The following is a 71289-nucleotide window of genomic DNA, read 5'->3' on the forward strand; positions in this document are numbered from 1 at the left end:
CACGAAGAGAGCTGATTAGTTCGCAAAAAAGAAAAATAACAAGAAAAAATAGTGATTTAAAAAGGTGAACACATTGAGGACACATTCCATTGAAGTTTTCAAAAAGAAAAGAGGTGAAAAAGAAAGCGGTGAAAACGACATGTAGTTCAGTGTATATGAGCCAGTGATGTGGAGGACACTCAGGTCTCAACCAATTATCTTACAAAATCTTATTTTTTCTTTTCTTCTCGAATTCCTGAAGACTCTGTCTGTCTCTTCAGATAACATCAGTTTAACATTTAAACAGCCCATAAATTCAGCCTCCACGAACTCCAAGTAATGGTTTATAAAAAAGTGAGTTAATAATCCCTGAATGTGACAAATTGTCAGGGTGAATTTCCTAAAAATCCACATTTAGAGTGTGCAAGATACAAGACAAACAACATCAAAGTCATCCTCCTTACAGATCTATAACACATTTATCAGTCCCGTATTAATAACAAAATCGAAAAAGTGCAACAATGAAGAGTGCGAGACACGAAATGGGGATGAAGTAAAAGTCTTTCTGGGAACAATCCAAAATGAGACACGTTGCAAAATCCCTGTTAGTTAGGTTACTTAGGCTATTATTAATCACTCGATCAAAAATGTAGTAGGCTATTTTATTCATGATCTGTGTAACTCAGTGCACCGCAGAGTATTTCATTCGTTTCTGTTTTTGCCGCTGGTTGCAAAACCACACTCGAACCACGTTCTTTTTCAGGTCCAGTTTTTCGGCGATCGCCGCAATTTTTTCCGAGGAGGGTCGGGGCTGAATGGCAAAGTACGCTTCCAAAGAGCGCTTCTCCGGCGCGGCGATGGACGTGCGCTTTCTTTTCCTCTCGTTCCCGTTGAAAAGGTCCGGCTTGCTGCTTTTCTCCCGGTAGGCAGCCTCGGCTTCCTCCAGCCAGGCCTGGAGAACCGGCTTGAGCGCGATCATGTTGTTGTGGGACAAGGTGAGGGACTCGAACCTGCAGATGGTGCTCTGGCTCAAAGACCCCACTCCTGGGATCTTGAGGTTGGCCAGAGCTGAGCCGACGTCCGCCTGGGTCACCCCGAGTTTGATCCTCCTCTGTTTGAACCGCTCGGCGAAGGCTTCCAGCTCCCTGGGATCCGACTCTACGTCGTTGACGCAAGCCATACCGCCGTGAACGGACAGGGAGTGAGGGTGGGCCATAGTGGCCATCGCCTGGTGCAGCTGCCCCATAGTCTGCAGGTGGTGATGAGGGTGCTGGTGGTGGTGCGCCGGCGTGGTCATCCCTGGAGGCTCTGGGGCACCCATCCCGGTCACAGCCAGGCTGGTGGAGAGGTGGTCCAGGAGGTCTCCGGCCTCCAGGGTCTGTCCGAGGTGGTGGTGATGATGAGAGGCGATGGTGGAAGGAACGTGGGAGATGGGCACGGTAGTAGAGGAAGAAGATGAAGCTGAGGTGCAGGGGACACTGCTCATGGTATGGTAAGTCACGTCTGGTTTGAACGGGTGACTTTTGCCGTGAGAGACAATGCTGTCAGCAGCCGCCAGAGCCTCTGCCCGTGCCAGCAGGCTCTCATCAAAGCCTCCGAATATATTGCCCTGCAGCTGCAAGCAAGAGTGCGCATACTGGAGTCAGTGGGGAATTCTGTCAGGCAGCTCTCAGGATCTAAAAAACATTTTCCAAAGGCAAGCAGCGCCGAGGAGAGAAGAGAACCCTCCTCAAAGCGCAGGTCATAAAAATTAATATGAAAGCAAGAGCATTGCTTGAATAGACATGTGGATGAGATGGGGAGGATGGGGTTGGGAGGGGGAGGGGGGTACAGACAGAAGAGAGAGGGAGAGATAGCGGATAGAACAAAGTCCTGTCAAATCAACTTTACAGACATTTCCAGTGTGATATTTTCCCCTTTCTCTCACCCAGTATACTCCAGTCATTCTCCCCTGACCTGAACGTACCTGTGGGGCGGGCAGACAGACTCTGCGCATGCCCTCCGAGCCTGAGTGCAGGCCGGGATACTTGGGCTCGTGCAGAGCCGGGTGCATGGAGAAGTGCTGCTTGCCGTTCATGGTCATCATCATCCTCCCTGCAAGCACCTCGCTAGCAGTGTGGCCCCTGACATGAAAGTCGGGGCACGGACAGCTACACGGCTCCTTTGCTCTCCTTCACCAGACTGAACAGTTAACACCAGCAGCGCCTCCCGGCATTCCCCTCTCCCACTTCCTCCCCCTCCCCTCCTCCTCTTTCAGTCTCCCTCCTCCCACCCACCCTCTCTTCTGCTCAACTTACAGGTTGCAGAATCGTGGACTCTTTGCGCAAGAGTCTAAGAATAAGCAAAACCAAAAAGCCCCACAATTCTTTAATTAAAAGGCTGTTTATCGACGGCATCCTTGATATTTGGACTCGTGTAATTTCCTTTCCCCTGAGATATAGATGTGTATTATCACACCGACATTTACAGCCTATGTTATTTCTATAAATCCAGTGTTAAGTTCATGCAGGATACCCCCGAGCCCCCCACCATTGCCAACGATGAGGTCATAGGTGACAAGCAGAGTGAAAGGCTTACAGCAGGCTGCAATATAGCAATTATTATGCAGCACAAAGACCGTTTCAATCATTTCAGCACCGAGGACAGCGCAGCATTTTGAGTAGTAGTACTGAGTGTGTATTAAACCGTGGATGGATATGTTTGGATGACTTTATGGATGGATTTGGTCCTGCGTGCTCCAAACTGTATCTAAGGCCTGCTGGTTGACCGGTCGACCCAACGGCCTTGGCTTTGTCCCATCCACTGTGAACGCCAGTCCTCGGGCTGTTTTACGGTCTTCTCATGTGGCTGCCTGGATAAAACTCACGAAGCCGGCCTGGACGGTCCGAAAGAGGAGCCAGGTTGGCAGAGGCTCCCGATGACACAGCCTAGTCTATCCGATCCTGCTGCCTCTCTGGTTCCCCAGACTGTGAATAATTTAGCACCACCGTGGCAGGCATCCATTACCACACTGGCAGGTTCTTATACATTACACAGATTAAAACAGCCAAGGACTTCTCGATCCGGGCAAACTTGCAGACTTGGTTGCAAAAAGCATGTGGCCTTAACTCATATTTGCGAGTGTTGCGTTCAAATAACTCAACACAGACTCATAGAGATACATTTAATGATCTTCTTCTGGCGTAATTCAAACGCAGATAAACGTTCTTTGAACGATAATTTGTTGTATATTCTGGTATTACATTGCATGTATGCCTCTAAAATATTAAACTAAATCTTTTTTAGTTTCGAAAATGTAACTATAATCTTCTGCATCATTGACAGACTATCCACCCTGTATGTGAATACAGGCTTCAAGTTTCCACATAGCTCTGCAAGTCGCCTTTTCAACCTGGATTGGCCTCTGGCTGAAGCGTGATGTCACAAAGCACGCCTCTCAGACTTTGAGAAACTTTTCACTTTCAGCAGAAGAAAACACCCTCCAAGTTTCTTCCTTTTAAATGCATTAAAGAGATTGACCCCTGATTGGCTTTTTTGAGTCTGATCGCTCGTGGGATACATTTTGTTACCCGACATGTTATTTAAACTGAGTTGTGAACACGTGCGATCTCACCAGAAGATATCATTTTGCATCAGCGTGAGAATAAAAATCAGATACAAGAACCTGAATCTCCGCATTAGTCTGTAGAAAGCATGAAACCCCTGCTTGCTGTTACACTGCTGGGGTTATTCATAATTTAGTGGTCATTGTACTATGTCATCTTTGCACTCTTCATATTTTGAAGATCAGCACCGCCCATCCACCTGGCCAGCCTACATCTGGAGCTCAGTTCCACCAGACGATCTAAATACTGTCACAGCCTTCATTACACACCGCGATGAATCATTTCAGGAAAGAAACAATAAATAAATTTGCCGCTACCAATCAGCAGCTTACTTTTGATGATATAATTAAATACACAGGCACAGTCAATTCTCCCAGTGCGTGTTCCTTCACCTCCCAGTAACCAGGTCAGAATGAAATCTGGTAGGAATGTTGAACTGTCAAGCCCTTCAAGTCCTTTCCCCTGGGACGAGCTGGAAGTTCTTGCATTAAGCTAAACAGATTCTGAGTGTTTTCACTTGACTTCCTAAAGTAAGAAATGGCCATGCATTATTCAGTGATATTTTAATATGTCGCAGCTGCTCTGGGGTGTCTTCACTCAGATGCGTTGGGATTTGCTTGGGACGTATCAAAGTGGACGCCCATGACCATAACGGCTTGTCTTATTGGCTAATTATTAAGCCATAAATCAGCTTTGACCCCACTTTTATGTAACTCGATCTCCTTTACAAATTTTCTTTTTAATATTACCCTTCATTATGTAATATTACAAAAATAAAAATGCAAAAGTTGTTTTCATGTGTTCTGGAAATTCATGAAAAAAAAATCCCATCTACTTATTCGCATTATCATTATCACATAGTGACGCTGGGGCGCTGACCCATCTTACTTTAATTAATGGTCTTTAGGATGCTTCTCAAACTTGACTGTTCTTTAAATGAATTACTTTACTCTGAGGTCGCACAGTTAATGATCTGTTAGAATCAAACTACTTTTGCAATTAATAACTTGAAGTAATCGTTTTCCGTATGATTTCAGTTTCTCATTTCATTTTTGGAGGAATTTTTGGCCCGCTCGACTTTACAGTGTTTGTTTATGCATGACTGTACAGTTGAGCTGACATCTGGACTTTGACTGGGCCGTTGCAGAATCTCACGTCTTTTTTTTCCTCAGCTTTATCTGTTGGGCAGATGGCTTCACATTGGGATACAGAGAAGTGACTGCAAAGTGCACAGACAGTTGGTATGCTGTTAATATGTCGTGCTTAATTATGGGCACACACTCCACTTTTGTTTCCCCTGGTCAGAGGACTTTTTTTTCCCAGAAATCTTGTGGTTTGTTCAGATCCAATTTCTTGCAAACCTAAGCCATGCTGCCATCTTCTTTTCAGAGAGAAGAGGCTTTCCCCTGGCAACCCTTCCAAACAAGCCACACTTGTTCAGTCTTATTCTTAATTGTACTGTCATGAACTTTATTATTTAACATGCTGACTGAGGCCTGTAGAGTCTGAGATGTAGCTCGTGTTTTTTGCAGCTTCTCTACGTATTTCAGTCTGACCTTGGGATAAACTTGCTGGGACCTCCACTCCTGAGATTAGCAGCTATCTTGAATATTTTCCACTTGTGAATAATCATGTTGATGGCATGATGGACTTCAAAATGCTTGGAATTGACCTTATAACACTTCCCAGACTGGTGGCACGCACTGTTGCCTTACAGGAAGAAGGTCGGGAGTTCGACCCCACAATCTGCCTGGGGTCTCCCTGTGTTTGTATGGGTTCTCTTCTGGCTTCCTCCCAAAGACATGCAGTGGAGATAGGTTAACTGATGATTCTAAATAGCCCATCGGTGTGAATTATTGTCCATGTTTCTGTGTTAGCCCTGTGTCAGGCTGATGACCTGTCCAGGTTGCAGCCTGCCTCTCACCCTATGATAGCCGGGATAGGCTCGAGCTCCCGCACCCCCAATAAAAAGAGCTAAAATTTTGACCTAATAACACTTGGATAAATGTGAATACACACGTAGAGTAGAATTTCAAAGTAGGTTCTACCATAAGGAAATTCAGTGTTATAAGGGGTTTAAGTGTCATTTGTGATATGCTTTCCTGACACTTGTACGTCATCAGTGCCTTCACCCCGAACTTTAAGTATAAATTGCAAAAAATGCCAGATGTAGCAAATATGATGTAAATTAAAACTCATACATGCAAAACAAAATTGTCAGAAGGTTTGATAAATACACCATTTAAAAAAAGGTTAATGCACTCATGCATCAAAGTACTTAAAGTATAAGGAAAAAAATCTAGTGGCTTTCAGTAATTCCACTGTTTAGTCATAACATTTGATGTGTTTTAAGCACAGGTATAATCTTTAATGCTATGCTTAATTGTAAGTACTAATACTGCAGTGTGAATTATTTAATTACTGAGCATGTGCAAGAAGAATGAGACCACACAAGAGAATAGGTTCATATTTTCTGGAATGCTTTTGCCTGGAAATTTCCCCCCCTTGCCAATGCCGACATGTTTTCATTTTCTTTGACTTTTCTTTTCCCTCCCAGATCCAATTTATATTTATGTATGTTTTCTATTTTTTTCCCCTCTTCTTTTTTTTTATGGCCTTATAAGCACCCAATTCCTCCATCTTTATTGGCAAAAGCAAACATGCTAGTAAATTAGAAATCCATTTTTACAAACAAAATACATGAAGAAAATACATCCACATCCTGCAAATATAAACAGTAACAAATCCAAAACTATTATCCAATAAACACTTTACATTTTTTACACCATTGTGTGATAGTACAAAAAGTGGGAGACCTTCTCTGAATCCTCACTCACACAAAGCAAGAACCTCGCCAGTATAGGTTTATCCCTTCAACCTGCCAGTGACCTCATTAAATTAAAAATAATAATAAAAAAAAAAAAAAAAACATCACATGAGAAAATCATAATGAAGTACAAAGGGAAAAGCAACAGCCTCTCCTCTCTCACACACACATCATTCTGACGCTAATGCTGGAGGTAAAAACATCAGCTTTGGGACAATGAGGTCGCTGGCAGGAGGCGTCTGAGTATCAGTCAACAGTCAGATATGCAATCCACACAAGAGCACTACCAACATTGTAGGTGGGAGGAAGACCTGCACCCTTTTAGATGTGGTGCCAGCGTGCATTAGGGAGCAAAGAAAACCAATTGTAATCACTGACTGAATATATGACCATGCCGGCCAAAATGTGCATATTATTATATATATATATATGTGCACATTTCTACACGCATGTCTTGTGTAAAGTCTGCACAGTAATAAGTTAAAGTCTTTCTTCTCCTATGGTGCTTCATTCAAACTGGATATGATCAGTTTAGCTGAGTTACGAAAAGCATAAATCAAACAAAACATCATTAAGCTGCATGTAAATGTATCTGGTGGAAGGGAAGCAACAGGACTAATTCTTTAACCAAATACATTTGTGAGTTTTAATGGTTTTAGATTCCTCCCACCTTGAGGATTCTAAAATACAGTATATGGGCAAAAAAAAAGGCAAAACAGAAAATAAAAATATTTATCATGAACTCACACACTGCGGTTTTACTCACAGAGTGGCTTCGGAGCACAGTTTGACAATATTCAGATAGAGGCAAAGCTGCACTTAAGCTAAATCATGTTGTTATGGGCATGACTCAGTGTCTTTCAGAGTGTTTTCCACAGCTCGGAGCAGCTCTTATATTTCGTAAACAAACAAACAAACAAAAACCTACTTAAATGACAAGTTTAGTCAAATAACAATATGAACTGGTTGAACTGAAAATACAAAATTCTTGCGACTAAAGCAGAGATGCTAAGCTCTCCTGCTCAACATTTTCTACCTGATACAACCTCATCAGTCGTTAAAACCAAAAAAAAAGGGAAAAAAACAAAACAAAAAAATATTAAACTTAGAAAGAAAAAAAAAAAAAAAGGAACAGTAATTTCTCTTTCAAGCATTTACAAAATTTACAAAAGTAAATCACGTCCTGTAAAAACTCAGCAATCCGCTGACTGTGTAAGGCAAAGAAATTATTTATATATTCTTTTTTTTTCTTTTTAAGCATTACATTCAAACACCTGTCTATGGATCTCACATTTTTGAAATGGGTGATCTGATCTTTGTCCCGTCAGGGCCTCTGAATGACCAAGTGACAGAAGAAAACAAGTGAAAATGTTACGCACTCTTAGCAGATGAACATTACAACATGTGTTTGGGTGTGTATTTACACAGAGTGGCACTGGACAACTGAGTGAGCAACAAAATACAAGTGTGTGGGGGCGATTTTTTCCCGAACATGACTACATGTGAAGTGCATGGAAGTTTGTAAACATTGATTGTGTTTTTTTTTTTTATTGCACTGGTATCCTACTGTACCTGCACTGGCTGTATGGCCACGGTACAGGATCTCTATGGGTCTGTCTGTTTATTAGGAACACCAACATGCATGTGCACTGGCAAATATTCATACCAGCACACATTTAGGGAAAAAGAAAGACACAATCCTGTAACACGTTGGGCTTTACCACATCAAAACTATGAGCAAAGTGAAAACTGTACCATACTTTGCCAATATCGGTACGGCACAGTGCATTTATGCAGTGTGGAAAAAGAATAAATAAATTTCTCTGTGGTAGCGGCAGAGAACGTTCTGTTGGTGATGGAATGGCTGTCCCTGAACGGAGGACAAGATTCTACAAAAACTGGTGAGAAAAAGAGCTTAAATACAGTATGTATAAAAATACCTATTCACAGTCGACACAAATGTTGTGCATTACTGATATTGTCCATCTGGTAAGCACACAGAAACTTACATAAGTTTTTCTAGCTATAAGAACAACTAAACATGTATCTTTCTCAGCAAAAGTGAGATGTTTTAAACAACTGTTTAGTTGAGGGATACAAAAAACTGTTGACCATCTACACTTCTTTTCATGTACAATAAAGTAAAGACGTTTTTTCTATTACTTTGATTAGAGTCTAAAATTACTTTGAAAATACTGGAAAGGGAAAAAAAAAGTGAGTTCCTTTACATCAATTTTAATCTGCGTGGGAGTGGGGGACCACCGATTCTGCCGGAGAGCAGTTAATGATAATGACGAATGTCATTATCGCCTCCAAGATCGACTCTCGTACTCATCGTCTTCATCGTCATCCTCTTCCTCCTCCTCTTCTTCCTCTTCCTCCCCAGGTAAATAAGAGCTAGCTTCCTTCTGTAGAAATAAATACCATGTTAGCATTTATATTTATGCTTTTCCTGGAAACTTTAAGTCAGCTTTCCTCCTGGTAACATGCATGTTTAGAACACAGCAAACAGAAAGTGATTCAAAGTGTAGCAGAGGGAAATTATTTAGTCTGATATTAGCAATTTTTTAATAATATTGTAACAAATAAAAAATGTTAGGTAACAGTTTAAAGAAAAAAAAAACAATCCAAAAATATACTGGAATATCAGATTTTAAAATCACCAAATATTGGTACTGGTCTTAAAAATCCTATAGCGGTCAGACTGCCTGCTTCTGATATTTCTTATGCTTTAGATTTAGACATCCTCCATTCTATTGGTTAGCCATCGGTGAATCCACCATGACGGGTGACCTGCTGATCAGTCTCAGGAAATTAATTCTAATCTCTGCCAGTCAAACTAGTCTGTAGACCTGTCCAGAAATCTGTCTGTTTCAGCTCCTGTGATAAAACGTGATGAGCATGAAGTGGCTATAAGTAGATCTGCAGTCAGATTTGTGGTCAGATTTTCTCTAAGCACCACAAATTTCTACCTGTGCACAGACACATTTTCAGAATGGCAACCGTACCTTCAAAAACAAAAGTTACATATAAGAAATGGCACAACCTCAAAGGGGGAAACAAACCCCTTAAATAAATACAGCATAAGGATTTCACCTGACAGTAATGCAGTTTTACTCATGGGGCCAAGATGCTCTTAGTACTGAGAGGCTAGCACTCCTTTTCCTTTGGGAGCTGCTGTTAAAAATTAACAAGCAGCAGAAAGAAATAACCAAGTAAAATTTTGTGAATGTAACTAAAACTTCAAAAGTTTCCCCAACTCAGATTTTCAAGTTGTGTTGTACACAACGCCCTTTCCTTAATTTGTTTTAGTTACTGGGAAAACATGAAGCTGTGTGTGTATTTGTCATACCGCACTGTCATCATCTTTAGCCTCCTCTTCCTCTGGCTCCGTTGTAACAGAGGGCGTCTTGGGCTTGTACCAGGAAATCTGCAGAACACGACCTTTGAACTTAGCTCCCTGGTTTGCTGCCTAGAACACCAAAGAGAGGTACAGCGCTTTTAGATGCTATACTGGAGTATTTTAATTATTTTAATTTATTAATTTATTCTATTATTATTAGAAGAGGATTAGAGGAAAAGCAGCAAGATTAAGAGAACATGTAGCCCATACACATTTGGAGCCATGTGACTTACATTCTCTGCTTCACTCCGTGTCTTAAAGGTCATGACGACACTGTTGGCGTCTTGGTCACGGAGATCCTCGATTTCACCAAATTTCTAGGTTTAAAAATATCAGTTGGCCAATCAGGATATAGTTATACACATCAAAACATTTATGACTTATCACAGGGAAAATTATTCACTTAACATATCTAAAAGATATAAGAGGGAATAAAGTGGTATTTATTACTACAGTTTTTATTACTTAGCAATAACATCGTGCTGTATTACTGGAGGGAGAGATCCTGCCATATTCTTACCACAAAGTGCGGCATTAGCTCTTCTTTTTCCTCCTGAGTGACCCCTAAAATAGCCAGGGCTCTGGGTCTGTGATCAACCACCATACGGTTCACAGCCCCGCCGCGCGCCATCATTTCCCGGTTTCGACTCCGGCCACGGCCCACGTGCATCGCACCAGGATCTGGGCCCAGCTTTCCTCGGCCGCGACCTCGTCCTGCTGGAGGCCGGATCAAACCCAAACGTGTTGCCTAAAGGAGGACAGAAAGGGCGGCTGACTGGATGCTGTTTGATTTCAGTATACAATTACACACCACTGTGTGTCTAATTTATATATTGAATAACTTAAAAAAAAAAAAAGGTTTATGGAAAAGTACAAAAACAACAACAAAAAGGAGAAGGCCATCACAACCCTTCAGAGCTGAAACATTTCCTACACACCCTTACTCTCTCACTTTCTGCCCTTTACCACTAGTTGTCACTCCTCCATTTTTAAAAACATCTCCTTCCTTCTCAGACACTCCACAAGCTCACAACCACTCTCCCTTTAATTGTCATCCTGCGATTTTCTTACAAGGACCAGTGTCTCAAACTTTAATGAGGCGCAGCTCCATCAGTGTAGGACGTGTGTCTTATTTGGCTTCGTTAGCAGATGTTCCTCTGGGCTTGCTTAAGTGGCTCCAGTTTAATGAGCAGAAGGCGGGCTGAGTTTAGATGGATGGCGGATGCATATCCATTTTTAAACAACTAGCCAATTTAAGACCCTGGGGTTAAAGGAAAAAAATGCAAAGCAGGTTGTTGCTAACAAAAGCTATGTTGTTGTTAGCCTGATCTTAAGCCACAGCCGTCTGCGTGCACAGCAAATTTAGAGGATAAAGAAGAAGAAAACACTTTGTGTGTAACACCAAAAAATACAAATAAATAAATGTATGGGCTGCATGACCTAACCTGAAACCTAATTAATGACTTTTGGCAGAATCACTGGGAAGATGTGTTATTTATGTGTCATTGCTCCTTTAACCAGGAAACCACGCTAACTTACAAGAGACCTGATCCAGAATGAATGCAACAAAGATGAGGTTAAATGCAAGTTATAGAACATGAAATATAATGTACAAATACTCCAAACAAAACTGCAATACTAGTTACCTCAAGAAAAGCCACCAATTCAGTAGATAAGTGTGTGTAAGTCTACCTCCTTACAAGTTGATGGAGTGTAGTAATAAAATGCTGTTTAATCTGATGTGTCAAAGCCCCGAGGGGACTACAAAGCAAGCATCTGGAGGATGGCAACTACTGGAGCCGACTAAGATAACAGTACAGAGGTAAACTGAAAATTTACCATAAACCTCTTTTTTTTAAATTGGGGTAAGCGGGAAAGAGAAACTCCCTTTTAACAGGAAGGAAGCACAGGTCATTTACATCTTGTGTAGGTGTCTTGTGGTATCACCAAGACGTTAGCATCAGATTCATTAGGACTCTTACAAAGCTTCGAGCTGAACGAATAACACTAAACACAGCGGATCTGGAGCTTGTGCAGAAACTGCAGGATCAGGTTCCAGTTATCACAGAGTCAAATAAAACAAACAGAACATAGATGGTTTAAAAAACCCTTTCTGCCTGACACATCTGACAGAACACAAATAAACTAATGAATTCAATATATTGTTTGATTTATTTTATTGGTGGACAGATACCATCTCTTTCCACCCCTTGCAGAACAGGCTGCGACTATAATCTCATCTGCACACTTCCTCTAAGGCATTTCTTGGTATCACATCCTCTAATTCAGTTCTCAACGAAAGTGTTGATGATGCAAGATGCTGTCAATGATTAACTTTGTGTCTGTTTCTATCCATGTGTATTTTCTGTGCGTGTGTGTGAGTGTGTGAGAGAGAGTGTGTATTACCTCCACCTGTAGCTGCCCCAGTTTTCTTTTGAGGTCTGTTGTATCCTCTCCAGAGCTCATCTTCTTGTGAAAGTCCAGCTCAGCATCTAGCAGCTCCTTCTGGGCCTGATCGCATGTCATAGAAAAGAAATTTGTTTACTTAATCCAGAGAAGCAATTAAATACACAAATATCAACTTGTGTTTACAAATAAAGGAGGGGGGGTGGAGTGTGCTGTTGGTCTAACAAGGTCAATCAAGACAAAACTGTGTGAATCGAAATTGTGATAAAAAAACAAAACAAAAAAACTTTATTCCTATGCACCCAATATTCAAACAGATCCTCTACTTCTGTCCTGTTCAGAACCAACATTTACTTTTTGATCTTTTTTCAGTTTTTGCAAACCTAAGATTAGTGTAAGAACCGTTTCTTTCAATATGGATTAAAAAATTTGTATAAGCATTCCTTGGAATTTCCAGGAAAAATAACAAACCCCCCCAAAAAGAACCAATTTTTTCATTGCATTCAGACTAAAAAGGACCCAATCCCAGGTATAGGAACTCAACATCACACAGCTGAAATTTGAAAAGGGCCTAGGACTAGGACACAACTAAATGCAAAGAGGAGAAAACAAATGTGAAAACAGCAAAGATTCGTTGAGGCTGAGCAGTTGGTATATAGGACAGCCTGTGTGCACATATCCTGTATATACGTAAATGTCTATACATTGTGGTCAAGTAGTTTTAGAGCCTTTAGAGAATGTTTTTTGACACGTTTTGGTTTAACATCAGTGGAATCCTATGCACTCTCACCAACCCTTGATGCGGTTAGCACACTCGAGGCAAGCTGTCTAACCCTAAAAAGAAGAAAGGAATGTACTCCCCCTTCCCTTTACCAGTGGCTCAGAGATATTATATAGTTCTTAAACTTAGAAAACACAGAGAAAATATTTTTAAGATATTATAAATTGAGATCTGGAGGTTCTTTCTTTCTACTGCTTAATAAAGACCCCATAAATACCTTAATACACCAGCATCTAAGGTTTAGAGTACACAAAATGTATATTAAAAAATTAAAACTCATAAACATCTACCTACTCAATGTATGCAGTTTTATTCTTCATATAAAAATGTTTTTTATGTGAATAAACGCCTTTTTAAAAAGGACCTGTGAAGTGTGAAAAAAGGCAAATAAACAACTCTACCAATGTGTGATATAATTTTCGGCCTAAATTTCCCACCCCTACTCTCAGTTACGTACAAAGACAAAAAGGAAGCCAAACTTACATCAGTCTTGGTTTTGGGCTGGCTGTGGTTAGTTTTGGCGCTTGAGACCTGGGAGGCAGGGTTCATTTCATTCTGGAGCTGGGTGATCTTTTCCGTTAGTTCTTTCAGCGTTTTCATGATGTTGGCCCTCTCTTCAGGTTTCATGCCTCGGTTTTTCTCCAGCCGACTTATCAGCGCCTGGAAGGGCACGAAAAATGGTATCAGAAAGAACGTTGACAGTACACTGGAGAAAAAGAGGAAGGATTACAGATAAGAATAGTTTCAATGTTAAATGTCTTACTTTCTGACACTCAATCTGTTTCTCTAACATCTCCTGTTTCTTCTTTCTCATGTCTTGCTGGAGTTTTAGTGCCTCCTAAAGGAGGGGAAAAGAAAAAGGAAATCAGAAACATTCACTGAGATGAACCTCAGTGAACAGCCTTCTTAGCTGTGGCTCCTGAGAGAAGGAAATGGCTTAGCTCTGCTATTCTTTTAATGGTCAAAATACGTAACCAAGTTAAGCAACATGCCTGCTTTTTCTTGAGAGCTTCATGTGCTTCCAGTGCTTTTCCCGTTTTCCCAAGGCTCTTTGAGGAAGACTTGGCGGCTGTGGAAGTGTAGTGGCCCTTCAGGGTGTTTGTAGGAGCAGGCACCACCTAAGGAGAAAGGTGGAGGGGCAAAAAAAGGAAATTAATATAGAATTAATTTCTTTACAAATACAATTTTAGCTAACAAACACACATAAATCACTGTGAAAATGTTTTAACACACATGCTATCATAATATTATACTTTTGTATATTATATAATATCCACTTTGCCTAATATTGTCTGCAAGATAAACTTAAAACATACAGCAGCCGTGTCCGTGTTTGGATTCAGGTTGTCCGACTTGGCATTTGTCGTGGCCCCAGCTGTTGCAGACAGATGATGCTTGGGTACAGTCTTGTTCAACACATAAGCAGCTGGATTGTGCTGCTTGATCCCCTGCAGATAAAACGAGTGAGGGTAAATCAATGGATATTTTAAAAAAAACATAAAATTGTCATCAGAGGATTCTCAATGTCTCCGCTGTTAATACCAACTTTATGCATGTTGCTGTGCTGCAGCCCCTGGTTGGGCACTGACCCGGCCACCTGGCTCCCTGAGCTCTGCTCCTGCTGCTGAAGGCCTGTGGCATTAGCACCAAGCTCGCGGTGCCAGTACACGCGGATAAAGCGGTTGTTAAGGACCGCTTCTGTGCTGGATATGGCTCGTCTGGCTTCTTCATTCTTTGTGTACTGGATCAATGCTGCCTCTGGGTCTCCGCCAAACACAACCTGGATTGAGAGTGCACGTGCAAGTCCGTAAATGTTTTGAATTCATTCTCCTGCAGGCCTAATCTCTATGAACTTTGTGGGGAGCACTCATTAAAAAAAAACAAACAACAATAACAAACAAAAATGGATGCATTTTACCTGTATATTGACGATGGTTCCAAACTTGCTGAAGTGCTCGTTGAGTTTGGTGATGTTGTTGAGCTCGCGCGGGATCCTGCGCACCTCCAACTTTGTGTTCACGTAAAAAGTCCTCTTGGGAAAAGCACCCTTATGCTGGTTGTTGAAGCTTGGCCTAAAAAGAACATTTCAGTGCTAACATCACTAGTTTGGTAGTTTTGTTTTCATAAAAAAATAAATAAATAAATGAAGGAAAAAAGCAGATGAGTTAATCAAAATTTAGCGATGATTGATGATCTGGGATTCAAGTTTCGGACATATTATGGTTTTATTTACAGAAGACTACTACCAACCTACAACCTATAGGACAGTTTAAATGTACTCCAAGTAGAGGTGGTGCAAAGAAATCCTCATGACTGGGATGCTTGTATCTACCTGCTTACAACTTGAGACAACACTTGCTGCTGACCTGACTCACCTCACCTTAAAACAAAGCTCCTTAGCAGTAATAAGTAATGGGGTGAGGCACCAACTTGATTACATTTCAGCTGGCTACCGTACTCCAATTTCTTCACAGAAAACAAAACACTGTGCAGAATAAATGACACCCTAAATCCAATATGTACATTTTTTTCTTTAATCTCTTACTTTTCCATCCAGGGTTTTTTAGGTGTTGGCCCTTCAGCTGTACTGGGTCCCATGGTCCTCTTCCTGCTGTCCTGCTCTGTGTTGAAACGGGACACGTTACTTCCAGGAGTGCTGGGTGCAGTAGCTGGCTCTGTCTGGATCACTATGTTGGCAGCTAGAAGATACGCAAGAAGTCAAATCAGTCTGAGAAGGTCAATTTCCCAGGATCAGGTTGAATTAAAACACTGTAAAAGAGTTCGTTACCTCTGGAGCCTTGACCTTCACTGGAGGTGAGGCCAATGAGGTTGGAGCGTTGAGTCTGCACCCGGGGAATAAACTGACGATATGGGTTACGTCCTGCTACAGTCAGGCCTGGAGATTCTGGGTTGTAGCCTTCTGCATCGTAGTTGTCTAATGTGTAAAAGTGAGCAAAAAATGTAAAAATATGAAATAAAAATATGAAAAAGTGAATACAAGCAAACATATTAATAAAAAGAATCTTTGACTTTAAATGTAACCACTGAATATATAGCAATCTGTGACATGAGTTTAACATGTAGTCCAGGATAAAGACACATTTTAAAATTGAAAATGTATGAACAAAACCTACAAAATGTGAAAAATAAAAATTACAGTTATTGTAAGTGTGCAAAACAACCCAGCAAGAAACAAACAAAGATAAAAATTAACAACCAAGATGATGCTTTTCATTCTTATCTACATTTGTGACACACAAGTGCAAAATTATCAGAAAGAGGCCCTTCGCGGCAGTTGTGGTAACAGATCACAAACCCAAAGTTTGCAAATACCAAATAGACCAATTTCTTTTTAGTTCTTTAAAGTCTTTTAAAGAGTCTGTAACTGAAACCCTCATGTGCATAATCATAGCAGGAAGCACTCAACTAAATGGGTCACGACAAAATTTCCCAGAGATGCTTGGTTTTTTTTTGTTTTTAGGTTAATACACAGCGCTACCTTCTGGTCCACAACTGTTACTGCAGGCTCAAGAAACACATGCCAATTGTGCACAAACAGCACGCACGCACGGCATACAACAACTACTTTACAGTGACAGGAAACAGAAACAGAACCAGAACCAAAAAGTGTTTTTGTTTTAAATAACCCTGACCATCTTAGTTATTTTAGATATTTAGTAAACTAACCTTTATTATACTGTAACTATTAAAGCACACAGAAATGAGAAGTAAAAAATAACAACTCAACAACATAAACACACTAAAAGGAACACCCAAATAAAAAGCAACACAGCAAAATCTCTTCCAAATACACAGTCCCAATCTGAAAAGCAAAAGCAGCCCTGCTTACATTCAGACTGGACATATTGGGGACGCAGAGACACAGATGAGGTCGAGGAAGGAGGTGGAGGAGGAGGAGGAAGTGTAGGAGGTAGGCCCACACCAGGCGGTCCGACGGGAGGAGAAGAAGTGATTGCAGATTGGTGGTTGGGGGTATCAATCCCACTGGTTGCTATCAGTGGGGGTCCTGAGGGAGACACAAGCCCAAGCTGATGTCTCAGGTACAAAAGGTCATTATAGTTAACTACAACTAAAAGCTAAAACGAGATGTGAAAGAAAATAAATTTGTCAATTAAATGAAAACTAAAAACTAGATTAAACAAAAAAGAAAGTTAAAACCAACTAAAATTATTTTGTGAACTGGGAAAATTAAAATGAAATAAAATGGAGTCCATATAACAACAAAAACTAAATGTAGCGATAAAATAATAAATGAGAAAAATCAACTCTGGAAACTAAACGAAACTCAACTGAAATCAAAACCAAAAAATCAAAATGAAATAAAAATTACCAAAAAAAAAGTAAGAAAATGACAAAATGCAAAATTGCAATGACTCTATAGTACAGGGGTGGCCAACCCGCGGCTCTCGAGCCGCATGCGGCTCTTTGCCTGGTTTCATGCGGCTCTTACGTTCATATCAAAGTTTGTGTTTGTGTTTTGGGTTTTTTTTTATGTTGTTGTTTTAAAATGTGCGCGTTCGCTTCGCTTGAGTTCAATACGGTATTTTCATCAAATGCGCATGTGTGTGAGATGAAAATACCGCAAAGTTTCACAGTAGGAGCAAGTTCGCCCTTAAAATGGCAGGAAAAAAATGCACAGCAAAAAGAAAATATGAAGATGAACACAGGACGTTTTTAACAGAGTGGGAGAGTTTATATTTTTTTGTTGAACGCAATGGCAAGCCATTCTGCCTTATATGTCAGACGTCATTAGCGCATTTCAAAGCTTCAAATCTTCAGCGCCACTTCAGCTCACTCCATGCTAACATCGACCAGGAATTTCCAAAAGGGACTGAACTTCGCAAGCACGAGTTGGCCACTTTGAAAAGTCAGGCAGAAAAGGAGATACAGTTTTTCCAAAAATTTACGAAGCGGTCAGAGACCATAACGCTCGCATCCTATCAGCTGGCTTGGAACATTGCACGGGCTAAAAGGCCATACAATGAAGGGGAGTTTGTTAAAAAATGCCTCAGTGACGTTGTTGAAATCTTGTCTCCTGAAAACGACAAATTAAAACGCATGGTATCAGACGTCCAACTGTCCCGCCACACTGTTGAACACAGAATATCGGACATTAACACGGCTATTGAATCACAGTTGCACTCTGACCTTCAAGCATGTGAGTATTTTAGTGTCGCATTGGATGAGAGTTGTGATATACAAGACAAGCCTCAGTTGGCAATATTTGCACGGTCTGTGTCAAACGATTGTGTGATCTGTTCTGACTGACACTTATGTGAAAGAATTGCTCCGAGTAGCAACAACGGAATACAAGCCGGATTTGAAGAGGATTGTTCAAGGCAAGGAATGCCAGAAGTCCCACTAAACAACATGCATTGTAAAAGTAAATGCTATTGTAGATTATTATATTTTTGTTTGTGGACTTGGTTGAACTGAGAGTTTGTGTGTGTGAGACAGTGCACACAATGTTCATTGTTGAAAATGACTGGCCTGTGGTTTTAGTACTGTAGGAGTCCATTTCTGTCATTATCGTGTTGGTGTGTGACATTTACAATAAATCTGGCTGAGCAGAGATGTGTGTGTGTGTGTGTGTGTGTGTGAGAGAAAGGATGGGTGATGTCCATGTGTACCTATGCGTATGATGTGGCTCTTTACGGTAACACAGTAAAAAAAAGTGGCTCTTGGTCTCTGACTGGTTGGCCACCCCTGCTATAGTATATTACATGTATAGTATTAAAGAAGTATTTCAGTGAAAATCTGACTGCTTTAATATAAAAGCAGATGCACCAGGAAACTGCGGCGTCTTCTCGATAGATTTGCTTAAACTTTATGACACACTATCCATTTATCAAGTGGAAGATAGAAATCTCAGAACTTTAACAGCCTTAAAAGGTAGCTGAAACAATAAAAGCCTATCAGGTCAAATGTTTCAGTCATCACCCCCCATGTTTGAAATATATTTTAAAAAAAAAAGGCAAAATATATTTTTTTAATGTACTGTTCATGATCAATGGGCAGCTATCTACTGTGTAGCACGTCTGCTCTAAACGCATGTAGATACATAAGATTTTTGAGCTTTGGATTTAAATACAGCTTTTTAAATCATTATGATGATTTGCAAAAACAAAACACAGCCAGTGTGAAACTGATCGGCAATAGTGCAACTCAAAGGCAGGAAGATTGCATAGGTTGATTTCTTCCCTTGAGAAATTCAACAAAAACTTTTTACAACTGAGCACGTTGTCAAGTCGGGCAAGTGTTTTCACACACTCACACACACACACACACACACATATATATAATATTGAAGACAACTGCTTTTCTACACGTGGTGACATCTCATTTCAATATACCATTCATTTGAATCTTTACATATTTAAAACCTCTGGTGTCTTCAAATCAGCCATCAGAGTAAGGAGTACAGTGTCACAATACTGAGGCCACGATGTCTTACATGTGACCTGCTACACTTTCAACAAACATTGCCATATTAGTTAGCTGGATTTTGTTGCGAGTGGGGACAAAATAGTTTCTAAATGAAAACAATTTATGATTTAATCCTACTTCTATTATATTAAAGAGATGTTTGTTAGCTCTCAAAAATTGGGGAAACTCATGCAAAATTATCTTCATAAATCAATGATACTACAGGCCAAAGGAAAGGTATGTATATTGTGACCAGACTGAAAAAGGGAAGTGGAAGAACAATGCCTCTCACACAAAACCAAATGTTTGAGAGAGGAACACTGTTCTTCTCGCTTTACTATTTTGTAGATGCAAATTGTAAAACTTCGTATATGATGAAGCTCAAACTGATGGATTAGAGGAGCATTAATACTCACCTGTCATAGGGAAAACACCTGGTGGTGGTGGCTGGCCATAGGGTGGCATAGAAGGCATCCTGAGGGAGGGAGGTGGTTCAGTGATGGGGGGCATGGGCAGCCCGGCAGGTGGCAGAATAGGTGGGGGTGGGAACGGAATAATATTTGGTAGATTGACATCGTCGACTATGAGGGGATCACTGCCGTGATCATAGAGACAATGGTCACCACGGACACAAAATCCTTTTTCTGTGCAAGGGAGAGAAGCGATTATTCATAAATATTGTACACAACATGGAGTTTATATAAACTGCTGCTTTACAGTCACAAAACACACATGCACACACACACATTAATAAAGCCAAACAAACAAAAAGACCCCACAAACAATAACATAACAAATTCATGGGAATTAAACAAAATGAACAAGCATCTGAGTTTAAAGCAGCTAAGTCACACAGTTCATGTATTTACACCAAAGCCTCATTAAGGAACTGGGTCCCAAGTGGCTGTGTTTGATCACTGTGACAGAAAGCAGTGTACTTCAGGGACAGTGGGTAAGTTTAAACTCTCCTGAGCCTCAGTGTAGAGGGGAGTGAGAGGGAACCAGCTTGCTTTTCTACCTTTCACTGGGGACAAGAGGATGAGTGCTAAGCAGTGGTCATTAGTGAAGAGACCAAACAAGGCACAGAAGCCTCAGGGGAAGAAAGAAGGTAGTGTTTAAACTAGAGACTTGAGCAAACTGTACAACAACCATCATAAACTTAACATTTCCTTTAAATCTCATCAAAAAGCTCCAGTGTTACTCTGATCCCCTTTGAAATGCACAGAAAACATCTCCCTAATGCTACTGGGCTGTAGCAGATAAAAGGCTCTCAGATGGAAAAATAAAAAATTAAATAAAAGACACACAGACACACGAAATGACAGAAAGAAGGAATCAAAGGAATTAATATCAGGATGATTAACTCTGCTCCTACCATCGTAATCCCTGCAGCGCTGTTTGAGTGAAGCAGCCTTGCTGAAAGGTTTGCAAACACCATCTTGCCTCGTTCCATAGTAGCTAGACCAGCTGTCTGTAGTGCTGTCGGGCAAGTGAGCCGGTGTTGCTACCGGTACACCCCCAGCTCCTGAAGACGAGGAAGAAGAGGAAAAGGGATGCAGAGGTGTGTGTAAGGGCAGGAGAGGTGGCGGGTGCTGCTGCTGCTGCTGAGAGCCAGATGTGGTGGAAGAGTTGTATCCGTCAGTGTCCTTCCTTTCTGCCTCAAACTTTGACTTGAAGTCTGTTGAAAACAAGTTAATCACATAAATCATTGTGTACTGTATCATAGCTGACTTGTAAAAGCACTACATTAAATAATAGATTACAAAAAAGAGAGAGACTTGTAATGACAAAGATGAGCAGATTAACCTTGGTGGTAAGAAGACCAATCCCAACCCATGTTGTTGAACCCCCAGTGATAGGACTGCAAAGCTGTCCACATTCTCCCTTCCTTTCTACCAACTCCCAGCAACGCTGTCCAACAATCCGACAGGAATAAAAACGAGAGTCGGCTACATCCGTAATTTCTACAAGTCTTCTCATCTAAAGCGCCTCACACCAGCATGTCTCCAACAGCACGTCACCGTCACTAATGCACCGTTTAGCAGTGCTGACGAGAGATTCGGGAGCTTCTTCGCGCCTCAATCTTTGTTCCCCTGTGCTGTTGTTGTTATTGGTTGTGGGAGGAGGGACTTTCTCACCTCTGCCTCCTCTGTGCTCCCTATCCCTGCTCTTTCCACGACTGCCGCTCCTGCTCCGGCTGCGGCTCCTGCTGTAGCTTCTCCCGCGGGGGCTGCCCCTGCGCCGCTCATGGCGCTCCCGCTCCCGGTGGGAGTCGCTGACGCTTTTCCCGTGCCGATCAAAGTCACGGCGCTTGCGCTCGTCTCGCCTCCTCTCATCGCGGTTCCTGTGTGGATGATGAGAAGTTAGCGGCGTTGCTGATTTTAAATGTATAAATCACACAGGAATACTTCACAGGTTTTCAGACACGAATGTGGGTCTTCTTACAACAAATGAAGACACAAGGATCATTTCTTTCTGTATGTCTTTAACATAACATGAACCCTGAAATAATGATCTTTGTTTGGGAGAAGTACGCTTTTATCTGAAACAAGTTATTAGGGAAAGGCTTAATTACCTTTGTTTTATGTGTGCACAATCCCATTAAGTCCCCAAATGGGCTGTTTGTGTTAAAACTATTGGGAAGTGCTTAGTTTCATTAACAGAAGCTTTTCACAGCAGAAGCTCAAGAAAGTAACCTAACCCTAACCCTAAAAAAATTAATTAATTAATGACAACTTAATTTCTAAAAATATGCAGAAAATGCAAAAATATAACCTGCATATTAAAGACGTAACTCTTTTCAAATTACGTTAATCATCATATATCAGTGAATGAACTCTCCCATCTGCACCCAACACTAGATATGCCACAGCCGTGGGACACATTAGTGGACACGAGGGCCTAATCAAGCCAAAAGCAGGACTCGGAGGGTTGGAAATATAGCTGCTTGGTAAGATCGCTATACAACTACACAACATCAATATGTACTAAACAGTTCAACAAGAGCATCCTACCTGCAAATGTTTTAGCTGCTTATAAAGACAAAGTTAAATGCAAGCCATATACCTGGACTCATTGAAGTCAGAGCGATTTCTCAGAGGACTTCTCCTTCGCCTGTTCTCTTCCTCGGGTGTTTCAGCCTTGAGGGGAAAAAACAAAATAAACAAAACAAAAAACATCAGCTATAATATAACTTTAAAACTTAGGCTACGTCCACAAATACATGGGTTTTTTTGAAAACGCGGCTTTTTCTATGCATTTGGGCCTTTCTTTAAAAACGTGTTTCTTCCAGAAGAATGGCGAGATAATTTTCACAGGTCGAGGACTTCACTTTGGCTCTTTGTGAGCTACTTCTGCGTTTACATGTGGACGGAGATAATTTTTCAAAACTGCACGTGTGGACGAGATATTTTTTAGTTTTTTAAATGAAAATGAGAAATCTCAGTTTACAAAACTACCCATGTACGTGTGGACGTAGCCTTAATAAACAAAAAGGCATTCAAAATAAGTGATTTTATCAAAAGCTTTGATTTCAAATTGAAATGCCCATTCCAACAAAACCACTCAACCAGCTTAAAAAAAATAGTGTGTGTGTGTGTGTGTGTGTGTGTGTGTGTGTGTGTGTGTGTGTGTGTGTGTGTGTGTGTGTACACTCATTTTCAAAAGGCGAGCTATTCAGGGTGTACCTCAACAACTTCAGCCTTGATTGCAGGCAGTTTAATCTCCTCTTTGGGAGTTTCCTTGGCAGCAGGATTTCCCAGGTAGTTCTTGGTCGTCAAACATTCAAAAAGCTTATCAACAAATCCCACCGTCTCTGCACGGACAAAATTAATCACGAGAACACATTAAAAACTGCATGCAGTTTTCAATCTTGTGAAAAAGGGCCAAAAGTCTAAAAGCATAACACACACAGAAAAAAATAACGCATATGAACACTGCATCCATGAAATGTGGGAAAGCTACCTGATTAAAAAAAAATGTAACATTAAAAAATTCTAAAGTGATCCAGGAGACATATGTAATAACCATCAACATGTTTTCCAACTAAATTAAACCCCTAAACTAATTTTAATAGTGTAGAGCTAAAAATAAAGAGAGTCACTATCAAACGATGCAACACTCCCTCTGGTGGCCACATGTGGGGTCCACAAATGGCATCCTCGAGGAAGATAGCATTGCTAATGTTCCAATTCAAATTTAAGACGCTATACATTTCATTGTATTCTGCCTGCCTCACTATATTTATACAGGTGATATTTCATTAACATGGCCTGTTACAGAATGCAGGCTACATAAGTGTGACTGTTAATGGGTAATACATATGAGTTCTGGGGACTGAAAAGCAGTTTGTGTTGCAGAAATGTTGAGCCTGTTTATCTGACATTCTTCCAAAGCAAATCTTTCAAAAATCCCAGGTAATGGCTAACATTATCAGTTTAATTGGAAGCCAAGACAACACATCAATTGGATCAAATGCTTCTGATCAGCTTATTTCCATATAGGTCATTTTCTAGCCTCAATCAAGTTTTTTAACATTGTTAAGACAAAGAGTTACTATATGAAACAAGTTGCATAATTTCAATATTATTTATGATAACCACATGTATTCCATGTTTGAGCTACTTAAACTATATAGTACAGTCTTGGTGGCATATGAGGGGAAAAAAAAAAACTAAATCCCCTCTGCGGGGGTACTGCATTTTTTAAATGCAGGAAAAAAAGCTTCTGATCTTTCTAAACTTAGCAACTAATTTTTAATAATCAGTTTAGTCACTGACCTCGACAATGCCACCAGGTCTGATTCCCAAAGGATTTGTGACCTAACTGCAAAGCCTCTATTGTCTGACATGTGCAAGGGGAGTACGAATAAATCCCTTGTTAGCTTAATGATGGAGCAAAAGTTTTTCCTCCACCTTAACCAGGAAGAGCTACAAAATGTCAAAATTGCCTGCTGACACATTAGCAGAAAAGCTTTATATAAATAAAATGTATACCTTTTTGTAGGAAGACATCAAGCTGATCAGCACAAAGTGCTTTCAGTTCCTTCTCTGGTTTGTCCTTCTTCACAAGAGCAACTACATAGTTGGCTAATGCAGAGGGGTCAGCATCACATCTGCAGATTAAAATGTATATATTAAAACATATCTATCTATCTATCTATACACACACTCATTCATATATCTAATAAGAAAAATCTGTTAAAACTGAGAGAAATGTTTTAGTTGAACCAACTGAAATATAATGCATATCAAATTCATTTACATATCTATGTATGCAAAGCACAAAATTCAAAGGGGGACAGATCATTGCCACAAAACTTAAACAATCCACCAAATGCATAAAGTAAAAGAAAGGTTATTATTCTCATAGGAAAGAAAGGAGTACAGGTTTCCATGGTAGCATTTCTTAACATTGGTAATATAGCTTAAAATTTAATTGTGATTACAACTAAGTTTGATGACCATTCTTTGAAAACTCTGCAAATTATGTGCTACAATGCATGCAATGTAGGGGTTTTTGAGCATGTGAAAGAAATGACACAGGGCAGTGACTATGTCTGAAGTGTCGTTGTGGTTTGGCTTTTTACACAAGCGTTGCAATTCACTGTGTTACAGCTGGTCACCCTGGTCACCCTTTCTGTGGGCATAAAGAAAATGCTCAGATGTTCCTGCAAAGTAAGCTAAATGTCAAGACAAAATGAGGGACATGTCAAGGTGTGTCTGTCTAACTTACTGCTAGCTTTTCAAATTTTAAAAAAAGTGTTATCTACACTGTTTTTAACCTTTGCTTACCCAGGAAAATGTGACTCTTGAGATTAAAACTAGCTTTTACAAGAGTGTCCTGGCCAAGACAGATAGCTGTAAAATCACAATAGTTAGAGTTTAGCCATCAAACCTATTTTATTCTTTCAAACTGAGCCAATGGTTGAGTTTGTTTGACATGTTTGAAACACTACAGTCTCCTAGGGAAAAGATGTATTCATCTTAACTAGTTGGCGTCTTCTGCAGTTACCACCGCTGTAACTGCTGTTCTTAAGAGTAATTTGTATTTATGCAAACTGACAGGATGAATTTGTTATACTTCACTGCAAAATGCAAGTAAAGGTCTGTGGCTGGTTTTCAGTATCAAAGTTATCAGACATATAGCACTGGACCAATGCATTATGAAGCTCAATAAATCAATTAACAGCAGAGTAATCTTTGCAGTTTGAGCACGAATGCCTTTTTTAAAAATTTAATATAAAGCCTGGTAAAACGATTTCAGTGTGTTTAACTGCACTTTTTCAAAATAATTTATGAGTTTAAATGTTCCACTTACACAACATTTGCTTTTTTAAACTTAAAAAATAGAAATCAAGCTAAAAAAATCTCCAAGCCTGTCAGCTATGGAACTACTGGAAGCGAAAAAAAAAACCCCAAAAGCCTTGACAAAAACACAAGTTCAAGTAGGGCTGTGCGATATGACCAAAATCTGATGCATGAAACTATACATTTTTAGACATAAGTTGTAACGGCCGCCGTTTTCTTTGTGAGCATTTATTACAAGGCGTGCTGCGGGGAAAAGCCTGTTCTAACGTTTGAGTCTAAGGTTTATTTTTTTAGCACCTGGCGGCTCTTTTTTTTTACTTCTCATCCGTAAATAATCTGCTCTTTCACGTGATTCAGTTTATTTTGAAAAGTCTCAACAGGATCTTGAGCTTTATTGTGAAAGGTTTATGTGGAACATAAACAACCACAACGCATGAAAACAGGCGCTTGTCTGTCTGTAGTGTGGTTATATAAAATATAAGAGAAAGAGAGAACTTTAAGAAATTAATATAGCCACTACAGTGACCATCAAAACGATGAAAAAAAATATTGCCGTAAACAGTTTATTTTGCGACACCACGAAACAAACGATAGCGTAAAATGAAACGATAGACGTTTTTATATCGTCATCCGATATATATCGTTATATTGAACAGCCCTAAGTTCAAGCAACAAGCTGCTAGTAGTTAATTAACTGCTGACTCACTAAAGCTACAGTCAAATTTGACCCTTAACTACAGGATCATTGACCATGGAAATTCCCAATGATTAATAATTACCAACAATATAAATGTAATAACAATGTGAATGAAACTATGCCTACTTGAACTCCAGCCTTTAGTTAAAGTAGCTTAAATACGCCTCACTTTGGCTCTGCAAGGACTTTTTCTCCCCTATGCAAAAAACTCCTTGTTTTTAGAGGATGAACCTCGGACACACAACGATAATATTGTGGAGTTACTCCATTAGTTGATTAAACAGTGACTGTGTGTTGTCCCAACAGTACAAAAAAGAGAGGGAGGGGGTAACTTAAATCCTTTAATGCACTCCATTACCCATTTGAGCTCGTCAACATATTTAAAAGAATTTTAGGATCTTGTGTTAGCAAAACAGAGAGAAAGCGTAACGCTTACAAAGCATGTGTTACTATGGAAACTCCAAAAGCAAAGTATTTGTGTGCATTTAACTATGAAGTATGTCGAGCTAATATCTACAGTTTTAATCAGTAACTTTTCCCAGAGATAGAACAGCTGTTTTAGGCAAGATGGGCTACACGTTGAAGGCTAGGAGCTTGCTACAGAACTGTGATAAAGTTACACTACCGTGCGCCAACTGCGTTCTTAACTACCATAGTGTCAGAATGCAAGAATTCTCAGTGCATCAAACGCAAGCAAACTCACTACATCATGCACAATCATAACTAATGAAAAGTAAAAGTGCCTCTCTGTGCTTCGAAAGGCCAACAAGCGATGGTTAGCTACTCGTGCAAGAATCTGCCATTGATGCCAGGCTAACCCAGCGGCTAGCAGGCTAAAGCAGCTACGTAGCATGCACGCTAAATGTCATTTCATTTCAATACTCACATCGGCTCCAGGAGCTTTGCCAGCCACGATTTCAAGGCTTCAACATTTTCTATGATCATTGTGAGAAGGACTACAATACTGTCTACAAAAAGAAAGAGCGTTTTGACAACCCTACTTTCATCGTCTATAAATTTATAAGCTTTAAGGCCTTCTGTCTCTCTTCACAGGCAGGTCGTACAAAATATTTTACGGCATGGCAACATGGTCAAATTGTCGTAACGCAAGCACGACGGCGGATGTTTAATATGCATTTAAACAAACAAACAAACAAACAAAAAAGCCGCACATATGACGGCTTGCATTTGTTTATCAAAGTAATTAAGATTAATAAATCTTAGCTATTCTATTTAATGTGCAAATACGACAGATAGGTTAAGATACGTCTGAAAAGTCAGATGGACTACATTTCCCAGATAACCAAGCGAAAGGTGTCATCAGCCAGGCACCGGTGGCGTGGGTTTCTCTTGTCAAACTAGACACTATTTCTTCTTTTTGAACAGTATAACTAATTACTTGCAGTTTTAGACAAAATGACGGTAGGTCCAATCTTTTAATTACTCGCAGTATGAAATGGTTAATGCTAGTTTTTTGTAAAAAAAGAAAATTTCTGCCTTAGAGCGTTAATTCAATGTGGCTATTAGCAAAGTTAGCTAACATGAGCTGTTGAGACAATTACAGAAATAAAAAAGTCTGACTCTGTTAAGCTGGATATTGCGGCTGTTATTGTTATGACATTCAGTTTGTGATTCTTTGCTCGACGGTACATTTCAGGAGCGGAAAGGAACAGCAAAGCTGGACTTTCTGAGAAAGATTGAATTGGAAATCCAGGAGAAATGGGAGAGGGAGAGAACATTTGAGCAAGATGCACCGACAACAGTCGGGGAAAGTACAAAGTGAGTATCTTCAGTTTTCAAGAACAACCACGTGATCAGTTTTCTGAACAGTTTTACAGTATTTCTCAAATTGTTCCAGATAGAGAATATGCAACTGTAAGCCCATATATAAAGAAAGATTTCCAAAGATTTGCAGCACACTGGAATGTGAAAGCAGTTTCTGTAGAACTTCCTTGTAGAACTAAATATAATACAGTTATTGTTTTATATTGCAATAGATATGTAGTACATTTTTTTTGTTGCTGAATCATGTTGTCTGATGTTGTTTCATAGTTCACACTACATTCTTGGGAAAACCTGTTGGGTTGCAGCTAAATTGTTTGTTTGTTTTTTACCTTACCTTTTTTTTTTTTAAACCTTCTAGTAAAAACAAGTACCTGGTCACCTTTCCCTATCCTTACATGAATGGCCGTTTGCACCTTGGTCATACATTCAGTTTGTCAAAATGTGAGGTAAGTTTAAAGGCAGACATCGACCTGAGTCACCACCTGTTGCAAATAAGTTAAGATTGAAACATTTTGATATGTTGTCTCTTAGCTATTGTTGTTCATTTCTCTTCCTGCAGTTTGCTGTTGGTTACCAGTCTCTTAAGGGAAAGAAATGTCTCTTTCCATTCGGGTTGCACTGTACAGGAATGCCGATCAAAGTAAGTAATGTTGTTTTTTTTTTTTTTTCTTTTTTTTTTTTTCAGAAACTTTTAATAAGATTTCTAGGTGTCTATAATCTGACATAATCTTATCACTTTTCATCATATAAACATGCAATTAGTTTGTTCTTATTGTCCCAAAATCAATTTTTAACATAATTATTTTATCCTACTATCTATCTGTCATAATCCATCTCTCTTAAACAGATCTTTGTGTTTTTTCTGATATTTTTAATCAATAATTGTATCCATCAGGCCTGTGCAGACAAGCTGAAGAGAGAAATGGAGTTGTATGGAAACCCTCCACAGTTTCCAGAGGAGGAGGAAGAAGAGAAACAACAGCAAACAACATCTGATGAAATCATTATCAAGGACAAAGCAAAGGGCAAAAAGGTTAGGATCACAGGGCAGAAATGCTACTTTCAAAATGAATTTATTATACTTATGCTATTATGATAAAAGCTTGAGCTGTTTTTTTTTAAGGCCTTTTTACCCAGGACAGAATTTGCAGAGTTAAGATGAAAGCAGTACCATAAAATTTGGTTTGAAGGTGTAAAAAATTAGTCTGTTATCTAAGTAGTGTATGGCTCCTCCATTTTTTCAGATAAAAGAAAGTTTGTTAACATTCTGCAATCTCTTTCTCGTTTCTTTGCCAGAGTAAAGCAGTGGCCAAATCTGGATCCCCCGCTTTCCAGTGGGACATCATGAGGTCTCTGGGCTTAACTGACCAGGAGATTGTCAAATTTGCTGATGCTGAACACTGGCTGGATTACTTCCCTCCTTTGGCTGTCAAAGATCTCAAAGGGATGGGAGTCAAGGTGGCTTTCTCTCTTTGTTTGTTTTTTCTTTCTGTGCTTTGATTAAAATTATTTTTAAGACTAAACTGCACATACCTTTTAAACATTCATGCAGTTTCATGTGGCAAAACATTGTAATTTTTAAATAAGAGACACAAAAAGTACAGTGACATTGATGCATCCATGTTTTCATGGCTAAAGGAAGGCACTGAATTTATTCAGTTGTGCTGACATGCTGTTATGTCATTACCTCATAGGTGGACTGGAGGCGTTCATTCATCACCACAGACGTGAACCCCTTCTACGACTCCTTTGTCAGGTGGCAGTTTGTTACTCTAAAAGAGAGGAAAAAGATCAAATTTGGTAAAAGGTGAGATGCTTTCAGGTTTTCTTGTCGTCTACCACAAGGTTTTTTTTTAATGATATAGGGAAAAAAATCATCATAGTTTATATATTACTGACTTTTTTTAAGTGGCTTTCTTTCTCAATTCTGTTTAATTTGATGTCTTCCTTTTAGTCTTCTTTGAGTCTATTCTGAGTCTGTATATTCTGTTTATATTATTGAGTCTATATCGTGACTATTTTGAACTCCCCTGCAGGTATACCATCTACTGTCCCAAGGATGGACAACCATGCATGGACCATGACAGACAGACAGGAGAGGTAGACGCCCTCAGCTTGACAGAAAAAATTATTTATTCTGAAACTGTAGTACTGTTTAAGATTAGGTACACCTCACTAGTGACCCCCCAACAAGGTTTTTGGTCCATATTGACATGATAGCATCACATAGTTGCTGCAGATTTGTCAGAACAAGAACTAGCAGGAGTGGGGCCCCATGTGGTCTTCTGCTTCGTAGTTTCGATATGTTGTGCATCCAGAGATGTCCTTCTGTCTGTAACAAGGGCTTATTTAAGTTGTTGTTGCTTTCCTATCAGGTCGAAGCAGTTTTCTACTTTTTGGATCATTCTGTCTTTAGAGATGGTTGTGTCATAAAATCCAAGTAGACTAATAACAGCAGCAACAACAATGCCACATTCAAAGTGACTTAATACCTAATAAAGTGACAATGTTGAGGCGTATTTAACCACAGATTTACTGCGGGAAATGCTTAAAAATGTTTGTTTTACTTATTTTACCACAAAACCTTCTTACAATTTAAATTGTAGTGATTGAGGAACTTTTATTTATCAAACTTTCTTCCTTAACATTTGTATCTCACTTATAGGGAGTTGGACCTCAGGAATACACCCTGATCAAGATGAAGGTCGTTGAACCCTACACAGCAAAATTCAAATCCAAGGTCTTTTATAGCAGGTAACAAATACTTAACACTGTACTTCCACAAAAAAGAAAACAAAACTTTCTTGGAGATGACAGGTTTACAAAGAAAGACTGATTTTATCCTCTTGAATATAACTGTCATCCTTTTTAAATCCTGCCACTAAATCTTAGTTTTGGTACTTCCCCACAGCGGTATGAAAGGCAAAAACATCTTCCTGGTGGCTGCTACACTTAGACCAGAGACCATGTTTGGTCAGACCAACTGCTGGGTGAGACCTGACATGAAGTATGTTGCTTTTGAGACAACCAATGGGGACATCTTCATCTCCACCAGAAGGGCTGCCAGGAATATGTCTTTCCAGGGCTTCACCAAGGAAAATGGAGTGGTGCCAGTAATAATGGAAGTACTGGGACAGGTACTACTTTTTTTCATGTGCTGCTTCCAGCTACAGCAAATAAGTTCAGATCATTTAGATGGATTTATTTAATTTCAGTAGAATAAAAAATAAAATGCTGTCTAATATTAAACCAGCGGTTCATGTATCTGATTCAGTGGCCTTTTCATTTTTTTTGGTCTTTGTAGGATATCCTCGGCTGTGCCCTGAGTGCTCCTCTGACCTCCTATAAGATCATCTATGCTCTCCCTATGCTCACCATCAAGGAGGATAAAGGTATGAGCCAAAATGCTAGGATTAGATTTGTAGCTTAAATTTCAGTACATTTTTGTTTTTGAGAAATTGTGCCGTTTCTTTTGAGGCAGAAATTTCTAACATTTAAGCGTCATAGTTGTAGATGGACGCTGTTGCTGATTGCACTCAAAACAGCAGGAACATAACTTGGCAATCACAAGTAGGGCTGTTCGATATAACAATATATATCGGATGACGATATAAAAACGTCTGTTTCATTTTACGCTATTGTTTGTTTTGTGGTGTTGCAAAATAAACTGTTTACGGTAATATTTTTTTCATCGTTTTGATGGTCACTGTAGTGGCTATATTAATTTCTTAAAGTTCTCTCTTTCTCTTATATTTAATATAACCACACTACGGACGGACAAGCGCCTGTTTTTATGCGTTGTGGTTGTTTATGTTCCACATAAACCTTTCACAATAAAGCTCAAGATCCTGTTGAGACTTTTCAAAATAAACTGAATCACGTGAAAGAGCAGATTATTTACGGATGAGAAGTAAAAAAGAGCCGCCAGATGCTAAAAAATAAACCTTAGACTCAAACGTTAGAACAGGCTTTTCCCCGCAGCACGCCGTGTAATAAATGCTCACAAAGAAAACGGCGGCCGTTACAACTTATGTCTAAAAATGTATAGTTTCATGCATCGGTTAAAACACTCGACTCCAGCTACATGACGCGCAGCTGGAAACACTTCCCGCAAGTCGAGCTGCCCGAGATTCACAGAATTTACAGAAAATGTTACATTTTTGTTATTTATATCGTTATCGGGATGATAGAATTCTTATATCGGGATATGAGATTTTGGTCATATCGCACAGCCCTAATCACAAGTAGTTCTAAATAGTTCAGTTTTTCCACCTCTTGCTGACTTCTGCACAGAATCTGACTGAAATTTGATTTATCCTCATTTATAAAACTGTCTTATTTTGCTTGAGCTATATAGAAAAATCCTTGGGACTTAAAATAGCAGGACAAGGTCAAGGTAGAATTCAGAAGCATTGTTTGCAATGTCAAAGGATGGATGCTATAAGTTCTTGTTTCCCTCCAGCACATAACATTTGCAATCATTTAAAATCGACCTTATTGCAGAGTGTTTCTATTCTGTTAGAAGTCAGACTTCTCTATTTTTCTTGCCTGTGTTGCTCCAGGGTAGTAGTTTGTCTCTTTGTACTCATGTGTCCTATTGATGAATCTCTGTAGAGTTAGTAATAATTGGAATTTCTCAATGACTAAGTTGATATGTCACAATTTTAATAATAAATGCCCCCTGTGTCATCATGTTTCTGAGGGTTATGAAGGGTAATGGAAACGAATAAAAAACTGCATTATCATTTTATAGATTTTATGCATTGTTGTGTCTTTCCTGTCTGTCTTAGGTACTGGGGTAGTCACCAGTGTACCATCTGATGCTCCTGATGACATTGCTGCTCTCAGGGACATCAAGAAAAAACAGGTGACGATATAAACCTACGAAAAGGTCTTGAGCCATCCTGCATTTCTTTATATTTTTCAAAGTTTTTCTTTGGATATTGACTTCTCTTGCACTCATTTTTTAATCCAGTCTTTTTGTCTGATCTGATCAAAGCGGAAAAGGGCATCTAACTCCAGGGATGAATAGTTTTGTGTCTACACATGACAGTCAACATATCGAAGAACTTTGTTACTTCAGGCATTTTTGATACTAGCAGCTTGTCAAAAAAACAGAGTTTCTCGTGTTCTGAAAACACAAAAAATACTAATGATTGAACAGTTTCACAGTCATAAAATATTATTTTTGTACTAACAAGGTGATTTACAATAAGCTTTTAGAGGAAAACATATCTGGACATGGTGTGCAGTATGTCCTGAAATTTGCTTTTTGAGGAATCTGGACAAGTGGAAAACACAACAAGGAGTGACAGTCCTAAAAATTATCTATAGCAGTTGAACATGATTTAAAAGTCATTTCTTTAAGAAATGTGAAAAACTACAGGAAAAACCTGACACAGGAAAGGTGGCTGTCAAGATGTCATTTTTAAAGAAAACAGGGAGAAAAGGCTGAGGTATGCCAAATTACACCACATGATGGAATCAGTGGCAGCAGGTCTTAGGAAGTGATTCATCCAAATTGAAATTTTGGTGTCAGGAGACAGGTACAGCAGAGAGTGTGAATAACTGTAAATCTGTAAAACACAGTGGAGGCTCTGTCATGCATTCCAGCCAGTGATGTTGGTGATCTTGTTAAAACTGATGGAATGATGAACACAAAAAGTATCATGACATTTTAATCCACCAAAAAAAACAAACAAACCATAGAAAGATTTTTTTTCTGTGGTAATGTCATCATGTTTTAGGATGACCATGATCCCAGACACATTTCAGTAAATCAATCATGAATAAAACAAGTGCTCAACATTATTAAAACTGTGGGATCCTACTAACAGAGAATAAAACAAAAGGCAGGCAGCATCCAAAGAAGAGCTTTGAATGTCCTCCAAGAAGCCTGGAGAACTATTTGCGAAGGCTACTTAAAGAAACGACAAGAAAGTTTGCCTAAAAGAGTTCAAGTTGCATTAAATAGCTCTTTAGAATTGTGCAGACTCTGTTTTTGCCTTATCTGCTGTATTTCCATTTATGTGTACAGATGTATCAATAAACCACTACACTTTTTACCATTTTCATAGCAGAATCAAAAGAAATTTAAAGGTTCAAGACTTATGCCCAGTATTGGATAATAAAATTCTATTCTGATACCATCCAGCAATAAGTTCAAAATTTCTGAACCTTTCACATAAGTGTGTTATATTTAAATTTGATGTTAGTTTTGTGGACAAAATGTAGACATTTCTTCTCACACCCTCTTTGTTGATGTCACTGTTCTTTCTTGGACTTGGAATAAAAGGCGCTGCGGGAGAAGTATGGAATTGAGGACAAGATGGTTCTGCCTTTTGATCCGGTAAGCTGAACTAGTAAAGTCCATTCATTTTACTTATGCTGCACAAAATTCATGCATTCAGTGTCACCATGCAAAGTCATTGTGCTTTTATTTGTGTGCAGATCCCTATCATTGAGATTCCAGGATATGGCAACCTGTCTGCTCCTCTGGTGTGTGATGAGCTGAAGATCCAGAGCCAGAATGACAAGGAGAAACTGGTTGAAGCCAAGGAGAAGGTTTATCTGAAGGGATTTTATGAAGGGGTGAGTGCCATTAGCATTCAAAGCATCTATGTTAGTCTAGTTAGTTAACAAAATGCAGTCTGTCTGCAAAAGCCCTGCAGGTATACCTTTTAGGTTTGAAGCTTGTATTGTTTATCTCCCAGGCACAAATCAAGTAATTCGAAGCTTAAGGCTAGCCTAAATCATTCATCAACTGTCTGTGGATTTTTAGGTACCCTCAGGTAGTTTTCTTCTGTTTACCATCGTTAAACACTGAAGCAAGAAGAAGTTCTGTAACCATTTGTGAGGCATAGCTCATTTGCTGGTAAATCTTGTAAATAGTTCAAACAGTGCATCAGTGTGTTTGACTTTCTGCTAATAATCTTCTGTCTTAGATCATGCTTGTGGAAGGCTACAAGGGCCAGAAGGTCCAGGACGTCAAGAAGCCCATCCAGAAGATGATGGTTGAAAGGGTAAAAAAATGATTTGCAATGTCACAAAAAGTTATTATTTATTTCTGTATTATTATTATTATTGACTCTATTTTCATGTATTCCAGGGAGAGGCCATGATCTACATGGAGCCAGAAAAGCAGGTCATGTCACGTTCAGCTGACGAGTGCGTGGTGGCTCTTTGTGACCAGTGGTGAGTGCTGCAGGAACTGTAAAATAAAGTCGTAATTGTTGGTGTTTGATACTTTGAATTACAAAGTGACAAAAAGTTAACAGCTGGTTAAGTTTAAACTAGTTTCAGTCATTCTGGTCATGAAAATCTTGTAATTTTAACTTTTTAAAAACATTTTTAGTGTTTACTGTCTTCAATAAGCCTTATGCAAATATTATTTGTTCATCCCACAGGTATTTGGATTATGGGGATGCTGAGTGGAAGCAGCAGGCCAATGAAGCCCTGAAGTCTTTGGAAACGTAAGATCTCTGATGCAATTGATTTGCATTATATATCAAATTTGTCTTTTATAGTGTTTTTGTGGGGGATCTTGTAAAGGTTCAGAACACCAATTTATTATTTGCCTATAAGCTTTATGCTGGAAATAAAATGTTTCAGTCCAAATTCTTGCCTAATTCATGTTTTATTTTGTTTTTTATGTTTCATTTTGCAACACCATACAGATTTTGTGAGGAGACCAGAAGAAACTTTGAGGCAACTTTGGAGTGGCTGCAGGAGCATGCCTGCTCACGTACCTATGGTCTTGGTAGGTGGTTTCTCTGTGTGTGTGTGTGTGTGTGTGTGTGTGTGTGTGTGTGTGTGTGTGTGTGTGTGTGAGAAATATTTATAACTAACCACCACTCTTATTTATCTTTAGCTTTGCTGACACTTTTAAGATCATGATTGTCTAACTGGAAACTGTTTTTTTTATATAAAGATTGGAACTTGTATTTGAGCGATGCTCTTGGTCTATAGATGGAGACAAAGGACTAATGATTGGACACCTAGCAACACTCCATCTCTGATGGTTTTTATAAGAATAGATGCAGACTGAAGGCCAGCTGGCATTGAGCGCAGGAGACTGCAGTACAGTCTAGGCTAGCTGTAAACTGTTCCTCACTGTATAAATCTCTCCACATGTTTTAAGAATAAAAAACACAAAGTCAATCCAGTCATTTTACCAGACAATTAGCCTGTAAGATGTTTAACATTGTCACCAACCTGAGTTTAGCTGATCTGAGGCTGCTTAAATAGTTGATCTTTTGTAAATTCTTCTAAACAGGGATTCCAAAATCCTAAAAATCTAATCTGTGGAAAAAAGTGTCAAACTATTTGTGTGAAAGCACAAGTTACTTTGGTGTCTGGTTTAATTTGGTTTATTTGACAACAGAGTTACATTTCGGCTTGTGTACAGAAGATCACACAGTAAAGCCAAGACTTTGTTCTACATTTCCTCAATATTTGGCATCAGTGTGTGTGCAGTTTGACAAGAAAACATTGTGTTAAAACAGATGAGATGTTAGTTGTCATAAAATGAATAATTTTGGTTTTCTTTCTCCTTCGTGTGTGTGTGTGTGCGTGCATACATCCCCTGGTTACCATAGGAACGCGGCTGCCTTGGGACGAGCAGTGGCTGATTGAGTCCCTATCAGACTCCACCATCTACATGGCTTACTACACCGTAGCCCACCTTCTGCAGGGAGGTGTGCTTAACGGCCAAGGAGAGTCACCACTGGGCATCAAGTATGGTTGCATCACACGCATGTGCACACAAATATGCAGAAACCAGTGATTTCCAAATCATTGTTCATTTAAGTCTCTTCCCTTCTTTTGCACTAAAATAAATGTCAAATTAAAATGAAGCATGTACCGTCAGCTATTGAATAATATACAACGCACACAGTCACACCAAGCATTCAATTTCTTCTTTTCACCTCACTTGAACACAATAAGTCTGTTTCTAGCCTCATTTATGTCTTTTTTTCTTCTCTTTTTTTCTCTACCACAGGCCAGAGCAGATGACTAGAGAGGTGTGGGACTTCATCTTCTTTAAGACTTCTCCGTTCCCTAAGACCAACATCCCTAAAGAGCATCTGCAGAGGCTTAGGAGGGAGTTTGAGTACTGGTACCCTGTGGATGTCCGTGTATCTGGCAAAGACCTGGTGCCCAACCATTTGTCATACTTCCTGTACAACCATGTGGCCATGTGGCCCAAAGACAAGTAAGTTTGCCCACTGGACTGACCAGAACAAAAAAGAGAGGACAGGAATGAGGGGCGACAAACAAAATTTCGAACCTCCAGCTATCAGCTTTGAATGACACTCTTATCATGCTACAAAAATGATGTTCTCTAGTCTAATTGTGACATTTTTTTCACATCTACTTAGCTGATGTTTCATAAAAATGTGATTGACAGTAAAATTAATATTTTGGGCAAGTGTGCCCAACACAACAAGCACCTCTAAAGAGCTCTAATTAACACATTATATCCCATTAGTTTAATACATGCAAAAGTAAAAGTGTAAAAACATTTAAGCAGTTCACGACTGGTACACTGGTCTAATTCTTGGCTTAGACGAGTAACTTTTTGGAGTTTCTAGTGGTTGCCATGGAAACAGTCCTTTTGAGTCTGTTTTATACCCTTATTTGATGTCACTCTTGGCTCGGACTCACTGGATTTGATCGTATTTTGTCGTAGTTTCCGCAACTCTTTCTGAATTTATGTACATAAGTTAAAAGAAGTTTTGGAGTTTTTTTACATTATGTTACAGTGACACTACAGTAAGGTGAGATGACAATAATTCAGATTCAGTAATAGAATATTTATAATTATGTCAGGTACTATATGCCTTTTTTTTGCATTATCAGAATGTGATAATACTGTGCTTTTTACCATTTAAGATGTAAATCAATAATCGCAGTACAGTGTGATGTTATCAGTGTCATAATGATGTTTTTTAACATACTGCCAGGCTTCCTTTTGTTTTGCCGAATGGGTATGATTTTTTTTTTTTTTTTTTTTTTTTAATAAACTGAGCTCAGTTTTGCATTTGGGTAAACTTGACTATGATCATGGCAGTAATGATAAAAATAACAAGATAACACAAAAAAAAAAAAGATTTTTTTTCTCTCTTTTAATTTTTTACAGCGGGAAGTGGCCACAAGCAGTGCGAGCTAATGGACATCTGCTCCTCAACTCTGAAAAGGTATGTGAAGTATTAAGCTGTATGTATTACTTTAAAATCATTTAATTTGCTATTAGGTTATAACCCTGTAAGTTTAGTACCATGCCCCAAGTCTAACATACCCCGTATATAAACAAACAAGGATATTTTGTTGCCATGATGCCAGGTCTCTCTTGGAAATGAGATTTTTAATCTCAATCAGATTTTTTTATCTGGATAAATAAAGGACTAATAAAAAAATATCTTTCTGTTATTGCAGTTTAGTCAAGCAGGTCACATGAAGCAGTTTATCAACTCACTAAAATAACATAGGGTTTCCCAATCTAGCTAAGTGCTTGTTGTCATGGAAGGATTGGCGCTGAGAGCCTCTGACCACTGTACCTTGACCACTAATGCTCATCATAGAAATACAAAGATATTAGATACAATAGAAAAATTTTAGACTCTGCTACTCTCTACGCACAGAGGTCCCCCCCCCCTCCCGTTAGAACTGCCTTCACAGTCCAGGAAAGCTAGGGCTAAAGTTACCTGGTTAACATGAAATCTCGCTTTCTTTCTGGTTTCATTTGATGGGATCTTTTGTGTTCCTTGACTGACCGACAGATTTTAAATATAACAGCCAAACATTTCTCAAATAAGCTTTAAGTTCTGAATGGTTTTAGGAATGCCATTTTCTGTTTTTGCTGCTGATTGTATTTTGTAGTTGGGTTCTTTTGTGGTTTTAAACACAGAAAGACTGTGAAAGATTGCGGCTGCTAACATCTGTTTCTTTTATCGACCAGATGTCCAAATCAACTGGAAATTTCCTCACTCTCAGCCAAGCCATTGACAAGTTTTCAGCAGACGGTATAATCAGTTTCTTCTTGATTTATCTCTCCTTCTGTCTCTTTTATTTCTTTCCCTCTTCATAGTTTTCTTCTCCATGGCGCTTTCATCTTACCGTGAAACCTGGGAGAAAACACTTCAGGTGTACATTTGGAACCGATTTCAACTGTGTTTTCCCAGTGCATGGGCTGTTATGGTTGATTATATTGTTAACATCTCTTATCCCCTGGTGAAGGTGTTTAGAAAATGAACCCATTTTCATAAGATAGATGAGGTTTTGATGTTGAGTATTATGAGTTGTTGTGTTTGTCAGGTCAGTCAGTGGACTGTAAGTAAGACATTTCTGTATAATTATGTAATATGCACACTTTAAAATAGAGAATGCATGATGTTCTCAATATCAATGTGTGCTCTAAGATGAGAAGCTTTTAATTAGTGTTCAACATTTTGTTTTGTTGTTGCAAAAGAATTGCCTCTATCATTCATGCATTATGTATTTACAGATGTATTATATTCAAGGAATGCGGTTTCAAAAGATAAAAAGCAAATAAAATATTTAGAAGAATATAAGAGGAAGATAAATTGTGTTTTTAGAAATGGCTGGAAAGTGAGAACATTACAACTTTTATGTTTGGTATAATGTTGATTATTCACAGGGAATTGAAGACTTATGTTTTTCCTCTCTATATGTTTACTTTTTTCCTTTGCGTTAGCGATGGATAGATGGATAATTTCCACCTTCTTTTTTGATATCTTCAATGAGCTGAAGAATAGATGGATAGTTCATGCTTCTATAGAAGATATCCTGCTGTGGGAGGAAACAGCTTCATGGTCTGCTAGCAGATAGACACATAAAGTTGTTTCTGTCTTAACGCTAGGAGGGATGTCTGCTGAATAACTGACGTTTTCTCAAGCTTTGGAATTTTCCACAGAGCCTCTGTACTTCACCTTTTGTTGAACTGTTTTGCAGAATAGAAAAAAATGCTGTGTTCATTGTATATCCTGAGTAGAGGATTCAGATAGTTGGATATTAAGCTGAAGCAAATTACAAAAGCAGTTGCGTTTGTGAGAGTGACTGTATATCAGTTTTACATCTATTATATTGTACCTGTACATTCTGCTGTTTTAACACATGTTCTCATTTCCATTCTCAGGTATGCGTCTGGCTCTAGCGGATGCTGGAGACACAGTGGAGGATGCTAACTTTGTAGAGACCATGGCTGATGCTGGCATCCTGCGCCTGTACACCTGGGTGGAATGGGTGAAGGAGATGATTGCCAACCAGAACAACCTGAGGACGGGACCTGCAGACACCTTTAATGATCGGGTTTTTTCCAGGTAGTCTGAGAATTTAAAAGGGTCTGGAATGAAAAAGATTTACAAGTTCTGAAATGTATTGAATTTCAGCCTTGATAAAACAAAAGAATCCACAGCTATGTCTGCATTAATAAATGTAAGGCGAAAGCCTGATTGTGGTTAAATGTTTTGAAAGTACATTTTTTAAAAATAATTTTCTTTCTTGTTTAGTGAGATGAATGCAGGCATCCTAAAGACAGAGCAGCACTATGAGAGGATGATGTACAAGGAGGCTTTGAAAAGTGGCTTTTTTGAATTTCAGGTAAATTAAATTTATAAAATTCCACCTCTGAGAGTCCTTAATCATTTTATGAGATCATATAAGAGACACTGTAGCATGATTTCAAGTACCCATAATCTACCAACAGTAGTAGAGCATTTAGATTCCAGATACTGCGGTCATCGTTAAATCAGTAGAAGAGACTGACTCGAGTTTCTCTGATGAACCTTGTGTTGTTTTATTGTGTGCATTTAGGCAGCCAAAGATAAGTATCGGGAGCTGGCCATCGAAGGCATGCACAGAGACCTTGTCTTCCAGTTCATAGAAAGGCAAACTCTGCTGCTGGCCCCCATCTGCCCGCACCTTTGTGAATACACTTGGGGTCTGCTTGGCAAGGTAAGAAACACATGGATTTAGCGTCGTATTCCTGTTTTCAGGCTCTGAGTTGGCTCTGTGCTCTGACTTGACTCATATCTAACTTCTCCTTTCTGTCCTTAGTTCTTATCTGTTTTGTATATTTCAGAGTAAAACAGAAATGCAGTCAAAAGAAACATTTTAACATCCAGTGTTTGTTTGTATTCATGAGTAGAATTGGGATCAAGGAGCTGAAAGCTACAGCTTTAGGTAGACCTGCAATAGCTCTGGGCCCGCTGCTTATTACCTGTGTGAAATGGTTACTGACTTTCTCACTGTTGATGTACATATCCACTGGGAGCATATCTTCGCACTATGGACCTTTTTCTCACTGCAGCATGAAGCAAATGCACACACAGGTGCACACTTCAAATAGCACAGGGAGACAAATATATTTTTAACACTCAAATTTATGAATATGAAGGAGTGCAGCTGTGATGGAAATGGGTTTTTGGCTGTCGCTAAGCAACAAAAAAAGCCCCAACACCAGTATGTTCTCCAGTCATGGAGGTACTCAGTACACAGAGAACTTACACATGCCACTGTTATGATACCATTGTGACCTCTGTTTGTGTAGTTATGATAACACTAAAGTTTGTGTAGAAGTTACCAAAACCAATGCTACCCCAAATGCTTACTCAGAAACACAGAGTAAGAGAACAAACTAGGAGAAAATTAAAAAGAAATTACTAATCAATTTAGCATAGGCCGTGCAAGATTTAACTGCAATTTCAAAATTGGAATAAGATACAGTATGATTCCAATTGTAATGAATAACTTCAAATTAACATACAAATCTAAAAGTAAAAGGAAAACGATTTAACGAAACGAGTTAAGAATGTCAAAAGAAATCAAATCTATACTAAAATGTATATTTTATAAAAAGCCTTACATATGAGCTTTTTTTTCCAGAAAGCTTTTTTTTTATTTTATTTTAAAGAAATGATTAATAAGAAAACACTAATGAGGCAAGCCAGATTTCCTGGGCAGGGCTAACAGCAAACACTTGATTGCCTCTTTGTCTTTAAACTTGAGGTGGGAACAATTAACAGGTTTCTACTTGAGGATCTGAGGCTGCGTACTACTTGGTATGAGAACAGCAGTCCCAGCAGATATTCTGGAGCTGGGCCCAGCCATGAAAGTTTTTAAAAGTTTACACTGCTCAGTAAGTGACTGTTTTTTTTTCTTCTCTATTTCTGCTTGATAGACTGGTTCTCTGATGAAGGCATCATGGCCTGTGGCCGGGCCCGTGGACGAGGTTCTGATTCGTTCCTCTCAATATTTGATGGAAACTGCTCACGACCTTCGTCTTCGCCTCAAAGCCTACATGCTTCCGCCTAAAAGCAAGGTAAGATATGAAGTTGTCTGTACACGTTGCCTTTGTGGATATGCTGTGACTTTTGAGTTGCAACATAAAACAGACTGATGTAACTCTACAGCAGCATCCTATATCCTTTCTGATACACTTGCGAGCTTATGTCTGTGTTCACAGCAGGAAAGCCAGTCTATTGTTTGTTAACAGTTCCGCACTTCAATAAGTGGCTGTAGGCAACTTAGAGAAAAGCAAAACAAGTATTGACAACATCTAAGACAGGCAATATCTCAGGTTTCCAGGCCCCCGTTATTGATTTACTGGAAATGCTTTGTTGCCATTGAGGTAGGATTGGAAAGATGATGGGAAAAGAGAAAAGGAGAAAGGAAAAGCTTTTCTTTTTTCTTTTTTCTTTTTAATATAGTTGTTATTTTTTCATACGATAAGCGTTCTCAGCAGTAACACCTATGTTGTTAGCATGTGAGTTCTAAATCAGCCCAGAAAAGGGGATTTGTGAGTATGTACAAAAAATTTAAAATATAATAAAACCAAAAAGTAATAAAACCAAAAAATAAATAAATTGGGAACCTGGCCAGGGTATACTCCACCTCTCACCTTACGATGGCTGGGATAGGCTCCAGGCCCCCTAAACCCCACCCCCACGTAGAAAATATGGAATATTTTATCAAGTAACATACAGTAAAATTATTCAAACAAGAAATTCCCACAGCAGCATATATTCAGTATTTTCCCATTATAGAATAATATCTGTGCAACTTTTTACATACTGTGACAATACAATATGAAGGTACATTTGTGAAAACAAACATACAGTACAATTGTCAGCTGTCATGTAATACAAGTTCACAGATCATTATGTCTGCTAAAGAACGCGCGCGCACACACACACACACACACACACACACACACACACAAAAAAACACTTTTTTCCATGAATAATCCAAACCCTGTTGGAATCTGATTGAGGCCACCTTGTTGTGTGGACCTGATGTATGAATAAACAAGATGAATGTGAAAGGCTTCTTATAAACACAAACATTAATCCTGTTTTCCTTCCAACAGAAAGGTGACTCCAAGCCTCCAGCCAAGCCCTCCCACTGCACCATCTACGTGGCCAAGAGCTACCCTCCATGGCAGCACAGTGCCTTATCCCTGCTCGGCAAGCACTACAAGGTAGAGAACGAACACACAAAGCCCAACATTATTCACAGCATTAGGTTTGAAGATTTATTGTTTGCTGAAGAACTGCAGGTCTGCCTAGTGGTGCAATAATATGCTTATTTCTGTAAATCAATAATTTCAGAATTAAATGATTATGCAATCGAATTCTTTCAGTTTCTCTGTGTCTTCCTATCGATGCTCCTGTTTGTTTAAGTTTATTAATTGTTTCTTTTTTTCTTTTTTCTGTTCCTGTTTGTATGTCTAGACCAACAACGGGGTCCTTCCGGACAACAAAGTGATAGCGAGTGAACTAGGCACTCTGCCAGAACTGAAGAAATACATGAAGAGAGTCATGCCTTTTGTAGCCATGATCAAGGTAAAAATATTGAAAGGCCAACATTAATGTTTCACTATGAAGACGTACACAGCCCACTCTCCACCAATGATCATAAACCATTTTGTCATCTTTACACATAGATGGAATTTTCCAGAGATGTTTTTTCACTTGTGATTTACTTTTTAATAAGTCTCTTATACAACAGCCAACCTGTAAGTTGACTGTTTTTTCACACTGATCAACTTATGATTGGTGGAAAGTCTTCCCTGATAATTTGTTGGGAAAATTGAAGTTGAAAAGCTATTTTCTTTTCTTTTTTTAGTGCTTTGTGTTAAATAATAACAAAACTGTAGACAATACAATGAAAAATTTGAACAAGTGTTACACTGACATTACAGAGAAATTTCAAGAATACTTGTTCTGCACAGTTTAATGTGTTTGTTGATTGAAAAGAACACAAAACACTTTTGATGGGCTGTGTCAGCCACTTTTGATTTATTTGCAGCATCCACAAAAAATATGTTCACTGTCTCGGCCGCAGGTCTGCTTGTCTTGATTTACAATTTTCATCCCCACCTTTCATGTTGCAAAAACGTTTCTAAAAGCAGTAGCCACCAGATGATACAAATATCACAAATAACAATATGCCTGCAGTTGCTGTTTCTGTTATATAAAGCTACATATTCACTCAAGATCAAGTGGTGCTAATAAATGATCAGAAGCATTGTTGCTTATTAAAATTTTAGAAGCCTCATCTCTTGTGCTCTGGGCTTTGTTCAGGTTTCGCTCTTTCACTGCAGTGATCAAAAAGAATGAAGCTAATAAATAGTCATGATGAGCTTTGTATTCATCCATGGTTTGTCTCTCAAGCTGGTCTTGTATCTTTCATGTTGATTTATCTCCCTGTGTTATTTGTTTGTTTTTAACTTTTTTGGCTCATAAACATTTGTTTCTTGATAATCTTGTGGTGGTGGCATCAACATAGCAATGAACTTTTTGTGTGCGCTGTATTATAAACTAAAGCACGATTGCCTCAGTAATGAGATGAATTTTTATATTTCCAAATATCTCAGCTTCTGTGTAAAATTATACCAAGGAAATCCTCTGCACTTCCTCAATGGAGTTATTATTCATTGCCTTGTTGATCATTCGTAATGATAGCTCTGATTCGTATCATGTACAATGGGATCTTCTTTTTTTCTTTAGGAGAACCTGGAGAAGAATGGAGCCAGAGTTTTGGATTTGGAGCTGGAATTTGATGAGCGAGCAGTTCTCATGGAGAACCTGGTCTACTTGACTAATTCTTTGGAGGTAAGCTTTATGATCCAACCTTTACCCCACGTTGTTGGTGTCTAAAATTTGTTGGACAACAACTGTGCAGCAAAGTGTGCAGAACTTTGGTTCAGTGTGTCGTCACATAAATGTCAAACTCGCACAGAGATGCTTTAAAGCTGAGTTTTACTCCCTTTGCAGAAGTAAGTTGAGGAAATCCTGAGCTCAGTTCTCTGCAGAAAATCCCCTTAATACCACTGTCTGCACAAAAGCTTAGCCTAGGCGGGGAAAAGGGGGTGAAAAAAGCCCAAAGTCCCCAGGATACTTCTGCGAAACCAGCAGATTTAACCACAGAAAAGGAAAACTGCACTTAATGTACATCAAAGCAATAGCTCGGCTTAAATTCTCATGTTTCTGATAGATCATAGCTAAAGATAAGTTGATGACAAGGAAGACATAATGAAATGAAATACGCTGTATCATGTAGGACTAAAAAAGGGTGATACATTACCTTACTCACAAACTAGCTCTAAGAAGTGGGTTAACTGGTGTGGCTTGAAATAGGCTTGTAGATCATAGGACAGATGAGGAGAGAAGCACTTTGTCTGTTGCCATTTGTGGTCTTTAAAGACCCAAGTACAAACTAGTCTCTCATTACTGTAGCATGGTTAGTATGCCCAGCATTTGCCGGTGTGCATACCAAACGCACCTGTAAACATACTCCTTGTGGAATACACTGCTGAGCTGATTATCTTTTTTCCCCTCCATCGTTTCTCTTTGACAGTTGGAGCAGATTGACATCTTGTTTGCTTCTGAGGCTGATGACAAAGTGAAGGAGGACTGTTGCCCAGGGAAACCATTCAGTGTTTTCAGATCAGAGGTAAATACTTTTCAATGCTTATTAGCTTTGGCCAGATTTTGTGCGTGTTAGAGGATCACTTTTAGCTTTTTTCCCTCACTAACACGTTTGTCCACAGTTTTCATATGTTCTTTATGGCTGTGCTCATTTTACTGACTTATTTCATTTTGTGCAGCAGCCAACGATGAACAAAGTAATTTGTTTTATACTCAAATCAAAAAGCCAGTTTTGCATTTTTCATTTCTCCTCGTTTTTTAATCCCTGTAGCCTGGAGTTTCTGTGTCCTTGGTCAACCCTCAGCCGTGCAATGGCATGTTTTCTACAAAGGTTGACATCCGACAGGGAGACAGCAGAGACAGCATCGTCCGCAGGCTAGCCAAGGTCAACAGACTCATTAAAGGTTAGTGAGACAAAAATAAATAAAGCCAAAATGACTTTTAATGACTAAATCAAAAGAGGATAAAAGTATTTGCTCAGTTTAGTTGAAAGCATTTGGGTTCAGTTAACCAACATCATGTGATGTTCAACACACATTTGTCTTCTATCTTTCTGACCCATCTTTTCTACTCTTCTCCAGCCTGTTGTAATCATATAGAAGGAGTGGGGAAGGTTTGAGTGAACAACAGAAAACATCTAAAAAATAACCCCCCGCAACAAAACAGAGTGACAGAGTGAATTGACTGGGCCAGTGTGATGGGTATGAAACCATACCTCAAGTTTTAAATGTCCCCAGGTACACAGTGGCCTTAACATTTGTGAAAAGTTTAGAATAACATGACTGAATAACTGAGCTAGAAGGGCCTTTATCACAGGGGGTTAGATATACAGTGGGGAAAATAATTTCTTGGTCCCCTGCTGAATTTGTAAGTTTGCTCACTTACAAAGAAATAAACAATCTCTAATTTTATGCAAATTTCATTTTAATAAAGAGAGAGAATATCAACCCCAGCTTTACATAAATTACATAAAAGTGATAAATTGATTTGCGTGTCATTGTGTGAAATAAGTATTTGATCTCCAAGCCAAACATGATTTAGTACTTAGTGGAGAAACCCTTGTTTGTAAGCATAGCGGTAAGATGTTTCTTGTAGTTGGTCACGAGGTTTGCACACATCTCAGGAGGGAGTTTGGCCCACTCCTCTTTACAGAAAGTCTCTAAATCATTTAGGTTTCTTGGATGGTGCTTGGTAACTTGAATCTTCAGCTCACTCCATAGATTTACTATAGGACTGAGATCTGAAGGCTGGTTAGGTCACATGACCTTAATGTGCTTCTTCATTCGCCACTCCTTAGTTTCCTTGGTGGTATGTTTTGGGTCACTGTCATGCTGGAAGACCCAGCGTGGGGGAAGGAGGTTTGCATCCAAGATTTTACAGTTCATGACCTCATGTGCCTTCTGGAGCACGGGGACTTTGCAGGCGCAGCAAGATTTCAACCCATTACGGCATAGTGTGTTGCCAATGGTATTCTTGGTGACTGTGGTCCCAACTTCCTTCATATCATTAACAACTTTGCTGAGCAAAGTAGCATTGGGATGATCCACCACCTCGCTCTCTTTCAGCTATTTAGACAGCCTCAGTGTCTCTGCACAAAGACACTTACTGTAGAGCGTTCATTTACCTTCGCCTCAGTCATCTTTAATTCCAAGCTAATTTATGTGAGCTCTCTGATGACAGCTGACAGCCATATCATGCCGTTAAAACTGTGGCAAATATCTCTGCCAGTGTGTTGCTAACACAACAACCACCAGCCATCCTTCATCAAATTTGTGCGAACCGCTTGAGAAAGCTTTCCGCTGTGATTGCACAACCAGGCACTCTGCCTTTTGAGAGGTTCTGCTTCTGCTGTTTCCATATTGTCTTTTATGTTTGGCTTCAGTTTTGTGTTATGCTTTCAGATTTGAAAAGAAAAACTGAATAATGTTGGCTTAGAACAATTCAATATATGACCCAATTTTCTTTGTAGCCTGTTTTCTTTCACTTCTCTGTTCTCTGCCTGTAATGTCTCATCTCAATTTTTTTCTGTATATCTCAGTGAAGTCTCTCTTTCTTTTCATTTTTCCATCCTGCTTCTTCTTTTATATTCTCCAATTTCCCCAATCTCAAGCATAGCTTTCTGTTTCTTACTGGTTTATCTATCCCACCTCCAGTACTTCTGCATTTTCTCAGTTGTTTTGTTTCCCATGTTTCTTGTCTGTCTTGCCTCACCTCTATCTCTGTCCACCTTCACTCCACCAGATCTGTCCAGAGTCAAGTTGATGAGGTATGAGGACCCTTTGCTCGGCCCACGCCGGCTGCCTGTCCTGGGACAGGAGGAACAGGGCAAACTGCTGATCTCCAACAAATCTGTGTTCAACATCAATCTGGAGGAGAAGAAGGTCACTCTGGCTGACAACGGCCTAACTGTAGACATTGGCGACACTTTGGTTTATCTGGTTCATTAGAATAACATTGATCACACACACACACACACAGAGGTGAGGGGGCATGTTCAGTAGTTGTTGAGCTTTGTTGAAAATTCAAACACATCAAGAAATGTTACAGCAAAACAACTCATTTTGATTTAAAGCATCAGGGCAGCAACTCAAAGCTGTATCTGTTTTATAATTGATATTTCTGTTTGTAAACTGATGAGTGTGACATCAGGAAATACTGAAACTTGCTGGACCTAAAATGATGGCTTCTGTCTTCTTTTCTTTAAAACAAATTCTATATTTGTAGTACATCCACATCTGCCTCTGGGCTATTCCTCTGGTACAGTTTTCTCCTTAAGAAGTCAGTATTGCAAAACAGTTATAACAAAATACTGCAAACCTATCCTAAAAGTTTTGACCTTTTTTGTCATGGTTGCAATCAACGACAGCACTAGAATTTGTCATCTGTTTTGTAGGACTCAGGAACTCAGTCAGCGGTGTCCATATTAAAATCGTCTGTAGAGTTTATTCTTGTCACAGAAAACCACCGTTTTGATGTATGTTTATGTTGTGAGACGGCTCCTGCATTCTCCAGAATGCCTGATGGTTTCATACAGAGGGTAACGTGCCTTGTGTTGTTTTATACATCCAAGGTGAGGCGCATCGTTCCCTTATGTTTGTCAGCCTGTCAGACAGCTTTCCTGTTTTCTAGCTGTGGATGGTGCTTGTCTGGCTTTTCCAGATGAATAATAAAACCTATGAAACATTAAACCTCTGTGGTGTTTGTCTCCCTCTAACCTCTATGCTGGCAGTAGCGCAATAAAACGAAATATGTTTACTTAAGAGTTATGCTTATGGGCATGTTTGAGATATCTGTGCTTTTCACACCTCTGTTAGCTTCTACTACATCACATCTCACAGGGAACTAAAGCTCAAGTGTTAAAATTACGATTCACGAGTTCAATCTAGATGTCTATAGTGAAAGGTTAGAGGTTATTTGAGGAGTAAAGCAGCCTGGATCCAACTACTGTATAGCCAATATCTCTTCTGTTAATTCACCAAATCTTTGTTCTAAAACAAAATATAAAAACACACTGTGCATGAGGTTACTCTACCTCTTTGTCAGAATCAACCAACAATCTTGCAGCTGAAAAATTGAGTCTGAAAAACAGCAGGCACTTCAGTGGCTACATGACAGAGTCTCATGTTAAAATGTCAAACTTGCAATATTTGGGGAAAAAATGTTTTTTACAGCCTGGTGGAAATATTGATTTGATTGACAGCACACCATCCAAGGTGTTTGTCAGGCCTGAAAACTGCTCTCACTGCATTTGTGCTTTTGGTCCCTTTTGGAACATTTTTAATGGAATTAACCTCCACAGGCTCCTCATATTTAATGCCTTCACAATATAGTCCAGAGCTTTTTAAAGTGAAAATGGTGAGAAAATTCTCAGATTGTTGAAATTCAATATTTATCACCATTATAATCATTTAACTCTATGCTCGCTGATATTTGCAAAAATCCTCACAACTACCAATAATGAACAAAAATTGCTTATTGCAAGTAAATCTGTGCACTCAACGCAGTAACAGGACATCTTGCATGTGTGGAACTTGTAAATACATTTCCCACTCTAATATTATGACCTCCCTCAACCACTCTGTTGAGTTCTGCTCTCAGTAAGCTCAGAAGAAATTGACTGTAATTTGTTTCCTTTTAGATTTTTCTGTAATGCTTCTGGTGTTTGTTGATGCAAAGGTAATATAATACAATCATATTTATTTTCATTTATTTTCTAGTCTTCCAGACCACTCAAAGAGCTTTTAACTACAAGTCACACTTTAACTATACATTCATGCAGCACTTTATTTTTTTCCACTTAAAAAAATATGTCCACCTTACATCCATGGCCTTTTTAGATACACCAGTTATTATAACCATGTTTTTGAACTGTGAGAGAAACCAACACAGGAACAGAGAGAACATGTAAACTCCACAGAGAAACAAGTTCTGCGCCCCATCTAAGAAGTTTTGGTTTAGGTAAGTGGAATCAATTGTTTTGTGATGCAGAACTAATTGGCAGATATGTGTGTTTGTGCATGGTGCTAGCCAAGCCTGCCAGTCTTACCTTCTTGGTAACTTCTTGTTCCAAAAAACTAAGCTGGCGTTATAGACTGACATGGAATTTGATTTAAAAAAAATCCAAGCTGAGACCACTGTACAGGTAAACTTAAAACCTTCCAGTGTGGACAGAAAAGCACAAGCTTCAGGCCTGTATCTCTTAGAAAGGCTTTTACAGAGTGACTTAATCAGGAATGACAGTGAAAATAATCATGAGAAAATTATGCATTGCTTTAATCATGGGGACTTCAAATTAAACAGTATAATGTTTTCGTAATTTACTATGTTCCTCTTCACTTTTCTCTTTGGGTGTACTTGTGTGTGAACCGTCTTGGCGTCCAAACCATCATTAGTTTCACTACATGTCTCTCCACCACGTACAAAGTGTTGCTTGCTTCCCTCTTTCGCTTTTCGTTACCTGCTGTCAGACGTGAAATATGTCAGTCTAAATATAAAGGTCAATAAGAGAACACAGGAAATGAACACATTGCCTCTAAACATAAACCACAAGTAATTCATTGTATCTCTCACTTCCCAGCGCTCCACTCTATAGACTTGTATTTCTACCTTAAGGGTAAGCGTAACATTTACTGTAAGTGGTTTTAAATTCATCAGTCACAGGTCAAACAAAAGAATAGGTTTGTTCTCTTCTTCTAGCTTATTCTTAACTTCCACCATTTATCAAACAATAAAATAATTCCTGCTTACTACATTTCCCTCATTTTCTCAGTTTGTTTTTGGTAGGTTTCAGTTCTTTCTGCAAGATTTGAGGTCTTCTGACCTGCTGGCGTGTTCGTATTAAGTGCGCGCTTGCATCCACATTATTTTATTCCAGACATTCATGTTCATGCACCCTGATGTGTATCTGCCGATTAAGCATTTGCTGTATTAGCAGGGTGCACGGCAAAGTCTCAGACGGAAGAAAACTACAAGACTTATCTCTGTCACACAGCTTTTGGCCGAGCCATCTGACTGCTGGTTTATCTGCTCTGATGCACACCCTCTCACTGGGAAAGTGTCACTCCGCCCCCTCCTCCACCTCCTCATTCCTGCCGACTCCCTGCTCGCTGTCCTCTCTCGCCTCGCCGTCTTACCCCTGTCTGGATGCCAGTAGCTGCTAGTCATGGAGGATGCAACAGTCACACACGAGTAAGTGTTTGTTTTTGTTTTTTTGTCCCCACCACTACACATTGTTGTCAGCGCTGAACACAATAGAATTACAGCCAACAGCTCTTTTATCTTACCCAACTTAATAATGCTGCTGTGTTTATTCTCTTCTGCCTCTATGATAAATCATAATAAAAAAAAAAGAAACAGAAGCTTTTGAGTCTGTTGTTACTGCAGCTCCTGCATTTGCACTTCTTGGTTTAAAATGCCAAGCTCAATGTGATTTTTGCTTTTAATGCAGAATTACGAAAAACATGAGGCCAGGTTGCTGATTTGAAATTGTTTCTCTTGCACTTGAGTAACAGTTGACGTTTAGATGTCGGTGAACCCATCTAACGATATATTTATTCAAAATTTAATTTCAGTGCAGAACCGTTAGTAACCATACCTTTAACATCAGCATTACAAGAGGAAGAAGGGGAAAAAGTGGGGGTGTTCAGCGCACCTTCAGCATCAGCATTAGAAAAGGAAGAAGGGGAAGAAGTGGGGGTGCTCACCACAGACTCAGCAATAGCATTTCAAGAGAAGGAAGTGGGGCGGGTCACCACAGGAAGTGAAGATAATTGGGGGTCAAACAAAGCCTCTGCTGCGTTGGAACCAGTAGTGATGCAGCCCGGCCTTGGCATCACCAAAACCACCATCACCACCATCACTCAGACTGGAGGGGACTGGAGCACTGGCCTGCTTGATGTCTGCAGAGACAAGACAACATGTAATGTAGACACACAGCCAGATACTGTATTCCTATGTAAGCCCAGGCCTCTCATCCACAAGACAGTAAGCAAATGTGACATTTCCTTTTAACCCTAAATAATTTAGATTATTTTATAAACATAATAAGATTAAAAAAAACATAAATATTGATTGTTCTAAATAATAATGCCGAATGAAGGTCATAACAAGTTCAACACATATTAGACTTTTGTCTAGCTTTTGGTAAAAAAACAACAACTGATACACAAAAACAGCAACTCAGCTCATAAAAATATGGAACGATCTAAAAGTAACGGCCATGCTGTCCAAAGAGACCATTAAAACGGAGACGCTATAAGGTCACAGAACTTGATGGTCACACCTCATATAAAAGCTCTTCTTTAACAGCAGCTCTTCCACCTTTTGAACTTTAACTTCTTGAACTGTAAGACCATCCTTGGGTTGCTATGGTAATAAAAGCTGAAAATAAAGGCCTAATCGACATAATTCCCAGCCCTTTGCCCCACTGCAATAAACTTACACTTTCTGTATTAATTAATTTGAGGAGGCTCTCTAGAGGTATGCTGTTGCCCTTCTACATAGACCTCCCTTAATGACATGCTTTCAGTTGGACAGAGGGCTGGGAATTATGGTGACCAAGCCTTTATTTTCTGTTTTTATTCCCATAGCAACAGGAGTGTAATGCAGCATAGGGTGGTGCATTGCCCTGCATGAAAATATATATATTTTTTTTAATATCGTGGCTGTAAATGGTCTGTAATACATAAAATATTTCACAGAGGTCACTTTGACACCCTCAGAGATCCTAAGGGGCTTTACTGTTTCACATTGCATTATTCCAGCTCAGATCATCACTCAGCCTCTGCTGCTGATGGTGCAGTCTTGTTGGAACCAGGTGACCATTCACCAGCTATCCAGAACTCCATTCAGCTAAACCATCAGATGTACCATAGCATACAATTCATATATGAAATAAAAAGGTTTGAAACTTAGTCTTAGTTTAGAGCCAAGTGCAAATAATTTCAAATAGCAGCAGTTTCAGATATCCATTTACTACCTTTTTCTTCTTCCAGTGGTGCTTTACATTCTGCGTTATGTCAATATATTGAGATATAGTTAATACTATAATCACAATATTAATATTAATGAATATTACCCAGTTATTTTATAGTTCAGTTGCATCATTTCAGTTTTAACAAACTTTTAATAACTCATCTCTTGCAAAACAATTTAGTATTTAAGCATTTTTTTTATCTTAAGATTATTTATTTTCAGCACAACTGCTTTAAATAGCTAATCTTTTAATTAAGATTACGTAGATTTTTCTAAACTGAAAATGATTGGGAACACAATGTATTTTGCTTTTCACTTAACTTGTTTCTACAAAATGAACAGCCAAGACATCATCATTGTCTCTTTCTAAATGTACTTTTGGATCTGACAGAGACATATAAGAAGGATTTTGTCTGGCGTAAACAAACAAACACTCATGTACCCACATGATGTGCTGCGTTGTGCTCGCAGGTATTCTCGGGGCTCTCGTGCCGTGCTGTTTAGACCTGAGTTTAGCTCACCAATACGGGGAGTGTCTGTGCATGCCTCTACTACCGGGATCCACTTTTGCCATACGAGTTGGGATCAGAGAGCGCTACAAGATACGGGTGAGTGTGTGTCTATGTGTGTGCAGGTATACAGTATGCTGTACTGTTGTGAGAGCGTCCTTGAATACAGAGGAAGGCCAATTTGTCAAAATGGACCATGTTCATAACGGCATAAAGTTTCCAATGAAATAGAAACTGCACCACCGCACTCAGCTTTTAGTGCTGTGACGTTTCAGCCGTTTTTAAAACTCCAACTCGAGAAAATCGACCCTTGTACTGGTTCTTTCTAAATGGTTATCAGTAAAATATTCATGTTATTTGTGTAAATGAAGTTCTGTGTTTGCATTTTTCATCTTCATCGTTGCATGTAGACATGCACTCATCTGTCCTGCATGCTTATCCACAGGGAAGTGTGTGTGAGGACTGGACTACAGTGTATTGCTGTTACCCTCTGGCTGTATGTCAGATGATAAGAGAAATGAAGTGGAGGATGAAGACTCAGACATATCATGTGTCTACTACACTCGAATGCTCCTAAAGAAACAGCAAATGAGATCTTTTTTCTTCTTTTTTTCAATTTATCATAAATGTGTGAAGAGCAGCAGAGATTACTGGCATGAACAATAGGATGAATCATTACTCTGAGGTTTGAACTTGCCCCCGAGGGCTTCTTGAATAATAAAAAACAAGCCTGTGATACAAATACTTAAAAGTGATAGAAAAGGGAAAACTTAAAGTAATGGCATACATTAAAGGTACATCTGTAATACGTGAACCAACATAGATGAGTTTCTTGCCTTTGTTCAATTGCAGATATTTTTTAAATGTAGTTAGTTCAAAGATCATTAAAAGCCATTAAATCTGGATTAGTGCATATAGAATAATGCAGAGCAGTTTTTTTATGAAGGTATTGGTCTGATTAATTATATTTGAAAGATCGGCTTAACCAACTTTTTACTGCAGCATTAAATTCCAGCACTTATAATTCTTAAATCATCTATAATTTTGGTTTTAGAAACAGCCTGGGTTAACTTCTGTGACTGAGATAACTGCGCGCCATTTTACATAATGAAAATTTAGAAAGACTTTAGCTTGTACAATGCCTGTTACCTACACCACTGAAGCCGCTATCAGACACTTTTAGCAAACCAATAACTAGAACACACACAGAAACAAGATGAGCTCCTTACAGTTAAAAAAAAGGATGTGTGATTTGTATTTAATATTGGGAAACTTTAATAATGGAGAACAACAAAACACATCAAAACAAACTAAAACACACATTCATTTAAAAAAAACTAAATATATTCCTTCTCTTTTCGTAATCTCTTGTCAAAATATGCAGTTTTACTTTTTAATATTTTTTTTTTATATATAAGGGAATTTTACTGTTTACCGGTGTTGGCACTAAGTACCAGCCCTGCACAGGTTGGCACATAACAGAGTGAATTTTTTATTTTTTTTTGATAATGTAATGTTTCCTCATGTGGCCATTCTGTTAGTGCATAATCATGCCTGTCTAAACTGAAAGATGATTTTATACAAGATTAATATAATGTTTGTAATCAATACATTCATTGACTATAGTAATATATTCTTACATGTAACCAGTCTAGACTTTTAAACATTGTTCCAGTGGTTGTTCTACTCACAACAAAGCTTAACTCTGTCTGCTATGTTTTGTACCTTTTGCAATTTCTTGATGTAGTTTTAAACCTTATTGCTGGGCAATAATGAGATGAAAGCACAGACTCCATATAAAAGATATGTTTGAACATGAAGTCACCCTCTGGTGAGTGCAGAAAAATTGTGAAGCTTCAAACTGAGTGTTTTTGGTTTTTTTTGTGCTTTTACTGTCCGGGTGTTTTGAAACCAGATATGACTGATGGTTGATGTAAGTATGTAAAATGCAATTTTACTGCATTTTTAAAGAAGAAAAGTCACAGTATAACTTAAAAAAGATGAAAAGGTGTTATATATAGATCAATAGAATGACAAAAAGAAGACTTGCTGCTTATCAGTAGTGTCCACTGATCCAGTGGGAGTAAGTGGTACAACCAGGATGTAAAAGCTCACTAATCTGAACATAAGGAGTTGTGAAAGTAGTCACCAAAGTCTCACAGGAACACAGAACCATTGCTCGGACAAAGGAATAATTAATTTCAATAACAGAGGTGTGATGGAATTAAAGCATGATCATTTCCATATCAGATGAAACACAATGTAATAAAGCTGGGCAATACTCTGCAGATGATAAAAACAGTATCATACAAGACAACCATCATGTTTTATCAAACCTGAACACCTAATCAAATGTAACACCCAGACCTCTGAGGGAGGGGAAACCTCAGGATCAGATGGATCGTCATTCACTATGGGAACCTAACTGTTTGTTTGTTTGTTTGCATATTTAGTGGCATAGAGTTAGGTGGCTCTGACTAAGAACCTTAAGAATACTGCAAGCCTACTGACCAGCAACTTGCCATTTAAAAAGTAAAGCTGACCTTGCTTTCTCCTTTTTGAAATGTTTATTTGCATTTCAGAGCAAAAACCCCCATCAGCAACCCATCAGGAGTTGCCCCCTGCTTCATTCATAGTTTTCACATGACATCAAAGCTACTGAGACACCACAACATTGATACTACTGGAATTTTCTGGCCCTACAGTGTAAGTGTCAAAGTAAACAAAACATTAGATCTTGTTCTTTACCTTCCACATGGAGCCATTATTTACCCATCCAGATCGAAAAAAAAACCCCCATGTAGCTGTCTGTACTTTGAAAGCTTTCTTTGTCGCAGCAGTGTAAGGTGAGTGATTCTTTTCAAGATACACTTAGATGTCACTGAATTGGAGCTCTGAGAGAGACATCCCACTTTCAGGGATTTAAATAAAGCTGCCGGGCAAAATATGGATCACAAGCGCCAAAATTCCTAGTTTCTCTTGATATCTTAATATTTCCTCCATGGATAGATGGTACAAGTATTCTTGGCTTGATACAGGCAAAAAAAGCCCCCCAAAAACACTTTTGTCCTGCAGTACTACCGACTGTCCACTATTGGCCATCATGATGGAGTAATGTTTTGCCCTCCAGGGTAGCGAGTTGGTCAACGCGGCTGTAAAACTATGAATTAGAATGAATGTAAATTTAAGGCACTACATTGGCTTTAATTTTTTACCATATCCATTTTTATATACAGTTTATGTAGGAGAGCAGTCTAATTCTCACTCAATACATTTATACACATATATTTAATATATGAATATGTTTAAAGCTGAATTCTTTGTAATATAGTGCTTTGAAGTCATGTGTTTCAAGCTTCTTGTTTTAAACACATTCAGAACCAATTTATTATTCTGTATTACTTCAACTGCTTGATTGCACCTCTAAATTTAAAGCCAAATTCAAATCACTGACACTGAGCCACATATATATTAAATACTGGCTGCAGTCGGGTGGTCATTTATAAAAATAGGATACAACAGGAGGCACGATGTCTTTCCAAAAGCAATGTCCCTCGTGTTTTGGATATTAGATGTAGCTCACTGATAACAGTTCATTATTTTTTTAGCTTGAAGGTTGTTATAAATTAAGTAACTGTGAAATCTCATATGTGATATGTGTGACTCACCCGGTTAATTGTGTCTAGAATGCCAAAGGTCACCAGACCCATTAATGTGATCAGTCCCCCTGAGATGTGAAGGAAAGATGAAGTGAGGAAACATAATGCTTCCCAGACCTTGAGGCACAAACTGTGCAATGAGCACAGGACCCTATCTGCAAATCTCATTTTAATGTCCCATTTAAAACTAAATCCAACTAAAGCCAGGAAAGAACAGAAAGCTGTAAGCCAATTAAGTCTGACCCAAGCAGTCATTTGGTTACTTATGTAAACATAATTGCTTTGAAGAGTTTGAAAAATATATTTCCGTGTACAGGATGAAACAAGTGTGTGAGTCCATTTGATAAACACAGCCAACTGCCTCATTAACTGACTACTGACTGAATAATACCGCTGAGTAGTCCTGCTTACAGTCAGTTGTTGAAGTATATCATGAATATCTTGGTCCTCATGTGTAACGCAATGTAAAGCAAAACCAAAGACACGAACTCAAACAGACATTTCAAAAAACACATTTCACTTTATAGAACAAGTCTAGACAAAATGTCTCTTTTGTGATCATTTGTGTTTGGACTATCCTATTTGACAGTTTAAAATAATCTCCTGTTTCTAAACTGCTTTATGCAGCATCCTTGAGTGAACTTTAAAAGAAAAAGAGTTTTCAGAAGTCGTAATTCTTTGAAACTTGCTTCTGCAGTATGAACATATACCAAGAATTACATCACAGTATTAATAAATGTCGTTTGTTGAAATATTCCTTTATAATTTTAGTATTTCATATCATTTCAGATTTTATTTTAAATCTTCATAAGGACACCACTGAGAGTGATATACAATAGAAACATTGACTTGTCATTCAGGGACTTGGGTTGCATTTTAAAAGTTCTTTTAGCCTAGCCAGGTTTCAAACTGAGTAAAATCACCTGGAAGTATCTAAAGTTATTGAAAACTGGTCAAATTATTTAAAAGAACGGATTCAAATGCTTTGTTTCTTAACCTCCCTGACCTTGGTTTTGCTTAAGGTTTGTCTGTGAAGGTTCTCAGTCATCCAGGTCATCGTAGTCAAAGGAGCTTGCAAAGAAAAGCGTCTGGACTTCTTTAAGTTACTTGAAGACGTTTCACCTCTCATCCGAGAAGCTTCTTCAGTTCTAAGGTCAAATGGTGGGGAGTCCCAGATATATAAACCTAGTGGGAGTATCCCCCCACAGAGGGACAAAAGGACCCCCTGATGATCCTCATCAGATGACACCTGATGACACTTCATCCTTCTGTTCATCAGTTTTCACAGTTACATAGTTACTTTATGTAGCCCACTCAGAGTCCATAGTGGACTACATACAGTCCACAGAGTCTCTGAGCAGGTTTTTGGACCTTTTGAACATGTAATACTGGGTTCATTCAAAAAAAAAAAAAAAAGCACACAACCCCCCCCCCCCCCCCCCCCCCAAAAAAAAACAAAAAAAAACAGAGGACATAATGTTCTTTTAATTCTCAACATCAACTTCAGGTTCTGTCCAGTCACAAAGAGGAAAAGTGCAATGTTGTTGCTTTTGTGGTTTTCTTGTATCGTTTTCCTTATAGTTGGGCTCTGTCTGGGGATGTTGTGTTTTCTGTTCTGTAGTTGTCAAATGTTGATATTTGTCGCTCCTCTGGGCCGCTAATGGAATGTGATTTCCATATTGTTGTTCTTTTATCCATGTATTCCTCGATTCCTCCTCTGGCATTCAATCATATTATTAATCTAGTCTGATTGCAGTGGCTCCCTGAACCTGAAATGCCAACCAGAAAGAAGGGATATGAAAATTTATTTATCCGCCACACAGATGGGTCCTCAAAGGGCAAATTTGTTAAGGCTTTCCGATGTGGTCTCCCACCTGGCAGCTGCCTCGAATGAAATAGGAGAATAGAGAAACTGATTTGCTTTCTAAAGGGAGCGATGTGAATATTAAAATGTAATCATATATTACACAAAGTCCAATTCCCATTTCAATAAATTAATTTGCTGAATGTAAATACATTTTCTTATCACTGCTATTCTTAAGCAGCCACGTCTTTCTTTTTGGATTGTATTTTGTGCATTTTTAATGTTTTTCCAATCCTTCTCCTTAACCAACACTTAATTAATCAATATTAGACTAAGAGTGGAATAGTGCCCGTTACATAGAAGATTTGCACATTCATTTTAAAGCAGGAACAAATAGATTAAACACAGTGATGTGCAAGCATTTTCTGCCAATAATTGCTGCATATAAAACAAAACAAAACATTGCTTTGCATTTTGCTGGGGTTACCTGCCAGTGTGCATCCTACTGTGGACACTGTGATTTCACATTCTACACAGACGACCATAAAAACAGCTTGAACCTTGCTTCTGTGTACCCAAGCACATCAAAGAAACAAAAGAAAACAGATGAACGCTGGCAACAAAGCTTACAAAGTCCCATTTGAAAATAATGAAATAAATAAAACCATTTCAGCCTAAAATATATCATTCTGGTGCAGACGCAGACTCTGGTGCCATCCCTGTTTCTAAACAATACCAAGTCTGTACTATAATTGATAACACCCCACATTGTTAGTAGCTCTGTTGTTTTTTTTTGTTTTGTTTTTTATTACAGCTGCACCATAAAATTGTTGCCACCTTAGTACAATCTTACTTGCTTTATGTCTGGATTACACGCAGAGATTGATAAATCCTCCCACGGATTCGCTGCTCAGTACCTATTGGTGAACTGGAACTGCCTCGAGCCAACTTGCAATGAAGCACTACTGCAATATCCTTACATACTTGTGTAGTAGCCGTGCTGCTAATATTTCTTCTGTTGTGCCAGATTTACTCAGCTGAGCTAGTACATTTTCTTAGAGTCCTTTAAATGTAATAAACTTTTGATAAACTTTATTATTTTGTCAGCCCCATTTGTATCAGTGAAAGGATAAATGGGGCTCACTATACTTTCATTTGAAATAACCATAAAGGACAATCAGCACCTGAGTAAAACAATTGCAAGAGAAATTGAACAAAATGACCTTCACAAAATGAAAGGTTTACTGCCGGACTGTATGATCTGACTGCATTCTTTTCAGTTAGGTGCACATAATAAAATGGCAACTCACCGTATAATGAATTACTTAGTGTTGTTTTATGGAGCAGGCCACAAAATGTCAAGTGGTATCAATTAAACGTTACAGGCTTACAGTTAAACCTCAAATACATTTTTAACCCATGACTAGATCAACGAGCACAGCCTTGCCTTACGTCATCTCTAACAGATACACCTCCAGGTCTGAGCCATTAGGGGACAGTGTTGCCCCAGATCACGGTACATCTGTCTGCTTGTGATTCCTGCAGCTTCTCAGTGGGGTGAAATCAGTCTTAAGTGCTGATTTGGGGTCACAGTTGGGATTTCCAGAGCAGTAGTAGAGGTCAAGATTTGGAACAGTGGAGCTCTATCTAAGTCAGCAGTCAGACAGGAACCATAAAATATATCTCTGCTGATGCTCTTTCCTGCTGTTTCAGCATGAAGACGACTATCCCTACAGATGCATCAGGTGCAGAGCACAGGCTGTTATTGACAACAGCCCCTCAGGGAGTTTAGTGTTTGTGTTTGTGTGCGTGTGTGGGTGGATGTGGAAATGTCTGTGTGATATATGCAGATGTATCATGAATGTGCTCTTAATGAACTGTTACAGAAACACCACCATTATACTGACACATAAAATACAAAATGTGCTCCCAAAAACAAGAAGCTAAGGGTGGCGTGTTTGGGCTTTCATAAACCACATATCTGACATACATTACCATACACTTCACCTCCCCTTTTGCTTCTTCTTTTCTCAAATGATCAAGCTTTTCTCTTCCATCTTGCGCATTTTTACGTTAACATTTTCACACCAGCTAAATCCAGTGCCCCTTTCTGTCAGTAAGCTCAGTCTTCTTCCCTTCATCCCTTAATTCCTCCCTTATTGTTAATGTTTTTTCTGTTTCTTACTCCTACTGGTGTTTATCCGGGAAAAAAAGAGAAAGAAAGAGGTGTGGTGAGACCTGCTTAGCAGGAGCAGCCATCCCCCTGGTGATGCTTCTTATCCAGGACAACAAGTACTACCTGGGGTTTACATAACACACACATACACGCACTTCCTCATACCCTGTCTTTATATCACTTTCTCTGTGATAACCTTTTGCTCATCTTTGTCCTTCATCTGTCTCCCTGTGTTTTTCATTCTTTCTCTCACACGTTACCATTGTGGAAACGGGAGGCACGGGGAGGTGGAGGGCATTCAGCTGCTGTTCAGCCTAAAGCTAAAAGCTTTGGCATGTCTTGGGTTGTATATTTTTTATGTATTGACTCAGAATTTAGGTTTAAAAATGCCAATGAAAATTTCTTATTTTCAATTGTATCAAATGTGTTTGATTTGACTTAATAAAACAACAACAAAACATTACAATACTGAAGATTTTCTTGCTTTTTCAATATTTGTCCCTCAGCAGAAAATTGTGACAAAAAGCCACAAGTTTCTGGACAAAGATAATCTGTCTGTGAAGGTTCTCAGTCATCCGGGTCATCTTTGTCTAAGGAGCTTGGAAAGAAAAGTGTCTGGACTTCTTTAAGTTGCTTGAAGATATCTCACCTCTCATCCGAGAAGTTTCTTCAGTTCTAAGGTCACATGGTGGAGAGTCCCAGATTTAACCCCCGTGGGAGTAACCCCCCAAAGAGGGACAAAAGGACCCCCTGATAATCCTCTACCTAATCACATGAGCCAAGGTGTGGGTCACATTCAGCCAGGGTTTCGGGTGAAACCTGGCCCCACCCTATCATGTGATTTCCTGAGGTCAGACGGCCCAGGATGTGAGTGGGCGTTAAGGCGTCTGGGAAGGGATCTCAAAACTGGATTATAGATGGCAGACAGTTGGTGTCGTAAACCACCGCCTCTGTTCAGAGATGGTCGCTCACAGTGGACATAGATGGCTTCTTTCACTCCTCTTTCAAACCATCTGTCCAAAATGTGGACATTGGCATCCTCGAAGGAGTGACCTTTGTCCTTTAGATGCAGATAGACCGCCAAGTCTTGTCCCTTGGAGGTGGCTCTTCTATGTTGTGCCATGCGCTTGTGAAGTGGATGTTTGATCTCTCCAACTTGTGGTGTATGCTGTACAGTGTAGCAAGGAATGCCCAGACCTTTGCATTAGAGAGACCAAACAGCCACTCCAACACAGCTGATTCAAATGGCTAAATTACCTCCTCATCATGTCTTGCGACGTGTTCAAATTCATGGGCTGCATCCTCCTGAGGCTGCATTTGTAGACCGATTACGTCACAGCGACGCGCCGAAGGCTGTCCAAATTCGTAGATTTCTCCGAATGCAGCCGACAAATGCGTCCTCCTTTTCCCCGAATTTGAAGGATGGGTCGGGTGTGTCCTTCGCGGCCTACCATATCCCAGAATTCATAGCGCAGCCCAGCCAAACTCCAGTTTCCAACAATGGCGGCCGCTACTAAGTTTTAAAATTACTCATACTAATCTTTCTGGGTCACAAAATAAACTTTTAACATATTTTCAGGCGAGAAAGTAGATGTGTAAACATCAAATATCTGCTCGGTTTATCAAGATATAACATATTTGCAAAAGTGCTTCGACGTTTTCGGAGACGTCTGTTACCCACCAGCTCAATAGCAAGCCGGGAGCTCGAGGGTCACTGAAGCCGCCGAGAACGGCACAACTCCCGGTACATCATTTTCAGATCACCACGGACTTTCGCTACTCGGGTTAAACGTAATATATAAGTCACTTAGACAACCTAAAAATGTTATTGTTGGGCTTTTTTCAGTGTTTTGATTGTTCGTGAGTAAATTGGTTTGGCTGAGATTCCACGTCATTTCATTTCTGTATTTTATGTATATAAGTTTAGTTTAGATTAGTTATTTATAGTTGGTTTACACAGCTTTGTGTATGTATGTGTATGTATGTGTAATATGTGTATATAGACACGTGTGTGTGTGTGTGTGTGTGTGTGTGTGTGTGTGTGTGTGTGATTTACATTGGTGTGCTTGAGAGCCACCATCTACCGGAACCAAATTCCCAGTATGTGTCTGCACATATACTTGGCCAATAAACACGATTCTGATTCTGATTAAAGTTATTAGATTAGATTAGATAAAATAAAACTTTATTAATCCCCCGGGTGGGTTCCTCCTTGGTTTTTACACAGCTGACTAAACGTCAAACAGAAAACTGATTAAACAGAAGTATGAGACGATCGAGAATTTACGCCAGTGTCCTGTTATATTTTAGATAGCAAGGAGCAGACGGCTGAGTTTATTAAACTCCACCGAGACAGCGGTGATGCTAATCAGAAGGCTAGACCGTCCAATTTCCCCAGCCGTTTACTTCCGGCCTACCCGACCTTCTGAGGACCCGGCCCATGTAGACTGTGAAGGCCGGGTCCTCAGGAGGATGCAGCCCATGAATTTGGACACGGCCCAAGTTCTCCAGAGGTCTGGTAATGAACTAACCATTTGATTCAGGTGTGTTGACCGAGGGTGATATCTAAAACCTGCAGGACCCTTGAGGCCTGGAGGTTTTAGATATCACCCACCCCTGGTCTAACAGGTAAACTGGATTATGCAACAAAGCAATGATGCCAAGCACAGCAGCAAATTTACAACAGAATGGCTGAAAAAGAAAACAATCAAGGTTTTGCAATGACCCAGTAAAAGCCATGGTTCTTGGTCAGTGTTTTGTGTTTTTTGGACTTTTTAAACTGATTCTTTGCAGCTGCCAGTAATTTACAGTAATACTGAACTTTTTTAAAAATATAATACCATATTATTTTATATAGTTTCACTGTATTTAACGATGCAAGTCCATAATCAGGTTAATGGAGTGTGTGTTGTTTTCATTAATTCATTAATTTTGTGTTTTGAGTCTGGGTCTATGTTTCTGTGTTTATTATGTTTCCTGTTTTATTTTGATAGTCCTTGTATTATGTCTTTTTTGTTCATGTTTGCTTCCCCTGTCTCATTATATTGATTTGTTCCAACTGTATTCCCCTGCTGTCTCCACTCACTCACCAATCACTTGTCTGTGTATTTATTGTTTCAGTTTCATCAGCTCATTTGTTCAGTGTTTCCCAGCTCCTCGAGTCTCCTAATGTTTGCTTAATTCAATTCCGGTGATTTGACATTGTTAGTTTGTATGTCATGATCTGTTTATGTACCTGGACATTCAGCCAAATAAACATCTCACCTTTTGCTAAGATCCTGTCTCCATGCATCTGTATTTGAGTCCTCTTTTGCTAAACCCAAGGAAAAGTCCAGATTTCATGCAAATACTATGGTAGGAGAGCATTGCAAAATCGAGTTCCTTGCAAGGCATAATGAACTGAAGAAATATTGAAGAAAGGAAAAAAAAAGAGCCAAAATTCCTCCATAATGATATGAGAGACTGATAAAGTCAGAAAAGGATTACTTCAAATTATTGCTTCTACTTTTATTAGGTCCTGATATATAAAACCTTAGAACTCAAAGAGGATATATTTTCTTCTCTGACTGAATATGTACTGCTGATGCATTTCTCCATTTATCATTTGGAAAGGGAGGACCTTTTTTTTTTTTTTTTTTCATGAAATAAGCTATGCATCATTCGAGGTCATTTAACAGTGATGGTTGCCAGAACTTCATCCAGCATTAATTAAAATAAACAAATATGGCCATGTTTACAGTTTTACCATGGATCATACTGAATTACATAGCTGAATTTGTTTAAAAAAAAATAAGGCTTTGAAAGCATTAAAACATGTGATAATGAATCTAGCAACAACAAAATACGTTGTGTACTGTGGTGAATGTATTGGTCATATGCCACGTCACCTAGAAGCTAGAAGAAATGTGGACATAAATCATTTTTATATAACTAAGCTAGGGCAGAAAAATCTAACTTCAAAGTTAAATTTCAATTAGATGTACAGTATGTGTCAACTTCAAACACTGTCTGATGTGACCACATTTTGTGTGTGAGCTGAAGCAACATGAGGCAAGGGATTGAACTCAAAGGAGTTCAAAAAGATTGTGAGGTTTCTTGCAGGGGAAAAAAAGTTTTCTAACTATGGAATAAGTTCCTTTTTCCAAAAAATAAAGAGAAAAGAAATAAGGAAATAAAACATGATATTAAACAGGATCATGGCAAAAAAAATTGTCAAAAATAGTATAAAAAACTATCACCGGGATCGTACACCAATCAAAACGGGAACTGTCACGTTTAAAGATTTGAATGTACAAAAATAGCAGAGTGGCAAATGGCAGGAATATCTATGGCCTCCTAGCACATCTGTGGGAACTGAATGCCTGTGTTTTTAGTCAGAAAGGCATCTCCGATGAATGTCAAGAATGTCATCTATTCTCATTTGAGCACCCTGGAGAAGGGGCTCTTGCATGAATCTATCTATTGTGTCAGGGTGGTGATTTACATACGGCACTTAAGTCTCTCTCTCTCTCTCTCTCTCTCTCTCTTTTCGTCAAAGTGTTTCCAGTGTTTTCATATCCACTGTGGAGCAACAATATATAAACTGAAGTGCTCACAATGCACTGCTCCCTCCACAGTTCCTTTGGTAAAAGCATATTTTTTATGTGAACATCGATTATAAAGTGCTTTCTTTTACTGCTACTGGTCACCTTCTGAATTCCTCCCTGCTGATTTAGAAGGTCCATACTGTGTTGGGAGCACTATTTTTTCCCTTTTTTTTAACAGCTAACAGAAAACCGTAGGGGATAACCCTTCCATTTGAAAGTGTCATGATGGCTTCTTTCTTGTGCCAACTTCAAAGTAAATGTTTAGGTCATTCCTTCCGTTTGCCAGAAGGACATTTTGCCATTTCACTTGACAGCTACAAGTTACAGACTTTCAATAGAGGCCCTTGCATGCAGGTGTTACTTCACCCTTGGTTGACCTGTAACCTGTGAATTAAACTTGCTTCCAGCCTTTATGCTAAGCTAAGGCAATTCGGGGCACCAGTTTAAATACGCTATGCACAGATGTTAGATTCATATGAAAGTCAGAGTTAAGAAAATATACTTTTTTTTAACTAGTCTTTTAAACAAACCAAGATTTTGTGTATTATAGTAAGATATGTAGTTAATTACTTATTAATTTCATCGTAGCAGTGCGTCAACATAATTCACCAGCCTCTTCACATGTCAGTAATACTACACAGAAATAATTTCTTCTTATAAAATAAAAATGGCAAAAAGGGATTTTAAGGAAAGCGATTTAGCAAGTTTAGCAAACATTTTTGGTGCCTAAAAATATAATTTTTAATATAGTGGGAGAGATTATAAGTAATGAAGAATTCCTTGGGAAATTTGAAATTTATGGGGCAACTTCTACCTTATTATTAACATTTGTTTTGTAGCTGTTAGTCTTAAAAAGGAAAAAAAAAAAAACCCATTGCATTAATACTGCATTATATAGTCATATATAGCATAATTTCCTAACATTACTGTGTAAGTATTCTGAAGTATAACTATTTATATGGAACAGTACTTCTTATTGATACATAAATATAGGTACAGTGAGATGAGGAAGAAAAATGCTTTTAAAAAACGAATTTTAAAAGAAAAGCGGAAGACAAAAAATCTGGATACCCATGAGGTTTCAGAGAAAGGAAAAGAAATGAATGAAAAATGCATCTGTAACCAAGAACAGCTTAAAATGACACCCCCGGTAGCACTTTAACAATAATTTATGTATAAATTTTTTATGTAGTACACTAAGTGCAAAAATTCATTTTGACCAGATAGCTGTCACAGTTTGTTTTTACAGATGTATGAAGTAAGCTTTTTTTATTCCCTTATACTTGCCTGCTGTACACTAAATGCTGGTTAATGTGACACAAGAGGGTAGAAAGCAAGCAGCTTCAACAGACTGATGCTTCAAATAAGCTCTTGGACCTGTGTCCATAGTAACTATTGTCAGTGTACAATGGTAGAAGACCACTTGTTGGAAAAGGTCAAGTGTGCTGCATTCAATTTGATAAATGAAGGTGTTTCAATAGCAATGCCATTGTGTACCTATGCTACGGCCTACGCTATGTAAGGGGGCATCTTACTAGGTGAGCAAGCCAGCATGGTGCTTATGAGATTCGGTGTGTTAAACTTCTACGCTGTGTGTTTTATTTGAAAAGCCCACGAATCCCTGAAATTCTTGTGAGTTTTTTCTGTCATTGATTTCTCTGATAAAACACTAATGATTCATAATGTGAATATGTGTGGGTTTCAAGCTTAACTCTGTTTCACTCTGGGCTACGCTATGTATTTATATACCCTCGGCCTGGGTAATATTTAATCCATTAACTACCTGATGTAGTCTTTTGAAGTTTCCTGATGTTTTTCTCTTGTCTATAATTCACTTGCATGAAACACATAGATGAGTCTCCGCTATGTCGTTAGTGCATTATTATCGTTCTCTACTGTACGTCTTTTGTCTTGCCATACAAATGGACCTTATACTATGTGATCTATAAATGCTCATTCGATAATATATGTAGCTGTGCCTAATAGCTGACATAACGGGCTTGTGGCTTGTGTTGCATAATGTTTTTATCTCTATTACACACACACTTCCACAGTCCTGCCATTGATGTGGGTGTTCTTTCATCTACTGGCTCCTCAGAAGTGTGTGTCTGTGTGTCTGTGTGTGTGTGTGTGTGTGTGTGTCTGTGTGTGTGTGTCTGTGTGTGATTACTACATGTCAAAAGGCTGCAGTGCAGAAAATGTGTAGGTGTGTGCTGTGAAGCCAGTTGCAGTGGTCCAGAGAGGAAAAAAGAGTGAGTGTGAATGAAATCTTGGGGATTCTTCTCTATCCTGCAACCTTTATGCACTTCTTTCCTGCATCTTCCCTCCCTTATTCCTCCCATGCTTGTGATCACAGGGGATCTTGACCCATTTCTCATCGTAACTTCCCCAGCTGCAGATCATCAATGATTTAACTATAAACCCTCTGATTCATATTTGCAACTTTTGACATAATAATTATCAGGAAAAGAAGGAATTTATATACAGCCAACAACACATGTTGTGTTTTAGCTAATACGCACATAAGCACTGGGTTTATCATTTCTATTGTTATGGACCAGGACTTACACTAGTAATTTAACATTGAGCGCATCTGTGTTGCGTTCTAACTGTAATGGTTCACCGTGTGTTTTGCGAAGTGGCTCTCGATTTTATTTTTACCAAAGTCCTGTTATACAGCATAAAGCAAATCAGGAAGGGAGGAAGTCAGACAGAGAGAGAATCCAGTCTTTGCAATAAAAGACCCTGTGCAGAGTGAATGAATCAGTTTCTCAAATCCCCCTGGTGTAATTTGAAGCCATGCAATAGCTGAACAAAGTGCAGTTGGACATGAAATGTCAAAGACTCACACCCAGTATATTCCCAGAGTTAGAGTTTTGGTCTACCATTGGTAGTAATTTGCCTGGGTTGGCATAAGAAATAATGAGTAACAACCAGACTGGATAAGAAGCCTACTCACACTTTTATAATTCCCTCATTAAAGTATCAGAGGACATAAGATATTTTTTTACATTTAAACTGAGCCCGACTAATTATTTTACTTTGTTTTTATTATGGTTTCTATCAGAAATCAGTGGGAGGGTTGAATATGTGAACCAGAAAAATTCCATACCAGATCATCAGGTCGTGGATGGAAGCTGATGATACACTGCGGTGACCTATTCTAATGAAGAAAAGTAGCTGTGGTAGTTTCTGTTTATGGCTCACTTAATTTGAAGCCAATTTTCTATTAGTCACTTAAAGAACTGTAAAATTAATGAGGTGAAGTCAAACTTGACAAAGGCTGTGTTTATATGCACATGATAATAGGATTATTAGAGCAAGGTACAACTCCAATTACGTTGTTTATCCGGACTGACTGATTAATATTCCCTTTTCCATGCTACAGCCTGCACTTAATGTTTGAATGTGGTTTCTTCCTGCAACACTAAAATGTCAGTGTCATTCCTTTATTCAACCCAACAACCTAATGTTTCACTCACTGTGCCACACTCTCCCCTCGTCACAACATTCATGAACTATGTTTTATTTAGCTGTAGTTTATGTACTGTGGAATATAAACAGAGATGTCTTTCAGACAAGACTTCCCCATAGCAACTTTTACAGAATGTTGGTTTGTAGCCCTGAGAGTATTAATAAAAGATGAAACATAGTAAAGGACAGAGTGAATGCTGCAGGCCCTGATAGTATCATCCCCAAAGTTCTGAGGACCTGTGCTTGCCAGCTGTCTGTGATCCTGAGTCACAATTACAGCCTGAAGTAATCTGAAGCAGAGAAGGCACTGGCACTGTGGAAATATCCGTTTTAGTTTCCATAGCGAAGAAGCTGACAACATTAGAGCTTAATCAGTATCGACCGGTTTCTCTCATATTGGATGTGATGAAGGTACTGAAGTGACGGCATGTAGAAACATCTCTAGACACCTTCTATATTGCACATACACCAAATCGGGGAGTGGATGATGCAATCATCTACATGGTACGGAGAGTGTAGCCCCAGCTAGATGCTAATGGCTGCAGAGTGTGAATCACCTTCTTAGAGGGCATTTAATACGTTCGAGATGTTGCTATGGGAAATGTCAGTGAACACAACCATCTTGTGGATTACTGACTATCTGATAGAGAGGCTGCAAGATATGAGACTGGGCGGTGCTCTGTCACTTGAGACTGCAGCTAATGCCACCTGCAGGAATATTCTGATAATCCTACAATGGATGAATGTAGGAGTGATGAGCAAGTGAGGAGCACTAGTGGTCTGCTGGGGGAGCAGCATTGGAGCTGGTGACACCAACAGACTGAATAAACTGATCAGAAACACTGGCTCTGGGATTGGCTACCCTTGGCTACACACTTTTAAAGCTGTGGTGAAGACTTCAAGCACCCTGAGTCAGCTGTTCAATTTAACACAGAAAATTCTGTTTTGCTTTGCTAATTTAGAACTATTTTGTATTATTATTATTATTATTATTATTATTATTATTAATCCTATTATTATTAATCCTATTATTATTATTATAACTGCATGTAACAAGAGAATTGATGAAATATGGGATAAAAAGTATTTCTTGGTTTTCTTGGCTTCAGTAATAAAATAACAATGACATATTTTCTAAAGTGTAGGTAAAAAGTCAAATCAAAGCCACAAAGCCAACACTGATGGATATCGTAACTGTCAATAGTCAGCATTTATCTAGCCCATTTTTCCACTTTTTATCCATACTTACTTTGTATTGTTTTTTTTTCTAATGCGGATTTTGTGGATATTCAGGGAGGATATTCATACAGTGTTCGGATTCACTGCATCTTTAAGGATTTTGTAAAGAATTGCTGTGAGAAAAAAAAACACTGCACCCAGCCTGTGTAATGTTTTTTGGAATAAGGTGCTTGTTTGAAT

General features: G+C 38.9%; 4 protein-coding genes across 5 annotated transcripts in view; 2 read left to right on the forward strand and 2 right to left on the reverse strand.

The window, feature by feature from the left end:
* The window catches only part of pou4f3 (POU class 4 homeobox 3), a 2595-nt gene extending 346 nt beyond the window's left edge, over positions 1–2249 (reverse strand). Inside the window, exons 1-2 of the mRNA XM_085174725.1 lie at positions 1946–2249; positions 1–1594 (exon numbers count right to left, since the gene is read on the reverse strand). The exon at positions 1–1594 is cut by the window's left edge and continues 346 nt beyond it. Of these exons, the coding sequence (XP_085030851.1) occupies positions 662–1594; positions 1946–2068 (1056 nt within the window). The 5' untranslated portion in view covers positions 2069–2249 and the 3' untranslated portion in view covers positions 1–661. The remainder of the gene's footprint in view (positions 1595–1945) is intronic.
* Positions 2250–6043: 3794 nt separating this feature from the next.
* Positions 6044–27536, reverse strand: rbm27 (RNA binding motif protein 27). Of its 2 annotated transcripts, XM_085174723.1 has the most exons (21): positions 27340–27536; positions 24443–24561; positions 23135–23262; positions 22515–22588; positions 21587–21792; positions 20824–21126; positions 19865–20092; positions 16852–17028; positions 15790–15936; positions 15547–15700; positions 14920–15073; positions 14548–14781; positions 14318–14449; positions 13994–14119; positions 13765–13839; positions 13485–13661; positions 12221–12325; positions 10335–10562; positions 10048–10131; positions 9764–9883; positions 6044–8819 (listed from the first exon to the last, which is right to left on the reverse strand). In XM_085174723.1, the coding sequence occupies exons 1-21, from the start codon at positions 27396–27398 to the stop codon at positions 8715–8717; spliced, it is 3135 nt and encodes a 1044-aa protein (XP_085030849.1). In that variant the 5' UTR covers positions 27399–27536; the 3' UTR covers positions 6044–8714. The 2 variants fall into 2 exon arrangements, with proteins under 2 accessions (XP_085030849.1, XP_085030850.1); XM_085174724.1 differs by lacking the exon at positions 16852–17028.
* A 201-nt stretch (positions 27537–27737) lies between these two features.
* lars1b (leucyl-tRNA synthetase 1b) lies at positions 27738–49377 on the forward strand. The gene is made up of 32 exons (XM_085174722.1): positions 27738–27875; positions 28111–28232; positions 28597–28684; positions 28798–28878; positions 29134–29271; positions 29535–29696; positions 29933–30045; positions 30275–30338; positions 30904–30992; positions 31150–31375; positions 31543–31630; positions 33029–33105; positions 34534–34587; positions 34689–34829; positions 35183–35260; positions 35347–35432; positions 35645–35710; positions 35915–35997; positions 36836–36974; positions 37240–37452; positions 38380–38437; positions 39199–39262; positions 40396–40579; positions 40769–40859; positions 41073–41213; positions 42439–42579; positions 43627–43737; positions 43991–44101; positions 45269–45373; positions 46119–46214; positions 46461–46593; positions 48431–49377. The coding sequence occupies exons 1-32, from the start codon at positions 27870–27872 to the stop codon at positions 48634–48636; spliced, it is 3555 nt and encodes a 1184-aa protein (XP_085030848.1). The 5' UTR covers positions 27738–27869; the 3' UTR covers positions 48637–49377.
* A 2060-nt stretch (positions 49378–51437) lies between these two features.
* plac8l1 (PLAC8 like 1) lies at positions 51438–55991 on the forward strand. The gene is made up of 4 exons (XM_085174726.1): positions 51438–51877; positions 52261–52607; positions 54134–54270; positions 54617–55991. Exons 1-4 carry the CDS (start codon positions 51852–51854, stop codon positions 54746–54748), a joined length of 642 nt encoding a protein of 213 aa, XP_085030852.1. The 5' UTR covers positions 51438–51851; the 3' UTR covers positions 54749–55991.
* Positions 55992–71289: the final 15298 nt, after the last annotated feature.

This window comes from Neolamprologus multifasciatus, chromosome 10 (genome assembly GCF_963576455.1).
Source record: "Neolamprologus multifasciatus chromosome 10, fNeoMul1.2, whole genome shotgun sequence".
In the NCBI taxonomy this organism is placed as follows: domain Eukaryota; kingdom Metazoa; phylum Chordata; class Actinopteri; order Cichliformes; family Cichlidae; genus Neolamprologus; species Neolamprologus multifasciatus.

Excerpts from the sequence above, each read along its gene's own strand:
- rbm27 (XM_085174723.1), bottom strand. The coding sequence starts at position 27,398 with ATGATCATAGAAAATGTTGAAGCCTTGAAATCGTGGCTGGCAAAGCTC. Across the intron at positions 20,093-20,823 it reads GCGCTGCAGGGATTACGATG|AAAAAGGATTTTGTGTCCGT; the intron begins GTAGGAGCAGAG and ends TCCCTTGCACAG. Across the intron at positions 10,563-12,220 it reads TGGGGCAGCTACAGGTGGAG|GCAACACGTTTGGGTTTGAT; the intron begins GTAATACACACT and ends GTCCTCCTTTAG.
- lars1b (XM_085174722.1), top strand. Across the intron at positions 30,993-31,149 it reads TCCAAGGTCTTTTATAGCAG|CGGTATGAAAGGCAAAAACA; the intron begins GTAACAAATACT and ends ACTTCCCCACAG. Across the intron at positions 36,975-37,239 it reads GAGTCACCACTGGGCATCAA|GCCAGAGCAGATGACTAGAG; the intron begins GTATGGTTGCAT and ends TCTCTACCACAG.
- plac8l1 (XM_085174726.1), top strand. The coding sequence starts at position 51,852 with ATGGAGGATGCAACAGTCACACACGA. Across the intron at positions 51,878-52,260 it reads GATGCAACAGTCACACACGA|TGCAGAACCGTTAGTAACCA; the intron begins GTAAGTGTTTGT and ends ATTTAATTTCAG. Across the intron at positions 54,271-54,616 it reads GAGAGCGCTACAAGATACGG|GGAAGTGTGTGTGAGGACTG; the intron begins GTGAGTGTGTGT and ends GCTTATCCACAG.